The sequence below is a fragment of the Ascaphus truei genome, chromosome 5 (assembly GCF_040206685.1).
Source record: "Ascaphus truei isolate aAscTru1 chromosome 5, aAscTru1.hap1, whole genome shotgun sequence".
Taxonomy (NCBI): Eukaryota; Metazoa; Chordata; class Amphibia; order Anura; family Ascaphidae; genus Ascaphus; species Ascaphus truei.
The window spans coordinates 135,399,003-135,471,091 of NC_134487.1; the positions used below are offsets into that span (position 1 = coordinate 135,399,003).

Below are 72,089 nucleotides of genomic sequence, written 5' to 3' on the forward strand. Positions count from 1 at the left end.
GAGACTCATAGTGGGGTACCCTTAACTGATTAGGTGAGGGTACCTCCCTCAAATTTAGGTGAATCACTGCCTGGTCAGTCACTGGAATGATAGTCTCTGGGTTAGAGTCACTTCCTCCCCCTGGTTGAGGTAACAGCAAGGGGAATTTGGTTTTGACACCTGCTTGGTCACCGCATCCGTCTCGCGGGAGACTGGGAGATTCAGTCTCTTGCCCCGGTCCACCACATGGCGGACAGAGCGCTCCATGATACACTTAGAGGAGGCAATTTTCACTGAATCACTCACATCACAGTCCTTGTCCCTAAGCACATGGGAGGCTTCCACTGGGAAGCGAGCGATTAGCAATGTCTCTGTACTCAAAATTACTTTTACATCCTGCAGGGGGTAAAGGGTTGATACCTTACCACTGCATTGATTCAGAGTGCACAAAGTCTGCTCAAGAGATCTGTGACTTATTTGACATCTCTTTCCTCTTGACCAGCCAGAAAACATCATAGATACCAGAAGCACACAGTGTTGCCATTCCCCATATCACTTATACTATTTTAACACAACTCAATGTGTTTCCACCAATACTGGGATACACACTAAAGAACTTATCCTTTTTGGATTTTCTAACAAATAGTTCTAAGTGGATGCACCTGTTATACTAGGGTGGACATTAGAAGATCTTTAAGATTGTTACCATGTATATGCAAATACAATATATGTATGCTTAATCATTTTGCAAGTAACGAGGGTTTGTTTTTACCGGACCTTATTAGGGCATTTTTTGTTGATAAAGTTTTATGAGTTTAAAGGTTATTTGATTTATTTATTACCCAGGTGGGATAATTTCAAATTTGTTTTTTATTTTCAGAACTATTAGGTTTTTGATATTATAAAAGTATATTTGTATCGCACACGTTTAGAGTGTGGTCTCATTTGAAATCTCTTGACCTCTAAGAAGTAGGGTTCTTATTTAACTGATTCCGTGCGCAGGAGTATATATAACTTTTTTCCTTAAGGATATTCATAGCATGGCGGCAGCATAAGTGTGTCAGGAGTGCAGTGAGGCGGACGCAAGAGCCACAATATACGAGGAAGGTGTAGAGGCTGCAGGTAGGTTTGCTCTGGGTTCAAGAGTTATGGGGCACAGCGACTGGCACCAGCATGAACAGGGGCTGCAGATATGGTAGACATTGGGAGAACCGACCTGTTATGCTGGTGTAGTCTGGATTAAAGGAAATGGACATCTGCCATTGATAATTTTGTACCAATACACTTTAGAAGATCAACTTACTTCAAAAGGTCTATAAAGAGCTCATCTTACTATTAGTAACCAGTATTGGATCAGGATGCTCAGTTCACCATGAAGGAACATGATATTAAAACGATAATACATTATAAGAAAAATGTAAACAACGTGTGAAGTTGTATTAATATTCTGACTTAATGGAAAGAGCAACAAACAAAAAGGAGATCATTATTATTTGTATTACTTTTCTTCTCAATTGTAATTTGAGGACCATAATTGGATCAACAAAGGTGTGTGGTTTGGACAAAGCTCAAAAACTCCAGTGATAAGGATGTTATGTTTAATGTCATGTCGTGATGTAGGCTTCTTTCTGCAGTATAAATAAAGTGGCTCTGGATGGATAATTTACATCAAACCTTCAGATCTTCCAGAAGTGTTGCATTTGAAGACTCAATATCCCACCATTAGCATCATGAAAACTGCTGTTGCCTTTCTGTTGGTGGCTCTAAGCTGCTGCTTTGGTAAGTAAGATTGAAGCAGTAAATTATTGAACATGTTTTTCTTTTTCACTGGGGGAAACTTAGGGGAGATGTACTAGACAGCAGTAAAGAGACTTTTATGACAGTAAAACATGTTATGGCTACCATCGTGTTTCTAAAGATGTAACCATTCTTACAGCAGTTTTAAAATGTTTTTTTTTTTTTTACTGTAGCTCCACAGAATGGGATCTGGGAGAAGTCTTATGGCTAAGAGATGGAATTGTGTTCAACATGACCATAAGCTAATTGGGGAAGGTTTTATATTTAAGGCACTGGTAGCCATGAGACACATGTAGCTAGGTGATTGTGATTTACAGTAGAATTACTTTTTAAATCTGTAATACCATTTAAATACAAAATAAATAAATCGCACTGTTTTGCTAAACAGCTGAACAATGGCTGATTGCTTGTTTAATTGAATAAAATAAGTATATCAATAATATCACATTTTAACCAAACAGATTCAAATTTAAATAAAATTAAAAGTAATTTGCTTATTTATAAGTTAAGACACGTTGGAATGAGCTGCATCTCTCTTCCCTTAAGTCCTAAAGTGGTTTCAAGAGTAAAATAAAGCAATACGCAATATGTTGCAAGATGCATTAGCAATGAAGGGGTTAACAAGTACTTCATTAGAACATGCTAATCCCAGGAGGATTACAGTAAATAGATTGAAAAGGTAATATAAAATGTCTATTGACACATTAGAACTTCATTCCTCACTCTAAAAAAATGTTGCCACTTGTATAACTTTAAATTCTTCCAATCTGGCTCACAGTATTTGCTAAATCAGTTTCTAAATTGTGCATTCTAGCTGAAGAATACAGAAACAGAAAGAAACAATTACTACAATAGGAGTCTTCTGCATGTTATCCTCAGGAAGACACCGCTTGTATAGGGACAGTTGCATCCATATCCATGAGACATGGATTGTTTGCACAAAAAAACGTTTGTAAATACAGCAATATGGAATGTCCCATAGAATACCACATGGTCTGGCCATGATACAATGTGTTTTGACACCCTCCAAACCACTGCTTAGAAAATATTCTTTTAAGTCCCATAGATATATTTGCAACTTTTTTCAAGGCTTAAAAATACATAATTTGCTAAGGTTTTCCCCATTTTAAACAAAGATAATTCATTCAGTAAGAAATAAATGTAATGTTCTTGTTTTTTGTAGATGTTTACAAAGTTTGTGTATTGTGCTGTATGTCTAAGTTTTGTTATAATGTCTGTTTCAAAGTGATAACTTTAAATGGTGCAGGTAGTGATAGAAGTACCTCCTTTTGGAAAATGTCATGAAGATGCTGTGACAAAGCCATTCAATATGCAGTAAACTGCTTCTACAAAGCAGGCTTGGTCCTTCCATATTGAATAAGGGCCTTAGTTCTAAACATTAAGAACATAATCAGAAATACATTTATTGATCTCTAATTCATGAAGATGTTGCTATGTTTATGTTAACTTATTGTCTTTGAATTCTAGATTCTTCTGCCTCGACTAAAATCAAGACACCATGTCTTACCGTTCTATTGCAGGTATAATATTGATCTGTTTTTCATGCATGCTGTTTATTTTATAGACTGTTGGACTGTAGATGAACAGAAAATCTTGAATTGACCATGAACACATTTTTCAAAACGAGGCTCCGTTAGGATACGAGTGTATCTTTTAACCTGTGGTATAACTGTGATATGAATACCCTGTGCCTCTAACCTATACCTTGATTTACCCATGCCTCAATCTTGTCCCTTCCCCCAAGTACCCGAGAACCACACTAAACAGCTTCTTGGGATGAGAAAACAGTTTATTATAATAACAACCTTTTAAACACAGCATGATACTAATAACAATTATCCATACTAGGGACCCAGCCAGATGACTCGGTTACTATTAACAAAGAACTCAAAGGATACTTTCATCTCATACCCACATCACCACTCGCCTCCCAGGCCACATGGCACAAAACACACCATACAGAAGTACACCACCATCCCGTGCCGGGAAAAGCATCATGTTCATCAATCTTCCTGGTCTAACACAAGGAGCCAATACTAATGAGGTCCTCCCCCCCACCCCCTATATTACAATTCTCAAGTTATAACATCCCCAAGCTGTGATGTTTTAACTGAGATATGACAACCCCTTTTGAAATTGCCATCCCTTTAATATCATAAAACAGGGTGGGTGTGTGGGAAATTCTCTTCAGTGAATTCTTGCAAATACTGTAGATGGAGGTAAGATTGCTTCCCCCCTCCTTACATACCAATCCTAACTTGACCTAACAGCTCTTTAGGGGAGAGGGCCCTCTGCATTAAGCCATACCACACATCCCCTTACATGTTCAGGGCTCTGTTAACCCTTATTCTCTAAGGGGATAATAAAGTGGGATTTATACCATGTATAATAGCCAAAAACAGAATGATATTTGAGGTGATGAAATAAAAGAAATCTCTCTTCCTGTCTCTCTTTCCAACAAAACTGGGGAGATGTGAGATTAATGGCTCTGACTTTCCAGGTGATATGCAATCTCAGACCTCTGGATATGTGTAGTTAGAGGGAAAAAGCTCTTTTGCGCTAATGACCATTATAGTTAAAGCAACGCCGTTTATAGAGGAAAACAACATTTACCCTGTATTAGTGAGCTTTAAAGACACATGTTCTGTAGCATTTAATGCTCAACACCTCGTTAACTGAATCATGGAGCTAGTAGATATGCAATGTTATGATCAAGCCTAATTTGGATATAATTTGCCTTATAGTTAGCGGTAGGAAACATGGCTTAACGTTATGTTAATTTCCTTTTAACATACACAGTTAAGAATGTGACGTTAAGTTCCCATCATGTTCAGTCACTTAATGTAACTCTGTGGATTTTGACCTTTATAGAGTTATAGGGGTTATTTATTTAAGTCTCCCAGCTGCAATATTCCCCTTGGTCTCTCGCTCCAAACCATTCAGCACTTCGTCTTTATTCTATTTCTGCCTTTTACGTGTGACGAAGGTTTAAGGCTATATTTATAAGAAGTGCTACTCCATATAACACCATCTATGCTGGAAGTCATTTTAAGATCACAGTTAAGGCAATAGGCAAAGAAGGGACATATTTATTCATTAGTGTCACTGCACACAGATATCTTCAATACAAGATGCTACCTTACTGTCAATCACTTGAATGGATCATAAAGCGCTATATTTATTAAGCCCTGTCTGAATGTGTCTTATGTAGTAGCACATAGTAAATATGGCCCTTAGGCTTTATGAACATGATTGCATGCAATGGATCACTTTTTTACTCACTTGCATCTTCAATTTTGAAAATCATTAATTTCTTTATAGAGAGATGCTCCTGCCCTTCTTCTGAAGCTACATGATCTTCTCTGTCTCTACCAGCAAGGAAAGGTAAAAACTGTACTTAAAAATGTACCTAATCATTTTTTATTAAATGTCATTTTGATGTAATGCTACAAGTGAGATACAGATTAAATTCATAGTAAACAGTAAATAAAGAATTATACACTATGCTCTTCCCTACTCTACTGATTACTTTCCATTAAGGGTCAAGCATTGTAACTAAAATAAAATGCCTTATTTCTCTATCCTTTTATAATTTCTGTATTAATTTAACCACATACAAGAATCATTCCATCTCTTTCATGAAGCCTACGTTACTGTACTTATTATGTATCTCTAAGCTCTTCTGTCCCATTGTTACAGCCAACACTCTAGCAAACTTTTATTTGGGAATAGAATCGTACAAACTGTTAGTTATACGGCCACAGCAAAGGAAGAAATAGAATAAAGCGAATAATAAAAGGGTAAGGAGGGTAGAATAAAAAAGCTCATGTGCCTATCAAAAGTGAACATGTCAGTGAGAGCAGCAAGAAGTAATAAATAACAAGGGGCTTGGAATTTGAGGAATAATTACATACATCTGAATTAATATGTTCAGTTTCTTTACAATATATTTCAGACCATTTAATAAATATTTGCAGCAAGATATGAAATACATTCTGTAACTTAGATGTAAGAAATAGCCATGACATATTGATAAATGTGTTATATCTTATCTGTTTTTGTATAATTTTACAGGATGAAAATAATGAGGAATTATACAAAAGATTTCTTAAGGAATTGAACATAACTCTGGTAACATAGATTTAATCTTTTACTCCAGCCTTGTTCATATTACTGATTATTCAATGTCAATTTATTTCATTTCAAAGTCATTTATTTTTTCCTTCTTTAAATTAGGGCATTGATAATTTTCTTGTACAGTATCTATATGAAATGTACTAATTTATTTAAACCGCTGATTGCTAGAGTATATAACAATTAGGTTATTTAAATGTAACTATTCCAGTTCTTAGTCCAAAGTGAAAATGTATTTAGGCTTAAACTACTTGAAATCTACAAAATATATTATTGCTAATATCAAAATATTGTAATGCTTTTACACAAAGATAAACCATAAGAATTATTTTTATAAACCCCTTATGAACAAATTCCTAAAGTCTTAAAATGTTTGAAATTAAATTATTTTCTTTTAGTCATTTTTCTAAATCTAAAACAATTGTCATGAAGCCCTAGATAAAACGACATAAATAACATCCTATTCTGTAATGTTCTTTTTTATAATTACTTTGTTTCTTAATTTCCTTATTATCTTCCAGAAAGATGCAGGCTGTTCCCTCGACGAAGTTCTGAAAACACATGGAGTATTGGTAAACCGTCTTTATTAGTGCCAGTTACCTGTGTAACTCATTATTGTAACGAGATAATGGGGTGAACTCCTAGTTAGAATCGAGGTATTGGATAATTAGAAATGTTAAAGTTCCCAGAGACCAAAGAAGTGATGGATCTATACAGAATATGTGATCCTCAGCAAAGAAAAGAAGAAGAAATATCCACACTGAATTTTTCTACTTAGAATAAAAATGTTGTGTAGGAGAAAACATATCTAGTTTCATCATATAAAAAAATGGGGAGAGAAAGCACACCATACTGTATATACAAATCAATTACCTCACAATTGGCAAGTCATAAATAGTATAACAAAGATACTTCACCAAAATTAAATGACCAGGGAAGTAAATACAGCTCTATGGGTAGATGAAAAATAGGAAAGGGCGTTTAATCCATATTTACAGGTGTGCAACGTTTCAGAGCCATCTCAGGGCCCCTTCTTCTGTGAGGAGCAATATCCTTCCCATATTTATTGATTTGGTATATCCCTGTATACATTTTCTCGCTAAAAAGATGTCCAACCTTTTTTTTTAACATATACAGTATACTGTATCTGCCATCAAAGTCCAATGGGTAATGAACTCCACATTTTAATTGCACTGAGTGTAAAGAAACCTTTCCTCGTGTGTCATCTACAATAAACATGTAAAACAATTCAGCATTTCAAGTGTGCAGTGCTGGCTGCTGGCAATATTTATCTTAACATTTTAAAGTGTCTGGATAATTAAAGCTTTGTATGCGCACAAATAATTCACTTAAACTAAAGTGCATATTTATGTAAATAAAAAATCAAAAGGATCATTCTATTTTTGACATAAATACCTAATTTCAGACTAATAAATAGTGGTGTTTGAAATGAACAGATACGCCAAGCACCATATAAGTAAATTCTGAAGCATTCTCTTTAGTTTTCTTATTTGTAGTTAATATATTTCACCTTTTTGTTTCTTATCAACAGTAAAATATTTACTGTTTTAATCTTTAATATTTTTCTCATTTAGGAAAATGTTGGCGACCAGGCTGGGAAAGTCGCGGACAAAGTTGTCCTTGAAATTCTTAAAACGGCGGTAAAATATTTGCATTTTGGACATTGCATTGTTGATCAATATAGATTGTGTGGGTTTTTATACTGTAGATGATGTAAAATTGTGGGGCATATGTGGACAATTAAACTTGGCAACAGGTGCTAGTTTGAATCATGTTTAATCTCATTCAGGTACTCACATAAATACTGAACACTGTCTGTCAATGTCAAACTTAAATTCATATTATTTTACTTGAATATACTATGTGCTTGTATGTATGTATGTCTTTATTTATATAGCGGCATTAATGTACAAATTTCTAAACTACTTTACATATATTTACTCAAACCAGGAGAATATTTTGATGTAAAAAGAAGGGAGAAAAAGTGTGTAGGACACACACACACACCAAATAAATATACAACTTGTGAGTACATTCACGTCTCAGGCAGGTCTGCAACCCTGCCTTTCCCCATTATCTCAGAGCATATAATGATTTTACTGCAGCCAGGGATTCTGGGTAATTACATGTTTATGAGCACACTGTGTGTCACTAGCTGTGTGTGAGTAGGTTTAGTTGCTATGCACTTCTTTTAAAAAAAGGCTGTGCTGAAAAAGCTGTGTAAAACGGCAGCATAAACTTAAAGGGGGGCCATGTTAAAATAGACAAGAAGCAAAATGTGACACACTGCGTGCTGTATTTGCATGCCATTACCCAGAATCCTTTGCTGCAGTAGAATCATTATGCTAAGAGATAATGGGAAAAGGCAGGGTCTCAGACCTGTCTGACACATGCGATTGTATCCACGTGGTATTTTTATTTGTGGTACACTGTACGGAGTAGAGTTTTTGGCACTTTTTAACACATAATATATTATTGTGTGTGTGTGTGTGTACGCACCCACGTAGGAAATTGGAGTAAAGACATACATAAATAACACTAATAACTGAAAAATGAAAATGTGTTAAGTGAAAATTGATTTAGCACAGAGAGCAATATGAATGTTAGAAACATGTCACCCACATAATGATTTATAACATACTGTATATTACTTTGTAGATTTAAACTCTTTATTGTAGGATGACCTGGAAATTACTGGACAACTACTGGGTGCTGTATGTAAATTGTTGGTAAGATAAATATTTATTTATCCGTAAGAGAGATCACACATTTTGAATAGTTCGGTCAAAAAAGAAGATGAAGAGAGTAAGACATACTGTATAGTCACTGAATAGGATATATCTGCTAGTATCTGTAATTACGATATCAGACTATGCACTTTGAGTTCTTGGTCCAGATCCACAGAGCTCTGTTAACTGAGGGCTCAAAAAGGGCATTTTCAAAATCATTTACAGACATTATTTTCTCTGAGGTAAACGTGAATCGACCAAGCTAATTATAATTATATGCAAAAACAACAGCCATTATAAGCATAGGCTCAATGTTATATTAACTCAGCAGAGCACTGCCTTGTGTTAGCTTCAATAAGATGGTGTGAAGACTGTCTGACTCCCATCTTTTCCCTGAATACGTGTTTAAGTAATGTAATAAAAGGAAGAAAGTATACAGGAGGGGGAAAGAACCCGTAAATAACAATGTATTCTTTATATCTTACCTAATGCTGGTCTTGCACTCATCCAGACCATGTAAAATCCCAATTTAATGTTCTGAATGTAAGTAATACCAAGTCTAGCAATGACCTAGCAAAAGTCTCATTAAATCCCTGTGCTAACTATAACGGAGCTCTCTGATTATGAGTTGTTAGAGGGAACACCTATTTTGTATATCACTAGCGCTAATATCTCTTATAGTTAACACAATGTCCTCTCCAGCAAAACACAGCACTTTTGCTTTATTGATCTTCGAAGATCCCCATTAGCACTTAATGATGTACTGTATTAACTTAACTTACTGCATCATCATTATCATTAACAGAGCTTTGTGGATATGGGCCTTTGAGAGCCATAAAGTCATTTATGAATCAGCAAAAGCCTGAAAAAAGTTTCACTTGTGTTTTTATTTTGTTCTAGTCTATGGAAAGATTAATTCTGTAATCACTCATTTTTATTTCACAATTAGGGAAAGACACTCCTTGGCCTGAAAGAATCATTGGTAAGAATTTCTTTCTTCTGGTTATTTTCCTATCTCCTACATTACAGATGTAAAATAAATGTACCCAATTATGTCAATTAACCAAAATATTAGCCCTCAGAATGCTGTAAAATAGTTCACCTATAAGTAAGTTTCCGACAATGGAAACAAATGTTAATTAGAGGGAAATTTCAAGGTTGTAGAATATTTTATAAAAATTCTCATTCAAGATTTTGCCTTTTCCTCTCAATGCTTTTCTCCACACCTTAAATAATAGAGCATTTAATTAAACTACTATACTGTAGTGGAAGATTCAATAGACTGTAGAAATTAAAGTTTTGGTAGAAAAATATATAAATTCAACCTTTTAAATCAACCGTTGTTGGGCAGATAATTTATTTTAAAGTGAAGTGAATACATTTTGAATTCTTTAAACAGTAAAATATGTTTCTTTTACGTGGTCCAAATCCTTTAAAAATATCAGCAAATAAAAATACCACTTGTGAGCATATTCACATGTCTCAGACAGATCTGCAGCCCTGCCTTTCCCCATTATCTGGGTACATTGTGCTGCCAGAATGTCTTCCTAATTCCAGCTGGGGAAGGATGTTAAAGTGAACTGAAAGTTAGACTTTATTTTTGTCCTACTGTGATGACATCCTGAACTGACATATACGTCCTTATTTCAAAGGAAATGTATGTGTTATATGTGGCAGATTATTATTTATTAAAAAGCTACATAAGGCTATAGGAACACTGTTGCAGGGTACATGCAACTACACACGCGGGTCTCTTGACAAGGCTTATTTATTTAACCTTAAAACCTTAAAACCACGAAAAACAAAAATAGCTTTTCATCAGCAAACAAACAAAAACTGGCTTTTTCTTCAGCAGACAAAACTAAACAGTTTCTCTTTAGCAGACAGTGTAAAAATCAGGCAGCTACCCTTTTCTATGAAGCAGACAGACCGTTCATAATTCATGTACTTTGATAACAGACCTTGTTTCAGTAATCTCTTCAGTAGCTTACTCCTCTCTCCTCAACCAGCACCCATGTGTCTACAGCCTGGGGTTTTAACACACCTTGATTAGGCAGCTGGGATCCAACTAATTGTCCTGAGGTTCCCAGCTGAAGTTAACCTAGTCACTGCTGCACTGCAGAATAGACATAGGTTTTCCAGGCATATAGCTGGTGGCTTTTATTTACCCTGTCACAAACACTCTACAGTACATAACAATAAGGATCAATTACCGCTTGACCCATGTGAGTATATCATTGATACAGTAACAGGTATCAAGTAACTCTTTAATACTGTGAGCACTATGCAAAACTCCAGCATGTAATCCAACAAAGTCTCTATTGTAACTTTAAAATGGCTTGTACAATCCTAATATAAATATTCCTCTGGTTGTCATTGCCCTGATCCCAATGATTATTGTGCATATAATTCTTTACACTACGCTGATGCTTTACTATTACGGGGTGACAGATACAGTATTGAAAGATGACTTGATTAATCGCTAAAAGATGTCTCGCATACAGGTGAGTAGAAGGGGCCATTTTAACAAGCAGATGTATAATTGAAATGTGCTAATAGACCCTTTTGTTTATCTGGACTTTCCTTTAATCTCTCCATCAGGCCGGTTTAAAGATAGACAATATTCTACCACGATTTTTATGATGAGGAACAGAAATCCCAGTGTAAGTGACACTTCATGACATTAACATTTAAAAAATTTCTCCAGGAATATTCATATGAATTAACCAGTTAGACAAATAAATATATACAGTATATATATATATCTATATAGATATATATCTATATCTATATAGATATATAGATATATATACTGAATATATAAAAAATTAAAATTAGTAGATGATACTGTTCTGTGGCTAACGAAATGCTTTATATATATATATATATATATATACGTGTAAAACAGTGACAATGGACAGAATGGAGGGGTAGGGGATGCTGTGGTGGGGGAAGATGTGGATAAGAAGAGAGGCAGGCAGGATAATTACAAACAATTTCCGTTTTAAATATATATGCGAGAAAAAAGTCAGCAGCGCACAACCCTAATGCATTACCAAAAATAGGAGTTTATTATAAGGTAAAAAATGGTAATGTGCACTTACAAGAAAACAAGAGGTAAAAATCACATAAGGGTTTCTTTGCTTTTAAGAGGTACAATACCATTGTTGAGGCTTGAAATCATCTGGCAATCTGTTTGTAGGGAAAGTCCGCGTTTGTTGGTGTCAAATGACACTGGCTCTAACTTCCACACAGCACCAATGTGCTCAGCTTTCCTCCAGCCTCTGTGTTAAATCAATAGCTCTAATTACAGCAGCACAAGCAGAGTCACTCAGTACACAACACAGCACCTCATGGCAGCGTGGTCACGTGGTCACGTGTGCGTGATGACGTCACCTGACGGCGTTTCGTCAGCTTCAACTGACTTTCTCAAGGGATATATATATATATATATATATATGTGTGTAACACACACTTTTTTTGTAGATGTGTCTAATTAAAATATTATTTTGATAATCTTTATTACATATATATTACATATATATAATTATATGTGTATATGTATACATATATATATATATAACAAAACGTGACAATTTTGCACTACAAGATGATGACATGTCCATGATGCAGATTTGCTGCTGAAAATGTATACAACTCAGAAGACCACATAACAGTGTTTATTCTAAGTAGGAAAAATATTTTACATGTAAAAAGTTATTTATATGGAATTCTGCATCGCTTTTTTTAAATGTACTTTATATATTGTGTCTGTTTTTTTTAGGAAAACCCGGTTTCCTGAAAACAGAAAAACTTCATTCTTATAACTAAATACTAAATACTTGACTCTACTCTGTGGTGTTAGTGCTTTTGTTTCGCTGATGATTTACAGTCTTCTGGATCATGACTTTAATAAAACAAGTCTATGTCAAAGCCCATCATGAATTCTGTATTTATTTGCATGGTGTGTTTTTCTTTAATTATATTGTATTGTTTCAGAACAATGTTAATAGTCATTTATATTTCCATGGAGCCTATAATCCTACACAGTATTATAGAATAATAACAGAGACATTATGAGTATGATTATAGATTATGGGGATAATAACAGTTGACAAAAAGTGAACATTGAGAGAAGGAATAATATTTTGCATGCAGGTTTAACCGTAAAGTAAAAAGAAGCCGGCGGATCCTAATCTACAGCATTATTATTGAGTGGAACAGGAAAGCACGCTGACATCATTATATCTTCCTGGAAGATGAGATTAATGATGAGAGAGAGAGATACCTATTTTGCATTCCTATCAATCTGATCCATTGCTCAGTTACACTTGTCCTCATACCATAGCCGTTAAATGTATGCTCAGAAACTACTTATCATTCAAGACTCCCAAATATGTCCAACCTGTCTTTTTCTAGATGGTTAAATTAATATTATTATTATTATCATTAATCTGTATGGCGATATTCCCCAAGGCAGTACAATGTGGGAGGGGGGACAATAACATTTGATTACAAATACAAAAGAGTACATACAGTATATGTTAAGACAAACTGAGACAATTGGAAGAAGGTCACTACTCGAAAGAATTTACAATCAAAATAATTCCATATTTTGTATCTGTTTTACAAATTACATTTTATACTTATCAACAAAGTTTTGCAGGGATTTAGGTTTTCTATTTGATCTTTTATACGTTTTCTGATATTTTCTTCAAGATCTGTCTTTCATCTATTTGTAAAGGGATACCATTGTTTTTGATCAAGGATTTTCTAACTCAGCCATAAGCAAGAGTGAAGAGCAAAGTAACGTGAGAACCACCATATACTGTACAATAAGATGTTACTTTAGAGCACAATCATACATGAATAAGGAGTAGAAAGAAAAACTATACTGTAATTTATTTCTTGTCAAGTTTGGTTTCCTCTGTTCAGTCAAAAAAGTCCCATAAATATATACACTTCATCTCAGTCATCATGATCCACTTTTAGTAAAATAAAAGTATTACTTACTATTTTTATGAGATATGAGATGTTAATTCATACAGTATTTCCAAAGTTATGTGCACTTGTCATGAACACAGTCATCAATGCACCTTCAAATCTATGTATTAATGCAAAGAATATGTGCTTTGAACCACTGCACCATTTTTACTCATAGTTATTTATTTATTTATAAAATATTTTACCAGGAAGTAATACATTGAGATTTACCTCTCGTTTTCAAGTATGTCCTGGGCACAGAGTAAAACAAATAATACATGGTTACAAGTACAGTTACTTAAATGAACAAGGTATACATTATATACAAGACATTGCGTGCACAGTTAAAGAAAAAATATATATATTATGAGCGTATGAAACAGTTACAGACCAGATTAAAGTGTGAGACAGCCTTAGATTTGAAAGAACTTAAGCTGGTGGTGGATATGAGAGTCTCTGGTAGGTTGTTCCAGTTTTGGGTTGCACGGAAGGAGAAGGAGGAACGTCCGGATACTTTGTTGAGTCTTGGGACCATGAATAGTTGCTGCTAATGTAATATAATGTAATGTAATGTAATGAAACTAGTTACTTGCTCATTGTCAGAGACGTTTACACTACTGTATCTCAGACCACTCTGACTGTTTGCAATAGAAAAAAAGGGAGAAGAAATGTCTCAAAAACATCTTGAATTTGTATATCATGTATCTCCTCCCGACCTCATATCGGCATTCCTCCTATCATGAGAGGTTATATAGAGTTAGGCAAAATTCAAATCCGCCCTGAAAGCTCTTTCAGCTGCCAAAATTCATGGATCAATCTAACAATTGTAAATTCACCAGTAGCAACTATTTTCAAATTTGATCGAGAGAGATCCATTTTAGTAGAGTCCCAAGTACAATTTAAATATTGTATTTATACAATATTTATTGGCTCTCAGGAGACCTGATCCTCCTGTGGTGTACCTGATATGTATGATGACAGTGCCCCCACCTGGGAGGAATCCAAAGACAATTGGATAACTCCTGCCCAGGAACACACAGTAAAGAAATGATATGCACACAGTGATCTAATAGATTATCTTTACTGGTAACACAACTACTAATATATATATATACAGGCCTCGCATGGCCATGCCCACACAGTACTCCACTGTCCAATCACCACCTTATACACACTGGTGTGGTTCCCCCAAAGTACTGAGTTGCCATGGGCACCTAACCTCCCGGTGTCCACAGGAGCCAAACCTACCCCAAAGTGTGCAGTTGTGCTACCCACAGAATGTGTGTGATCGTTGGTTCACTTGTAGGGCGTGAAACCTACCGGGGCTCCAGCACCCGGTTACCTCCAACTGATGACAAGACCTGTCTGAACCTGCATCGTCATGGTCAGCGAAGTCGTCTGCCTCTGCGTGGCGTGGACTCCCGCTGGAGTGTCCCACCTGAAGAGAGTCTCTGTATTGCGGTGGCGTTCTGGTCCCAGACCACAGGCTTGGCACAGTGTCTCTGCTGTGTCCCTGACACTATAAGCTAAAGGGAAAATGTCAGAATCTAAGGGGCCTTTCCCTACAGCACCAACAAGCTCGTAGGGACTCAGGGCCTACCTTTGGCCTAATCAGGAAAGCACAGCTCCCTGGACACTACCTACTCTGATCCTGCTTCCCTACCGACTGGCCTAGCTCTGCACGCAGGCAAAATTTATCAATCCTAGGAGCAGGGGATTCAGCCACGCTATTGGCTGTTCTTGCCCTGTTACTCCAATGCCCTGGGGCTGCTGGGGATTGTAGTTCCCCTGCGGAGTTTCTCTGTAATGGCCTCCGCTATTCTGATGGCACTACACATGTGCCCCGCTCCTGAAATGGCAACCGCAACTCTCTTATCTCTGCGCATGTGCAATGACTCTAATGCACATGCATGACCGGCAAGATGGAAGCCTCCGATAGCCGGATGCGCCATGGAGCTGCCGGAGCACCCAGGTCCGTCTGCCACTCCGGCGGCACCTGGCATCTCCCTGCATGCGCCTTGGGCCTTCAGGTGAGGGGGCACCAAGGTGGACCCAGAGGGTACCTGGCGATATTAATATACATATATCCTCTCAAAAAACCCTCCAGATACTGTTAAATGTAGAGACACCTTTTCTCAAAAAGGAGCACAACTGAGAAATATGTGAAGCATATTTAAATGAATCATCCCTACCTCCTAAAAGATTTGCATATGAGCTAATGTATACTGACAAGCTACTGTAGGTCCTAAGGCACCTAGAAGAGACATTTGAGGATGGGGGACTAATATAAGGCCGCATAGGATCAGAAACTTATAGCCTCTGCTATTCAGAGCAGCAGCTCAGTCAGTGAGCTAATAAATATAATGAAAAATAACCTGGCGCTTGTGATTTTAAATATTATAGTGATATATTACTTATTATACAGTAGTAATGTGTAAATAGTGAAACGGCTCAAAAACCCAATTTGAACTATCTCTTAGTTCATAAAAGTTAAATTGAAAAAAAATATTGGAGAGTGCTCAAAAGTGCAAACTTATACTTGCAACTTATGTATAGAGATGTGAATAAATATAATAAAGTGAGATCACAATAAAGTTAACTACAGCGCAAAGTTGAATAACATCAAGAATTTTCAACCATAAAATCTATGGTGCTCCTTTGTTCTTTTTTTCACATAGAGCAGCTTTATTCTTCCAAGGTTTTCATAGATAAAGAGAGAGAGAGAAGACCCAATGGTGCAGATAGTAATACAAATAGTTTTCACTTAATGTTTACAGTTACTGTACACTCAAATGTTCATAATTCTTTAAAGCAGTGTATGAGAGCATCTAGAGGTGGTCTCTGGCTATCAACGGTCTCTGATCTCTCTGTCCCCTTCCTCGCATCCCAGAAGGATGTCGGCTTCCATCCTCCGTTGTTCACTTCCTGGTTCTGACATCACAGATCTCACGTCTCGTGATGTTTTGGATATAATCACTGGAACCGCTCACAGGTTCTCAGTCGCCTCCCTCTCCACTTTGACTGGCTCTTGACTCTAGGCGTTTTGCCTATGGCTTCATGAGGAGTCTTTCCATTACTAACATCATATGCTTCCCTTATATATCTTGATTTGATTCATGTTAAATACAATTCTATTATTAACTAATTGATTAAAAAAACTAATTTGTTAAAATATATTCAAACTGAGAAAACCTAACAAGCAATAAACTAAAATGCGCATTATTAATATAAGACATACAAATGAAATACATTACTGAATCACCTATGAGTGTTGCAGAGAGTATGGAATAGCAGTTTAAAGTATCAATCTCAAAACAAAGTAACTATTTACCTTGAGATTAGTGACACAGAGTTGAAAGCAACTTGTTATCAATTACGAATCATAATTTACTAAAATAGACAAATACAGTCTAACTATAATACATATCAATACGTTAAATTGATTATACTGTACTAAGAAATAATATGTATACAGTACATTCATTATATACAAAATATAAAATCCTTAATAACTTAATGGAACTAGATGTGTAGAATATATATCTCAAATTTACACACACACACACACACACACACACACACACACACACACACACACACACACACACACACACACACACACACACACACACACACACACACACACACACATATATATATATATATATATATATATATATATATATATATATACTTGCCCAGGAACATAGATACAAGTACTCTATTTGGGACACAGGTTGGCTGTACACAGCTCACAAACTGACCATGGGCTCCCACGACTGAAAGCAGCAGTAATACCACACATTGCGAGTCAGAGTGAGTCACAGCGCCTCAGCTGTCTATTGCAAATAGCTCCGCATTATTTATTTATTTCAGTTGGTTCGCGCATGCGCAATGGCCATTTACTTGGTTTTCATGACCAATTTTCTCCCTGCAGTAGCGCTTGGCTCGCTCATGCGCAGTCACACGTTTTTGCTAACATGCGCCCTCCACAGGCTCGGCAACATGCGACGGAAGTCTTTGCATTCAGTTATATCAACTTTTGACACACACATGCGCAGTGAGCGCAGCTTACGTGGCAGGAGTGCTACAGTGCTCTTGTTAACACCTGATAGCCTGGTTTCAATGGGTAGCTCCTGTTTACAGCATGTAAGTGATTGATACAGTATATTAAATCATGTGTTGCACCTGTTTGTCTTGGTTGCTTAGGGTATATATATGTGTTATACTGCACTCTGTTTGTTCATCACCTTGAGAAAGGTCCCGTGTGGAGGACCGAAACGTTGGTTACTATGTCACACTAAATACAAAACTTTTTTGACTACCTTGTGGAATGCTGCCTCTGATATTCGCTCAAACGGTATCGTATTACTTATTTGATTCATATAGGATTTGCACCCACCTTTATATACCTGACGGAGTGCCTTGTTCTCATCTATTCACTATATATATATATATATATATAGTGCAGAATAAATGAGTTCTTCAGTATTAGGTGATACCTTTTTTATTGGACTAACAATTTATGTCATAGGACAAGCTTTCGAGAGTTCTCCTCTCTTCTTCAGGTCAAGCAATACTGATTTACACAGGAATCAATGCTAAAACAGTGTAGAGAGAGAAAAAAAACCCAGATATTTACTGTAGATAAGGTCGGGTGTTAAGTGTTTGAAGCCAGGGGACAGTGTCAAAGAAAGATGGAGAGGGGAAGGGATGCTGGGGGGGTGGGGAGAGAAAGTGTGGATAAGAGTTGAGGCAAGCAGGATAATTACAGACAATTTTGGTAGGGTGTGAGAAAACCCATGTCCACATTAAGTCCTTTGGTTTTGGTGTCAAAGAGTCTTATCATTCTGAGCTCAAATGTTTTCCGTTCTTGGGACGTTCTTCACACCACCAACAGGATGCAACATCATACTTGACAGCTACATACAGAGCTTAAGATCACAAGTTTCCTTACTAGCATCAACACAGCAGAAAAAAACTATGTACAACCTATCCCCCATGGAGAGATCTGCAATCAAGGAACTGCGAAACAACCACAACATCACCATCAAACCAGCAGATAAAGGAGGCGCAGTGGTGCTTATGAACACAAATAAATACATAGAAGAAGGCAATAGACAACTCACAGACAACACCTACTACAAGAAACTCACGCATGATCCAACCCAGGAATATACAAAGCAACTCATGAATCTCATTCAAACATTCCCTAAACACCTGCAACCACAATTGAAGCAACTAATACCTGACAACCCAGGAGTTGGGATCTTCTACATGCTTCCCAAAATCCACAAACCAGGAAACCCCGGCAGACCTATTATAACAGGTATGGATACACTCATGGAACAAATATCAGGCTTAGTGGAGAATATCCTCAAACCTTTAGTCAGAAGCACCAACAGCTTCATACAAGATACCACAGATTTTCTCAATAATCTTAACAACATCAACCAACTACCATCCAACACACTGCTAGTTACCATGGATGTAGAAACCCTTTACAGCAACATCCCCCACAAGGATGGTATTGAGGCATGCCTGCATTTCCTTACAACATCTCCCCTGGATTAGAAATACAGTGCTGATGTAATTACCAAACTTATAGAATATATCCTCACACACAACTACTTCAGCTTCAACAAGGAAATGTACCTACAACTAATGGGGACTGCAATGGGTACCAAGATGGCACCGCAATATGCCAATCTTTTCATGGCAAATCTTGAACGAAGATTCCTAACTACATGCCTCCACAAACCCTACAAATACTACAGATACATTAATGACCTGTTTATAATATGGACAGAGGGTGAAGAAAACCTAAAACAATTCCATGAGTCCCTAAACTCATTCCATCCATCAATTAAACTCAAAATGGATTATTCGGCAAACTAATAAACTTTCTAGATACGACAGTAACACTGAAAGATGGCAAACTACACGCATCTGTATACAAGAAACCAACTGACAGATGCAGTTACCTCCACAACTCCAGCTTCCATCCCACTCACACCAAACAAGGTATCATACACAGCCATGCTATAAGATACCACCGCATATGCTCTGACACTGAAGACAGAAACAGGCATCTCACAACCCTGACCGAATCGTTCAGACAGAAGGGATACAAACCAAAGACTATTGCCAAAACTATTACATCTGCACTAAAAGCCCCACGAGAACACCTGCTACAATACAGACAGAAAGAACCTACCACACGCATACCACTAGTGACCACATACAACCCTACCCTAGAGGGAATACGAAAAATAATCAAAGATCTGTAACCCATGCTGACAGAGGATGCGACATTAAAAGAAATCTTTCCCAAACCTCCCATTCTTGCATTCCGGCAACCACCAAACCTCAAACAGAAATTAGTCAGCAGAAAACTTCACAACGATTTTAAAGACATGAATAACGGCACAAAACCGTGCAGCAACACACGCTGCAAACTCTGCAAACATATTTGCCAGGATCCCACAGCCAGTCACAACCATAGAACATTCAATGTTAAAGGATCATACAGCTGCACATCCACGAATATAGTGTATATGATTCAATGCAACAAGTGTGACCAAGGTTGCTACATTGGGGAAACCAGCCAAAAATTACAAGGAAGAATGAATATGCACAGACACTCTATACTCCATCACGAAGAAGGAAGATACTGCTCACCTGTGGGACATCACTTCTCACAACCAGATCATTCCATAAATGATTTAAAAATCAAAATCCTCAATGGAATGTTTAAAAGCACCCAAGAACGGAAAAATTTGAGCTCAGAATGATAAGACTTTTGACACCAAAACCAAAGGACTTAATGTGGACATGGGTTTTCTCACACCCTACCAAAATTGTCTGTAATTATCCTGCTTGCCTCAACTCTTATCCACACTTTCTCTCCCCCCCCCCCCCAGCATCCCTTCCCCTCCCACCTTTCTTTGACACTGTCCCCTGGCTTCAAACACTTAACACCCGACCTTATCTACAGTAAATATCTGGGGTTTTTTTTCTCTCTCAACACTGTTTTAGCATTGATTCCTGTGTAAATCAGTATTGCTTGACCTGAAGAAGAGAGGAGAACTCTCGAAAGCTTGTCCTATGACATACATTGTTAGTCCAATAAAAAAGGTATCACCTAATACTGAAGAACACATTTATTCTGCACTATCGCAACTGGACTAACACGGCTATTTTCTGCTTTATATATATATATATATATGTATACAGTTGTGTGAAAAAGAAAGTATACCCTCTTTGAATTCTATGGACATAATAACAATCATCTGTTCCTTGCAGGTCTTAAAATTAGGTAAATACAACCTCAGATGAAAAACAACACATAACATTACAATGTGTCATGATTTATTTAACAAAAATAAAGCCAAATGGAGAAGCTATGTGTAAAAAATTAAAATTTGTAAGATGTAAGATGCTAAGTAGCAGATAGGTGCTGCTAATCAAATGCCATTAATTAATTGATTATCAGCAAGTATGACCACCTCTATAAATGCCGAAGTTTTAGCAGTTTGCTGGTCTGGTGCATTCAGGTGTGTGTTAACACAATGCCATGGAGGAATGACATCAACAATGATCTTAGAGAAGCAATTGTTGCTGCCCATCAATCTGGGAAGGGTTATAAGGCAATTTCCAAACAATTTAAAGTCCATCATTCTACAGTGAGAAAGATTATTCAAAAGTGGAAAACATTCAAGACAGTTGCCAATCTTCCCAGGAGTGGACGTCCCAGCAAATTCACCCCAAGGTCAGACCGTGCAATGCTCAGAGAAATGTAAAAAAAAAAAACAAGAGTTACATCTCATACTCTATAAGCCTCAGTTAGCATGTTAAATGTTAAAGTTCATGACAGTACAATTAGAAAAAGACTGAACAAATATGGTTTGTTCGGAAGGGTTGCCAGGAGAAAGCCTATTCTCTCTAAAAAAACATTGAAGCACGGCTTAGGTTTGCAAAGTTGCATCTGAACAAACCTCAAGACTTCTGGAACAATGTCCTTTGGACAGACGAGACCAACGTGGAGATGTTTGGCCATAATGCACAAACACCTCATACACTGGCGACACACTTTATTCGGGCTCGGCTAGTACCACGAATTCGGGTATACCCGGGTGTATTGAGGTTTGTGACTGTTTTCTGCCCGAGTGCATTGAGGTATTTTCCAGGCAGGGATTGAAGCATTTTATTCCCGCTGGCTGCAATACTGCACAGTATATATATATATATATACTGCATTACAATTCATGAATTTATGCCATCTGGTAGACACGCGAAGCATTGCAGCCTATTAAATCCTAATCATTATCATTTAACAGATCAGCCGCCCGTCAGCCAGGCATGAACCCAGGCTGGGAAGGCAAACACAACGGGGCTTGTCAGAGGTGAGGAGCGGCGCATTCCAGGTATCTGCCAGGTACATACTGGGTATTTGCTCGAATAAAGTGTGTCGGTGCAGTACCAACTATCAAGCACGGTGGTGATGGGGTGATGATTTGGGCTTGTTTTGCAGCCAGAGGACCTGGGAACCTTGCAATCATTGAGTCGACCATGAACTCCTTGGTATACCAAAGTATTCTAGAGTCAAATGTGAGGTCATCAGTCTGACAGCTAAAGCTTGGATGAAATTGGGTCATGCAACAGAACAATGATCTCAAGCATACCAGCAAATTTACAACAGAATGGCTGAAAAAGAAAAGAATCAAGGTGTTGCAATGGCCCAATCAAAGTCCAGACCTCAACCCGATTGAAATGCTGTGGCTGGACCTTAAAAGAGCTGTGCATAAACAAATGCCCACAAACCTCAATGAACTGAAGCAACATTGTAAAGAAGAGTGGGCCAAAATTCCTCCACAACGATGTGAGAGACTGATAAAGTCATACATGTAACACATTTTGTACCCCCCCCCCCAATCGCAGATGTGGATGGTGCAATGAATTAGGTGTTACCAGGTGTACCTCCGCCACTGGGAGCCTGGGGTGTATCTTGGAATGTATGCTTACAGCGCCTCCACCTGTGCAGGGATTCCAGGCATATAGAATGACCCCTGACTCAGGACCCACAAATAGGAAACACATACAATGAAGTATATATAAACTGTTTAATATATGGGCAGAACAATAGTATCACATCATATACAGCAACACAGCCGTGTCACCCCTTAACCTGGCCTCACTGGACCTCAACCCCACTGCTATACCAAGTGTCCCAATAGTCCAGCAACCAACCCACTAGGCGAGATCAGCGCCTGTAAGGAAACCGGTATTTGGGATAAAGTTTGTGCACTTATATAAATACCTGCACGGGGCTCCTGCACCCGGGGGCAGCAAACATCAGGAAAGGACCCGTCTGTGTCCAGCGCTGAATCCACAGAAAAGACATCCGCTTCCAATCTGGATAATCTCACCACACAGATAGTCTCTATCTTGAGTGATGCAGCTCTGATCCCAGACACACTTGTCACACTGCTACCTCCTTGTCAGAGCACGCAGTTTCAGTTGGTCACGTTCCAGTTGGGTGGACACACACTAACTCTTGTGTGCCCCCAGACACGTAGCAGCCCTAATTTTTTCTGAGCCTGAATGAATAGGACAACAGCCGCAAGCCGCTTTTAACATCTCCGTGGAGTGCCAAGCACCAGCGTCATACCGGTTGCGACGCTAGAGACTTCTAGCCTGACGTTATTTCCTGTGAGCCCTGTGAGGGGGTAACCAGCACCAGGCAGCCATAGGATTTAGCAGCTTTGAAGCAAGGGAGGAAACCGGCTGAGGCAAACACCCTAGGAGACACTCCCCAGCATAGCAGCACTAATTCGGCATCTATTTGACAATCTGAGTTTCAATTTTCACCATCAGGAACATCACAAGCTCATTTTGGAGTTTCATATACAGACTTCATTTCTATATCAGACATATCGGCACCAGTCCTTACATAGCAGGCAAAACTTTTCATTTTTTATTGCAGTATATTTATATTCAGTTTTCATTGCAGTTTATCTATTTGCTTTTTGTATATTTGCATTGTGTGCTTTTATATTTTCCATTCTAACTATAAACAAACCACTTTTTGCCAATCAATTGTGCCTTTTTTCCTTTTTTCTTTTGATGCAATTTCCACACTAAGGATTTGTTATCCTTAGTACAGGCATACCCCGGTTTAAGGACACTCACTTTAAGTACACTCGCGAGTAAGGACATATCGCCCAATAGGCAAATGGCAACTCGCGCATGCTCCTGTCAGCACGCCCCAAACAGCAATACCGGCTCCCTACCTGTACCGAAGCTGTGCGCATGCGGGGAGACTAGAGAGCCTGTTACAAATGTGTTATTTACATCAGTTAATGCACGTACATGATGCTTGCAGTAGAATACATGCATCGATAAATGGGAAAAAGTAGTGCTTCACTTTAAGTACATTTTCGCTTTACATACATGGTCTGGACCCATTGCGTACGTTAATACGGGTTTTGCTCTATTTCTAAGGCAGCATTTGTTTTTTGGCAAAACTACAAGGCCATCAACCTCAACAAATTTTTTTATGACTGACCTTTTTTAACAATTCTTTCATTAATACCAGTCTGCTTATCTCCCACTTAGTAACTCCCTTTGGTTCATGTCACACACATTCATGTGTTAAATGTTCATTCTGTCGTTGTATTTATTCATATATATTTTTTACTATTTGTGTATATTTTATTTAACTTTCTACAATTGTTCAAATTGTCCATATTTTCACATAGGGCCATTTAATCTTCCCTTATTTCGATTTAATTATTATCAGGGTCCATTTTATCAGCGCACCATTTTTTTCTCTATCCAGAGCACGCTGTACTGCACCTGTCTCCCTGACTAAGCTAACTGCTAAAAGGGCAAAGTCCCTACCTTAGGGCCTTCCTTACACAGCAACTACACAACTACTGGTGAGTTGGGCCTAGCTCTTGCTCCCTACACACACACTACCTCCCCCTCCCTTATCCCAGCTTCAACTAACTCATGTGCTTCACTGTCTGCTTCCTGACTCTGCACACAACAATGTATCCAAATGTAGCATGAGAATCTGTCAGCCTTAGTGGCTGTCTGGCTGCATGTGATCTGGGTGAAAGGGCAGTCCCCAGAGGCTGCTGGGAATTGTAGTCCACTTGGAGCCTCTTTAGCATTGGGGCCGTGTGCGCGATGTGTAATGGCCACCGCTACTCTTCACTGAGCCTGCGCAACTCTGTAATGGCCGCCACATCGCCCCACATGCGCGACTTCTAGGGGTTCCTGCACTATGGCGTGCCATCTGTGACCTGCCTCCCTCTCTATAATAGTCGCTGCTTTGCGTCTGCGCATGCACAACCCTCTGCGCATGCTCAGACACAACCTAGATGGTGGCCCTCTGCCTCCGTTGCCACCGGGAGCCCCCGGCGACGCAATCGCCTCTGCAACTGCATGACATACCACGGGGTTCCCGCTACTCCGCGCAGGTGAGGGGGCCAGGGGAGACCCTGCTACACTCTCCCCCTAGTGAAATCCCCAACGAACTCATTTGGGACAGTGTCATACAGCAGAAAGTGATATAATAAAAATGCATTGCATAGAATATACAACGGATCACATGCACTTTATCATCAACGGTACATAACTCAATAATCCCATGGATTAACGAGACCAACTGAGACTCATAGTGGGGTACCCTTAACTGATTAGGTGAGGGTACCTCCCTCAAATTTAGGTGAATCACTGCCTGGTCAGTCACTGGAATGATAGTCTCTGGGTTAGAGTCACTTCCTCCCCCTGGTGGAGGTAACAGCAAGGGGACTTTGGTTTTGACACCTGCTTGGTCACCGCATCCGTCTCGCGGGAGACTGGGAGATTCAGTCTCTTGCCCCGGTCCACCACATGGCGGACAGAGCGCTCCATGATACACTTAGAGGAGGCAATTTTCACTGAATCACTCACATCACAGTCCTTGTCCCTAAGCACATGGGAGGCTTCCACTGGGAAGCGAGCGATTAGCAATGTCTCTGTACTCAAAATTACTTTTACATCCTGCAGGGGGTAAAGGGTTGATACCTTACCACTGCATTGATTCAGAGTGCACAAAGTCTGCTCAAGAGATCTGTGACTTATTTGACATCTCTTTCCTCTTGACCAGCCAGAAAACATCATAGATACCAGAAGCACACAGTGTTGCCATTCCCCATATCACTTATACTATTTTAACACAACTCAATGTGTTTCCACCAATACTGGGATACACACTAAAGAACTTATCCTTTTTGGATTTTCTAACAAATAGTTCTAAGTGGATGCACCTGTTATACTAGGGTGGACATTAGAAGATCTTTAAGATTGTTACCATGTATATGCAAATACAATATATGTATGCTTAATCATTTTGCAAGTAACGAGGGTTTGTTTTTACCGGACCTTATTAGGGCATTTTTTGTTGATAAAGTTTTATGAGTTTAAAGGTTATTTGATTTATTTATTACCCAGGTGGGATAATTTCAAATTTGTATTTTATTTTCAGAACTATTAGGTTTTTGATATTATAAAGGTATATTTGTATCGCACACGTTTAGAGTGTGGTCTCATTTGAAATCTCTTGACCTCTAAGAAGTAGGGTTCTTTTTTAACTGATTCCGTGCGCAGGAGTATATATAACTTTTTTCCTTAAGGATATTCATAGCATGGCGGCAGCATAAGTGTGTCAGGAGTGCAGTGAGGCGGAGGCAAGAGCCACAATATACGAGGAAGGTGTAGAGGCTGCAGGTAGGTTTGCTCTGGGTTCAAGAGTTATGGGGCACAGCGACTGGCACCAGCATGAACAGGGGCTGCAGATATGGTAGACATTGGGAGAACCGACCTGTTATGCTGGTGTAGTCTGGATTAAAGGAAATGGACATCTGCCATTGATAATTTTGTACCAATACACTTTAGAAGATCAACTTACTTCAAAAGGTCTATAAAGAGCTCATCTTACTATTAGTAACCAGTATTGGATCAGGATGCTCAGTTCACCATGAAGGAACATGATATTAAAACGATAATACATTATAAGAAAAATGTAAACAACGTGTGAAGTTGTATTAATATTCTGACTTAATGGAAAGAGCAACAAACAAAAAGGAGATCATTATTATTTGTATTACTTTTCTTCTCAATTGTAATTTGAGGACCATAATTGGATCAACAAAGGTGTGTGGTTTGGACAAAGCTCAAAATCTCCAGTGATAAGGATGTTATGTTTAATGTCATGTCGTGATGTAGGCTTCTTTCTGCAGTATAAATAAAGTGGCTCTGGATGGATAATTTACATCAAACCTTCAGATCTTCCAGAAGTGTTGCATTTGAAGACTCAATATCCCACCATTAGCATCATGAAAACTGCTGTTGCCTTTCTGTTGGTGGCTCTAAGCTGCTGCTTTGGTAAGTAAGATTGAAGCAGTAAATTATTGAACATGTTTTTCTTTTTCACTGTGGGAAACTTAGGGGAGATGTACTAGACAGCAGTAAAGAGACTTTTATGACAGTAAAAGATGTTATGGCTACCATCGTGTTTCTAAAGATGTAACCATTCTTACAGCAGTTTTAAAATGTTTTTTTTTTTTTTACTGTAGCTCCACAGAATGGGATCTGGGAGAAGTCTTATGGCTAAGAGATGGAATTGTGTTCAACATGACCATAAGCTAATTGGGGAAGGTTTTATATTTAAGGCACTGGTAGCCATGAGACACATGTAGCTAGGTGATTGTGATTTACAGTAGAATTACTTTTTAAATCTGTAATACCATTTAAATACAAAATAAATAAATCGCACTGTTTTGCTAAACAGCTGAACAATGGCTGATTGCTTGTTTAATTGAATAAAATAAGTATATCAATAATATCACATTTTAACCAAACAGATTCAAATTTAAATAAAATGAAAAGTAATTTGCTTATTTATAAGTTAAGACACGTTGGAATGAGCTGCATCTCTCTTCCCTTAAGTCCTAAAGTGGTTTCCAGAGTAAAATAAAGCAATACGCAATATGTTGCAAGATGCATTAGCAATGAAGGGGTTAACAAGTACTTCATTAGAACATGCTAACCCCAGGAGGATTACAGTAAATAGATTGAAAAGGTAATATAAAAGGTCTATTGACACATTAGAACTTCATACCTCACTCTAAAAAAATGTTGCCACTTGTATAATTTTAAATTCTTCCATTCTGGCTCACAGTATTTGCTAAACCAGTTTCTAAATTGTGCATTCTGGCTGAAGAATACAGAAACAGGAAGAAACATATACTAAAATATGAGTCTTCTGCGTGTTATCCTCAGGAAGACACCGCTTGTATAGGGACAGTTGCATCCATATCCATGAGACATGGATTGTTTGCACAAAAAAACGTTTGTAAATACAGCAATATGAAATGTCCCATAGAATACCACATGGTCTGGCCATGATACAATGTGTTTTGACACCTTCCAAACCACTGCTTAGAAAATATTCTTTTAAGTCCCATAGATATATTTGCAACTTTTTTCAAGGCTTAAAAATACATAATTTGCTAAGGTTTTCCCCATTTTAAACAAAGGTAATTCATTCAGTAAGAAATAAATGTAATGTTCTTGTTTTTTGTAGATGTTTACAAAGTTTGTGTATTGTGCTATATGTCTAAGTTTTGTTATAATGTCTGTTTCAAAGTGATTATTTTAAATGGTGCAGGTAGTGATAGAAGTACCTCCTTTTGGAAAATGTCATGAAGATGCTGTGACAAAGCATTCAATATGCAGTAAACTGCTTCTCCAAAGTAGGCTTGGTCCTTCCATATTGAATAAGGGCCTTAGTTCTAAACATTAAGAACATAATCAGAAATACATTTATTGATCTCTAATTCATGAAGATGTTGCTATGTTTATGTTAACTTATTGTCTTTGAATTCTAGATTCTTCTGCCGCCACTAAAATCAAGGCATCATGTCTTACCGTTCTATTGCAGGTATAATATTGATCTGTTTTTCATGCATGCTGTTTATTTTATAGACTGTTGGACTGTAGATTAACAGAAAATCTTGAATTGACCATGAACACATTTTTCAAAACGAGGCTCTGTGCGGATACGAGTGTATCTTTTAATCTGTGGTATAACTGTGATATGAATACCCTGTCCCTCTACCCTATACCTTGACTTACCCATGCCTCAATCTGGTCCCTTCCCCCAAGTCCCCAAGAACAACACTAAACAATTTCTTGGGATGAAAAAACAGTTTATTATAATAACAACCTTTTAAACAAAGCATGATACTCATAACAATTATCCATACTAGGGACCCAGCCAGATGACTCGGTTACTATTAACAAAGAACTCAAAGGATACTTTCATCTCATACCCACATCACCACTCACCTCCCAGGCCACATGGCACAAAACACAACATACAGAAGTAAACCACCATCCGAGCCGGGAAAAGAATCATGTTCATCAATCTTCCTGGTCTAACACAAGGAGCCAATACTAATGAGGTCCTCCCCCCCACCCCCTATATTACAATTCTCAAGCTATAACATCCCCAAGCTGTGACGTTTTAACTGAGATATGACAACCCCTTTTGAAATTGCCATCCCTTTAATATCATAAAACAGGGTGGGTGTGTGGGAAATTCTCTTCAGTGAATTCTTGCAAATAGATGGAGGTAAGATTGCTTCCCCCCTCCTTACATACCAATCCTAACTTGACCTAACAGCTGTTTAGGGGAGAGGGCCCTCTGCATTAAGCCATACCACACATTCCCTTACAGGTTCAGGGCTTTGTTAACCCTTATTCTTTAAGGGGATAATAAAGTGGGATTTATGCCATGTATAATAGCCAAAAAACAGAATGCAATTTGAGGTGATGAAATAAAAGAAATCTCTCTTCCTGTCTCTCTTTCCAAAAAAACTGGGGAGAGGTGAGATTAATGGCTCTGACTTTCCAGGTGATATGCAATCTCAGACCTCTGGATATGTGTAGTTAGAGGGAAAATCTCTTTTGCGCTAATGACCATTATAGTTAAAGCAACAACGTTTATAGAGGAAAACAACAGTTACCCTGTGTTAGTGAGCTTTAAAGACACATGTACTGTAGCATTTAATGCTCAACACCTCGTTAACTGAATAATGGAGCTAGTATGCAATGTTATGATCAAGCCTAATTTGGATATAATTTGCCTTATAGTTAGCGGTAGGAAACATGGCTTAACGTTATGTTAATTTCCTTTTAACATACACAGTTAAGAATGTGACGTTAAGTTCCCATCATGTTCAGTCACTTAATGTAACTCTGTGGATGTTGACCTTTATAGAGTTATAGGGGTTATTTATTTAAGTCTCCCAGCTGCAATATTCCCCTTCGTCTCTCGCTCCAAACCATTCAGCACTTCGTCTTTATTCTATTTCTGCCTTTTACGTGTGACGAAGGTTTAAGGCTATATTTATAAGAAGTGCTACTCCATATAACACCATCTATGCTGGAAGTCATTTTAAGACCACAGTTAAGGCAATAGGAAAAGAAGGGACATATTTATTCATTAGTGTCACTCCACACAGATATCTTCAATACAAGATGCTACCTTACTGTCAATCACTTGAATGGATCATAAAGCGCTATATTTATTAAGCCATGTCTGAATGTATCTTAAGTAGTAGCACATTTTAGTAATTATGGCCCTTAAGCTTTATGAACATGATTGCATGCAATGGATCACTTTTTTACTCACTTGCGTCTTCAATTTTGTAAATCATGAATTTCTTTATAGAGAGATGCTCCTGCCCTTCTTCTGAAGCTACATGATCTTCTCTGTCTCTACCAGCAAGGAAAGGTAAAAACTGTACTTAAAAATGTACCTAATCATTTTTTATTAAATGTCATTTTGAGGTAACGCTACAAGTGAGATACAGATTAAATTCATATTAAACAGTAAATAAAGAATTATACACTATGCTCTTCCCTACTCTACTGATTACTTTCCATTAAGGGTCAAGTATTGTAACTAAAATAAAATGCCTTATTTCTCTATCCTTTTATAATTTCAGTATTAATTTAACCACATACAAGAATCATTCCATCTCTTTCATGAAGCCTACGTTACTGTACTTATTATGTATCTCTAAGCTCTTCTGTCCCATTGTTACAGCCAACACTCTGTAGCAAACTGTTATTTGGGAATAGAATCGTACAAACTGTTAGTTATACGGCCACAGCAAAGGAAGAAATAGAATAAAGCGAATAATAAAAGGGTAAGGAGGGTAGAATAAAAAAGCTCCTGTGCATATCAAAAGTGAACATGTCAGTGAGAGCAGCAAGAAGTAATAAATAACAAGGGGATTGGCAATTGAGGAATAATTACATACATCTGAATTAATATGTTCAGTTTCTTTACAATATATTTCAGACCATTTAATAAATATTTGCAGCAAGATATGAAATACATTCCGTAACTTAGATGTAAGAAATAGCCATGACATATTGATAAATGTGTTATATCTTATCTGTTTTTGTATAATTTTACAGGATGAAAATAATGAGGAATTATACAAAACATTTCTTAAGGAATTGAACATAACTCTGGTAACATAGATTTAATCTTTTACTCCAGCCTTGTTCATATGACTGATTATTCAATGTCAATTTATTTCATTTCAAAGTCATTTCTTTTTTCCTTCTTTAAATTAGGGCATTGATAATTTTCTTGTACAGTATCTATATGAAATGTACTAATTTATATAAACCGCTGATTGCTAGAGTATATAACAATTAGGTTATTTAAATGTAACTATTCCAGTTCTTAGTCCAAAGTGAAAATGTATTTAGGCTTAAACTACCTGAATTCTAGAAAATATATTATTGCTAATATCAAAATATTGTAATGCTTTTACACAAAGATAAACCATAAGAACTATTTTTATAAACCCCTTTTGAACAAATTCCTAAAGTCTTAAAAATGTTTGAAATTAAATTATTTTCTTTTAGTCATTTTTCTAAATCTAAAACAATTGTCATGAAGCCCTAGATAAAACGACATAAATAACATCCTATTCTGTAATGTTCTTTTTTATAATTACTTCGTTTCTTAATTTCCTTATTATCTTCCAGAAAGATGCAGGCTGTTCCCTCGACGAAGTTCTGAAAACACATGGAGTATTGGTAAACCGTCTTTATTAGTGCCAGTTACCTGTGTAACTCATTATTGTAACGAGATAATGGGGTATACTCCTAGTTAGAGTTGAGGTATGGTATAATTAGAAATGTTAAAGTGCCCAGAGACCAAAGAAGCGATGGTTCTATATAGAATATGTGATCCTCAGCAAAGAAAAGAAGAAGAAACATCCACACTGAATTTTTCTACTTAGAATAAAAATGTTGTGTAGGAGAAAACATATCTATTTCATCATATAAAAAAAGGGGAGAGAAAGCACAACATACTGTATATACAAATCAATTAGCTCGCTCACAATTGGAAAGTCATAAATAGTATAACAAAGATACTTCACCAAAATTAAATGACCAGGGAAGTACAGTAGATACAGCTCTATGGGTAGATGAAAAAAAGGAAAGGGCGTTTAATCCATATTCACAGGTGTGCAACGTTTCAGAGCCATCTCAGGGCCCCTTCTTTTTGTGAGGAGCAACATCCTTCCCATATTTAATGAATTGGTATATCCCTGTATACCTTTTCTTGCTAAAAAGATGTCCAACCATTTTTTTAACATATATATTGTATCTGCCATCAAAATCCAATGGGTAATGAATTCCACATTTTAATTGCACTGAGTGTAAAGAAACCTTTCCTCGTGTGTCATCTACAATAAACCTGTAAAACAATTCAGCATTTCAATTGTGTAGTGCTGTCTGCTGGCAATATTTGTCTTAACATTTTAAAGTGTCTGGATAATTAAAGCTTTGTATGCGCACAAATAATTCACTTCAACTAAAGTGCATATTTATGTAAATAAAAAATCAAAAGGATCATTCTAATTTTGACTTAAATACCTAAGTTCAGACTAATAAATAGTGGTGTTTGAAATGAACCGATACGCCAAGCACCATATAAGTAAATTCTGAAGCATTCTCTTTTGTTTTCTTATATGTAGTTAATATATTTCACCTTTTTGTTTCTTATCAACAGTAAAATATTTACTGTTTTAATATTTAATATTTTTCTCATTTAGGAAAACGTTGGCGACCAGGCTGGGAAAGTCGCGGACAAAGTTGTCTTTGAAATTCTTGAAACGGCGGTAAAATATTTGCATTTTGGACATTGCATTGTTGATCAATATAGATTGTGTGGGTTTTTATACTGTAGATGATGTAAAATTGTGGGGCACATGTGGACAATTAAACTTGTCAACAGGTGCTAGTTTGAATCCTGTTTAATCTCATTCAGGTACTCACATAAATACTGAACACTGTCTGTCAATTTCAAACTTAAATTCATATTATTTTACTTGAATATACTATGTGCTTGTATGTATGTATGTCTTTATTTATATAGCGCCATAAATGTAAAAATTTCTAAACTACTTTACATATATCCACTTAAACCAGGAGAATGTTTTGATGTAAAAAGAAGGGAGAAAAAGTGTGTATGACACACACGCACACCAAAAATATATACAACTTGTGAGTACATTCACGTCTCAGGCAGGTCTGCAACCCTGCCTTTCCCCATTATCTCAGAGCATATAACGATTTTACTGCAGCCAGGGATTCTGGGTAATTACATGTTTATGAGCAGACTGTGTGTCACTAGATGTGTGTGAGTAGGTTTAGTTGCTATGCACTTCTTTTAAAAAAAGGCTGTGCTGAAAAAGCTGTGTAAAACGGCAGCATAAACTTAAATGGGCCCATGTTAAAATAGACAAGAAGCAAAATGTGACACACTGCGTGCTGAATTTGCATGCCATTATCCAGAATCCTTTGCTGTTGTAGAATCATTATGCTAAGAGATAATGGGAAAAGGCAGGGTCTCAGACCTGTCTGACACATGCGATTGTATCCACGTGGTATTTTTATTTGCTGTACACTGTACGGAGTAGAGTTTTTGGCACTTTTTAACTCAAAATACATTAGTGTGTGTGTGTGTGTGTGTGTGTGTGTGTGTGTGTGTGTGTGTGTGTGTGTGTGTGTGTGTGTGTGTGTGTGTGTGTGTGTGTGTGTGTGTGTGTGTGCGTGCGTGTGTGTGTACACACCCATGTACCAAATTGGAGTAAAGACATACATAAATAACACTAATAACTGAAAAATGAAAATGTGTTAAGTGAAAATTGACTTAGCACAGAGAGCCATATGAATGTTAGAAACATGTCACCCACATAATGATTTATAACATACTGTAAATTAATTTGTAGATTAAAACTCTTTATTGTAGGATGACCTGGAAATTACTGGACAACTACTGGGTGCTGTATGTAAATTGTTGGTAAGATAAATATTTATTTATCCATAAGAGAGATCACACATTTTGAATAGTTCGGTCAAAAAAGAAGATGAAGAGAGTAAGACATACTGTATAGCCACTGAATAGGATACATCTGCTAGTATCTGTAATTACGATATCAGACTATGCACTTTGAGTTCTTGGTCCAGATCCACAGAGCTCTGTTAACTCAGGGCTCAAAAAGGGCATTTTTAAAATCATTTACAGACATTATTTTCTCTGAGGTAAACGTGAATCCACAAAGCTAATTATAATTATATGCAAAATCAACAGCCATTATAAGCATAGGCTCAATGTTATGTTAAGTCAGCAGAGCACTGCCTTGTGTTAGCTTCAATAAGATGGTGTGAAGCCTGTCTGACTCCCATCTTTTCCCTGAATACGTGTTTAAGTAATGTAACAAAAGGAAGAAAGTATACATGAGGGGGAAAGAACCCGTAAATAACAATGTATTCTTTATATCTTACCTAATGCTGGTCTTGCACTCATCCAGACCATGTAAAATCCCAATTTAATGTTCTGAATGTAAGTAATACCAAGTCTAGCAATGACCTAACAAAAGTCTCATTAAATCCCTGTGCTAACTATAACGGAGCTCTCTGATTATGACTTGTTAGAGGGAACACCTATTTTGTATATCACTAGCGCTAATATCCCTTATAGTTAACACAATGTCCTCTCCAGCAAAAAACAGCACTTTTGCTTTATTGATCTTCGAAGATCCCCGTTAGCACTTAATGATGTACTGTATTAACTTAACATACTGCATCATCATTGTCATTAACAGAGCTTTGTGGATATGGGCCTTTGAGAGCCATAAAGTCATTTATGAATCAGGAAAAGCCTGAAAAAATGTTTCACTTGTGTTTTTATTTTGTTCTAGTCTATGGAAAGATTAATTCTGTAATCACTCATTTTTATTTCACAATTAGGGAAAGACTCTCCTTGGCCTGAAAGAATCATTGGTAAGAATTTCTTTCTTCTGGTTATTTTCCTATCTCCTACATTACAGATGTAAAATAAATGTACCCAATTATGTCAATTAACCAAAATATTAGCCCTCAGAATGCTGTAAAATATTCACCTATAAGTAAGTTTCCGACAATGGAAACAAATGTTAATTAGAGGGAAATTTCAAGGTTGTAGAATATTTTATAAAAATTCTCATTCAAGATTTTGCCTTTTCCTCTCAATGCTTTTGTCCACACCTTAAATAATAGAGCATTTAATTAAACTACTATACTGTAGTGGCAGATTCAATAGACTGTAGAAATTAAAGTTTTGGTAGAAAAATATATAAATTCAACCTTTTAAATCAACCGTTGTTCAGCAGATAATTTATTTTAAAGTGAAGTGAATACATTTTGAATTCTTTAAACAGTAAAATATGTTTCTTTTATGTGTTCCAAATCCTTTAAAAATATCACCAAATAAAAATACCACTTGTGAGCATATTCACATGTCTCAGACAGATCTGCAGCCCTGCCTTTCCCCATTATCTGGGTACATTGTGCTGCCAGAATGTCTTCCTAATTCCAGCTGGGGAAGGATGTTAAAGTGAACTGAAATTAGACTTTATTTTTGTCCTACTGTGATGACATCCTGAACTGACATATACGTCCTTATTTCAAAGGAAATGTATGTGTCATATGTGGCAGATTATTATTTATTAAAAAGGTACATAAGGCTATAGGAACACTGTTGCAGGGTACATGCAACTACACACGCGGGTCTCTTGACAAGGCTTATTTATTTAGCCTTAAAAGATATACAGCACCAAAAACAAAAATAGCTTTTCATCAGCAAACAAAAAAAACCTGTCTTTTTCTTCAGCAGACAAAACTAAACAGTTTCTCTTTAGCAGACAGTGTAAAAATCAGGCAGCTACCCTTTTCTATGAAGCAGACAGACCGTTCATAATTCATGTACTTTGATAATCTCTTCAGTAGCTTACTCCTCTCTTCTCAACCAGCACCCATGTGTCTACAGCCTGGGGTTTTAACACACTGTGATTAGGCAGCTGGGATCCAACTAATTGTCCTGAGGTTCCCAGCTGAAGTTAACCTAGTCACTGCTGCACTGCAGAATAGACATAGGTTTTCCAGGCATATAGCTGGTGGCTTTTATTTACCCTGTCACAAACACTCTACATAACAATAAGGATCAATTACCGCTTGACCCATGTGAGTATATCATAGATAGAGTAACAGGTATCAAGTAAGTCCAGCATGTAATCCAACAAAGTCTCTATTGTAACTTTAAAATGGCTTGTACAATCCTAATATAAATATTCCTCTGGTTGTCATTGCCCTGATCCCAATGATTATTGTGCATATAATTCAATACACTACGCTGATGCTTTACTATTACGGGGTGACACATACAGTATTGAAAGATGACTTGATTAATCGCTAAAAGATGTCTCGCATACAGGTGAGTAGAAGGGGCCATTTTAACAAGCAGATGTCTAATTGAAATGTGCTAATAGACCCTTTTGTTTATCTGGACTTTCCTTTAATCTCTCCATCAGGCCGGTTTAAAGATAGACAATATTCTACCAGGACTTTTAGGATGAGGAACAGAAATCCCAGTGTACTGTAAGTGACACATCATGACATTAACATTTAAAAAATTTCTCCAGGAATATTCATATGAATTAACCAGTTAGACAAATAAATATATACAGTATATATAGATATATATATATATATAGATATATAGATAGTCAGATAAGGCAGTTGGCACTCCAATAGGTGCTGTTAAGCCACAGGTGCACGTCCCATATAGAGAATGTAGTTATACGTTACCGTTCCAAGGATTGGTAAACAAGAGACAGCACTCAATGTTGAAGATCAAAGTGTATTAGTGAAAGCAAAAATACATCCAGAAACCCTATACTGAATATATAAAAAATTAAAATTAGTAGATGAAACCGTTCTGTGGCTAACAAAATGCTTTATATATATTTATATATACGTGTAAAACAGTGACAATGGACAGAATGGAGAGGTAGGGGATGCTGTGGTGGGGGAAGATGTGGATAAGAAGAGAGGCAGGCAGGATAATTACAAACAATTTCCGTTTTAAAAATATATGCGAGAAAAAAGTCAGCAGCGCACAACCCTAGTGCATTACCAAAAATAGGAGTTTATTATAAGGTAAAAAATGGTTATGTGCACTTACAAGAAAACAAGAGGTTAAAAATCACATAAGGGTTTCTTTGCTTTTAAGAGGTACAATACCACTGCTGAGGCTTGAAATCATCTGGCACTCTGTTTATAGGGAAAGTCCGGGTTTGTTGGTGTCAAATGACACTGGCTCCAACTTCCACACAGCACAAATGTGCTAAGCTTTTTTCCAGCCTCTGTGTTAAATCAATAGCTCTATAACAGCTAATTACAGCAGCACACGCAGAGTCACTCAGTACACAACACAGCACCTCATGGCAGCGTGGTCACGTGGTCACGTGTGCGTGATGACGTCACCTGACGGCGTTTCGTCAGCTTCAGCTGAATTTCTCAAGGGATATATATGTGTGTAACACACACTTTTTTTGTAGATGTGTCTAATTAAAATATTCTTTTGATAATCTTTATTACATATATATTACATATATATATATATAATTATATGTGTATATGTGTATATGTGTATATATATATATATATATAACAAAACGTGACAATTTTGCACTACAAGACGATGACATGTCCATGATGCAGATTTGCTGCTGATAATGTATACAACTCAGAAGACCACATAACAGTGTTTATTCTAAGTAGGAAAAATATTTAACATGTAAAAAGTTATTTATATGGAATTCTGCATCGCTTTATTTAAATGTACTTTATATATTGTGTCTGTTTTTTTTTTTAGGAAAACCCGGTTTTCTGAATCAGAAAAACTTCATTCTTACATCTAAATACTAAATACTAAATACTTGACTCTACTCAGTGGTGTTAGTGCTTTTGTTTCGCTGATTATTTACATTCTTCTGGATCATGACTTTAATAAAACAGTCTATTTCAAAATCCATCATGAATTCTGTATTTATTTGCATGGTGTGTTTTTCTTTAATTATATTGTATTGTTTCAGAACAATGTTAATAGTCATTTATATTTCCATGGAGCCTATAATCCTACACAGTATTATAGAATAATAACAGAGACGTTATGAGTATGATTATAGATTATGGGGATAATAACAGTTGACAAAAAGTGAACATTGAGAGAAGGAATAATATTTTGAATGCAGGTTTAACAGTAAAGTAAAAAGAAGCCGGCGGATCCTAATCTACAGCATTAATATTGAGTGGAACAGGCAAGCATGCTGACATCATTATATCTTCCTGGAAGATGAGATTAATGATGAGAGACAGAGATACCTATTTTGCATTCCTATCAATCTGATCCATTGCTCAGTTACACTTGTCCTCATACCGTAGCCGTTAAATGTATGCTCAGAAACTACTTATCATTCAAGACTCCCAAATATGTCCAACCTGTCTTTTTCTAGATGGTTAAATTAATATTATTATTATTATCATTAATCTGTATGGCGATATTCCCCAAGGCAGTACAATGTGGGAGGGGGGACAATAACATTTGATTACAAATACAAAAGAGTACATACAGTATATGTTAAGACAAACTGAGACAATTGGAAGAAGGTCACTACTCGAAAGAATTTACAATCAAAATAATTCCATATTTTGTATCTGTTTTACAAATTACATTTTATACTTATCAACAAAGTTTTGCAGGGATTTAGTTTTCTATTTGATCTTTTATACGTTTTCTGATATTTTCTTCAAGATCTGTCTTTCATCTATTTGTAAAGGGATACCATTGTTTTTGATCAAGGATTTTCTAACTCAGCCATAAGCAAGAGTGAAGAGCAAAATAACGTGAGAACCACCATATACTGTACAATAAGATGTTACTTTAGAGCACAATCATACATGAATAAGGAGTAGAAAGAAAAACTATACTGTAATTTATTTCTTGTCAAGTTTGGTTTCCTCTGTTCAGTCAAAAAAGTCCCATAAATATATACACTTCATCTCAGTCATCATGATCCACTTTTAGTAAAATAAAAGTTTTACTTACTATTTTTATGAGATATGAGATGTTAATTCATACAGTATTTCCAAAGTTATGTGCACTTGTCATGAACACAGTCATCAATGCACCTTCAAATCTATGTATTAATGCAAAGAATATGTGCTTTGAACCACTGCACCATTTTTACTCATAGTTATTTATTTATTTATAAAATATTTTACCAGGAAGTAATACATTGAGAGTTACCTCTCGTTTTCAAGTATGTCCTGGGCACAGAGTAAAACAAATAATACATGGTTACAAGTACAGTTACTTAAATGAACAAGGTATACATTATATACAAGACATTGCGTGCACAGTTAAAGAAAAAATATATATATTATGAGCGTATGAAACAGTTACAGACCAGATTAAAGTGTGAGACAGCCTTAGATTTGAAAGAACTTAAGCTGGTGGTGGATATGAGAGTCTCTGGTAGGTTGTTCCAGTTTTGGGTTGCACGGAAGGAGAAGGAGGAACGTCCGGATACTTTGTTGAGTCTTGGGACCATGAATAGTTGCTGCTAATGTAATATAATGTAATGAAACTAGTTACTTGCTCATTGTCAGAGACGTTTACACTACTGTATCTCAGACCACTCTGACTGTTTGCAATAGAAAAAAAGGGAGAAGAAATGTCTCAAAAACATCTTGAATTTGTATATCATGTATCTCCTCCCGACCTCATATCGGCATTCCTCCTATCATGAGAGGTTATATAGAGTTAGGCAAAATTCAAATCCGCCCTGAAAGCTCTTTCAGCTGCCAAAATCCATGGATCAATCTAACAATTGTAAATTCACCAGTAGCAACTATTTTCAAATTTGATCGAGAGAGATCCATTTTAGTAGAGTCCCAAGTACAATTTAAATATTGTATTTATACAATATTTATTGGCTCTCAGGAGACCTGATCCTCCTGTGGTGTACCTGATATGTATGATGACAGTGCCCCCACCTGGGAGGAATCCAAAGACAATTGGATAACTCCTGCCCAGGAACACACAGTAAAGAAATGATATGCACACAGTGATCTAATAGATTATCTTTACTGGTAACACAACTACTAATATATATATATACAGGCCTCGCATGGCCATGCCCACACAGTACTCCACTGTCCAATCACCACCTTATACACACTGGTGTGGTTCCCCCAAAGTACTGAGTTGCCATGGGCACCTAACCTCCCGGTGTCCACAGGAGCCAAACCTACCCCAAAGTGTGCAGTTGTGCTATCCACAGAATGTGTGTGATCGTTGGTACACTTGTAGGGCGTGAAACCTACCGGGGCTCCAGCAACCGGTTACCTCCAACTGATGACAAGACCTGTCTGAACCTGCATCGTCATGGTCAGCAAAGTCGTCTGCCTCTGCGTGGCGTGGACTCCCGCTGGAGTGTCCCACCTGAAGAGAGTCTCTGTATTGCGGTGGCGTTCTGGTCCCAGACCACAGGCTTGGCACAGTGTCTCTGCTGTGTCCCTGACACTATAAGCTAAAGGGAAAATGTCAGAATCTAAGGGGCCTTTCCCTACAGCACCAACAAGCTCGTAGGGACTCAGGGCCTACCTTTGGCCTAATCAGGAAAGCACAGCTCCCTGGACACTACCTACTCTGATCCTGCTTCCCTACCGACTGGCCTAGCTCTGCACGCAGGCCAAATTTATCAATCCTAGGAGCAGGGGATTCAGCCACGCTATTGGCTGTTCTTGCCCTGTTACTCCAATGCCCTGGGGCTGCTGGGGATTGTAGTTCCCCTGCGGAGCTTCTCTGTAATGGCCTCCGCTATTCTGATGGCACTACACATGTGCCCCGCTCCTGAAATGGCAACCGCAACTCTCTTATCTCTGCGCAGGTGCAATGACTCTAATGCACATGCATGACCGGCAAGATGGAAGCCTCCGATAGCCGGATGCGCCATGGAGCTGCCGGAGCACCCAGGTCCGTCTGCCACTCCGGCGGCACCTGGCATCTCCCTGCATGCGCCTTGGGCCTGCAGGTGAGGGGGCACCAAGGTGGACCCAGAGGGTACCTGGCGATATTTATATACATATATCCTCTCAAAAAACCCTCCAGATACTGTTAAATGTAGAGACACCTTTTCTCAAAAAGAAGCACAACTGAGAAATATGTGAAGCATATTTAAATGAATCATCCCTACCTCCTAAAAGATTTGCATATGAGCTAATGTATACTGACAAGGTACTGTAGGTCCTAAGGCACCTAGAAGGCACATTTGAGGATGGGGGACTAATATAAGGCCGCATAGGATCAGAAACTTATAGCCTCTGCAATTCAGAGCAGCAGCTCAGTCAGTGAGCTAATAAATATAATGAAAAATAACCTGGCGCTTGTGATTTTAAATATTATAGTGATATATTACTTATTATAGTAATGTGTAAATAGTGAAACGGCTCAAAAACCCAATTTGAACTATCTCTTAGTTCATAAAAGTTAAATTGAAAAAAAATATTGGAGAGTGCTCAAAAGTGCAAACTTATACTTGCAACTTATGTATAGAGATGTGAATAAATATAATAAAGTGAGATCACAATAAAGTTAACTACAGCGCAAAGTTGAATAACATCAAGAATTTTCAACCATAAAATCTATGGTGCTCCTTTGTTCTTTTTTTCATATAGAGCAGCTTTATTCTTCCAAGGTTTTCATAGATAAAGAGAGAGAGAGAAGACCCAATGGTGCAGATAGTAATACAAATAGTTTTCACTTAATGTTTACAGTTACTGTACACTCAAATGTTCATAATTCTTTAAAGCAGTGTATGAGAGTATCTAGAGGTGGTCTCTGGCTGTCCACGGTCTCTGATCTCTCTGTCCCCTTCCTCGCATCCCAGAAGGATGTCGGCTTCCATCCTCCGTTGTTCACTTCCTGGTTCTGACATCACAGATCTCACGTCTCGCGATGTTTTGGATATAATCACTGGAACCGCTCACAGGTTCTCAGTCGCCTCCCTCACCACTTTGACTGGCTCTTGACTCTAGGCGTTTTGCCTATGGCTTCATGAGGAGTCTTTCCATTACTAACATCATATGCTTCCCTTATATATCTTGATTTGATTCATGTTTAATACAATTCTATTATTAACTAATTGATTAAAAAAACTAATTTGTTAAAATATATTCAAACTGAGAAAACCTAACAAGCAATAAACTAAAATGCGCATTATTAATATAAGACATACAAATGAAATACATTACTGAATCACCTATGAGTGTTGCAGAGAGTATGGAATAGCAGTTTAAAGTATAAATCTCAAAACAAAGTAACTATTTACCTTGAGATTAGTGACACAGAGTTGAAAGCAACTTGTTATCAATTACGAATCATAATTTACTAAAATAGACAAATACAGTCTAACTATAATACATATCAATACTGTACGTTAAATTGATTATACTGTACTAAGAAATAATATGTATACAGTACATTCATTATATACAAAATATAAAATCCTTAATAACTTAATGGAACTAGATGTGTAGAATATATATCTCAAATTTACACACACACACACACACACACACACACACACACACACACACACACACACACACACACATATATATATATATATATATATATATATATATATATATATATATATATATATATATATATATATATAGAGAGAGAAGAAATGACCTAGGCGCAAATAAGCCAGGAAAGAAACAAAGAGAAAAATATCATAGGGCAGTATGTCTGTTACTTTCAGAGTTAAGGTGGTAAGGTATACACTTACACTTAATCAGCCAAATAAAAGCCTTTAATCCACCACTGGGATTCAGGAACACTGCTGCTGGGATTTCTTTGCTGTTTGCATGGATCTCAGACTCTCCACGACTGCTGCTTGCTTCAGGGGTCACCTTTTCATCTGTAGCTGCGTGTCTCCTTAGCATGGGATATAGCTCACCAGGGAGGGGGGGGGGGGGAAGGGGAAGAGGGACAATGGAACAAAAATAGTATAAAACCTTTTATTGTAAAAACTATCTAAAAAATAACAAACAGTATCTCACTCACATGGTGTGAAATAATTTCAAGCAGTTGAGAGTTTGAATTGAGTCTCTCACACTCGTAGAGTAAGCTGTCCGGTCCACTGCACTGCTGCTAGCCTGGTTTACTTCCGCGTCACGTGCTCCGGCTCCAATTCTCGCGAGACTTCGACCTCCAATGACGTCACAGCGCTATCTCCACTCCGTTCTGCAGCGCGTCTCACTCTGCTCGGTTTGCAATGCCTGCAATGACTGCAGGGTCTGCCCTACGCGTTTCTCCTCTAGGGCTTCCTCAGGGGCATAATTATATATATACTTGCCCAGGAACATAGATACAAGTACTCTATTTGGGACACAGGTTGGCTGTACACAGCTCACTAACTGACCATGGGCTCCCACGACTGAAAGCAGCAGTAATACCACACATTGCGATTCAGAGTGAGTCACAGCGCCTCAGCTGTCTATTGCAAATAGCTCCGCATTATTTATTTATTTCAGGTGGTTCGCGCATGCGCAATGGCCATTTACTTGGTTTTCATGACCAATTTTCTCCCTGCAGTAGCGCTTGGCTCGCTCATGCGCAGTCACACGTTTTTGCTAACATGCGCCCTCCACAGGCTCGGCAACATGCGACGGAAGTCTTTGCATTCAGTTATATCAACTTTTGACACACACATGCGCAGTGAGCGCAGCTTACGTGGCAGGAGTGCTACAGTGCTCTTGTTAACACCTGATAGCCTGGTTTCAATGGGTAGCTCCTGTTTACAGCATGTAAGTGATTGATATATTAAATCATGTGTTGCACCAGTTTATCTTGGTTGCTTAGGGTATATATATGTGTTATACTGCACTCTGTTTGTTCATCACCTTGAGAAAGGTCCCGTGTGGAGGACCGAAACGTTGGTTACTATGTCACACTAAATACAAAACTTTTTTGACTACCTTGTGGAATGCTGCCTCTGATATTCGCTCAAACGGTATCGTATTACTTATTTGATTCATATAGGATTTGCACCCACCTTTATATACCTGACGGAGTGCCTTGTTCTCATCTATATATATATAGTGCAGAATAAATGAGTTCTTCAGTATTAGGTGATACCTTTTTTATTGGACTAACAATTTATGTCATAGGACAAGCTTTCGAGAGTTCTCCTCTCTTCTTCAGGTCAGCAATACTGATTTACACAGGAATCAATGCTAAAACAGTGTAGAGAGAGAAAAAAAAAACAGATATTTACTGTAGATAAGGTCGGGTGTTAAGTGTTTGAAGCCAGGGGACAGTGTCAAAGAAAGGTGGAGAGGGGAAGGGATGCTGGGGGGGTGGGGAGAGAAAGTGTGGATAAGAGTTGAGGCAAGCAGGATAATTACAGACAATTTTGGTAGGGTGTGAGAAAACCCATGTCCACATTAAGTCCTTTGGTTTTGGTGTCAAAGAGTCTTATCATTCTGAGCTCAAATGTTTTCCGTTCTTGGGACGTTCTTCACACCACCAACAGGATGTAACATCATACTTGACAGCTACATACAGAGCTTAAGATCACAAGTTTCCTTACTAGCATCAACACAGCAGAAAAAAACTATGTACAACCTATCCCCCATGGAGAGATCTGCAATCAAGGAACTGCGAAACAACCACAACATCACCATCAAACCAGCAGATAAAGGAGGCGCAGTGGTGCTTATGAACACAAATAAATACATAGAAGAAGGCAATAGACAACTCACAGACAACACCTACTACAAGAAACTCACGCATGATCCAACCCAGGAATATACAAAGCAACTCATGAATCTCATTCAAACATTCCCTAAACACCTGCAACCACAATTGAAGCAACTAATACCTGACAACCCAGGAGTTGGGATCTTCTACATGCTTCCCAAAATCCACAAACCAGGAAACCCCGGCAGACCTATTATAACAGGTATGGATACACTCATGGAACAAATATCAGGCTTAGTGGAGAATATCCTCAAACCTTTAGTCAGAAGCACCAACAGCTTCATACAAGATACCACAGATTTTCTCAATAATCTTAACAACATCAACCAACTACCATCCAACACACTGCTAGTTACCATGGATGTAGAAACCCTTTACAGCAACATCCCCCACAAGGATGGTATTGAGGCATGCCTGCATTTCCTTACAACATCTCCCCTGGATCAGAAATACAGTGCTGATGTAATTACCAAACTGATAGAATATATCCTCACACACAACTACTTCAGCTTCAACAAGGAAATGTACCTACAACTAATGGGGACTGCAATTGGTACCAAGATGGCACCGCAATATGCCAATCTTTTCATGGCAAATCTTGAACGAAGATTCCTAACTACATGCCTCCACAAACCCTACAAATACTACAGATACATTGATGACCTGTTTATAATATGGACAGAGGGTGAAGAAAACCTAAAACAATTCCATGAGTCCCTAAACTCATTCCATCCATCAATTAAACTCAAAATGGATTATTCGGCAAACTAATAAACTTTCTAGATACGACAGTAACACTGAAAGATGGCAAACTACACGCATCTGTATACAAGAAACCAACTGACAGATGCAGTTACCTCCACAACTCCAGCTTCCATCCCACTCACACCAAACAAGGTATCATACACAGCCAGGCTATAAGATACCACCGCATATGCTCTGACACTGAAGACAGAAACAGGCATCTCACAACCCTGACCGAATCGTTCAGACAGAAGGGATACAAACCAAAGACTATTGCCAAAACTATTACATCTGCACTAAAAGCCCCACGAGAACACCTGCTACAATACAGACAGAAAGAACCTACCACACGCATACCACTAGTGACCACATACAACCCTACCCTAGAGGGAATACGAAAAATAATCAAAGATCTGCAACCCATGCTGACAGAGGATGCGACATTAAAAGAAATCTTTCCCAAACCTCCCATTCTTGCATTCCGGCAACCACCAAACCTCAAACAGAAATTAGTCAGCAGAAAACTTCACAACGATTTTAAAGACATGAATAACGGCACAAAACCGTGCAGCAACACACGCTGCAAACTCTGCAAACATATTTTTGCCAGGATCCCACAGCCAGTCACAACCATAGAACATTCAATGTTAAAGGATCATACAGCTGCACATCCACGAATATAGTGTATATGATTCAATGCAACAAATGTGACCAAGGTTGCTACATTGGGGAAACCAGCCAAAAATTACAAGGAAGAATGAATATGCACAGACACTCTATACTCCATCACGAAGAAGGAAGATACTGCTCACCTGTGGGACATCACTTCTCACAACCAGATCATTCCATAAATGATTTAAAAATCAAAATCCTCAATGGAATGTTTAAAAGCACCCAAGAACGGAAAAATTTGAGCTCAGAATGATAAGACTTTTGACACCAAAACCAAAGGACTTAATGTGGACATGGGTTTTCTCACACCCTACCAAAATTGTCTGTAATTATCCTGCTTGCCTCAACTCTTATCCACACTTTCTCTCCCCCCCCCCCCCCCCAGCATCCCTTCCCCTCCCACCTTTCTTTGACACTGTCCCCTGGCTTCAAACACTTAACACCCGACCTTATCTACAGTAAATATCTGGGGGTTTTTTTCTCTCTCAACACTGTTTTAGCATTGATTCCTGTGTAAATCAGTATTGCTTGACCTGAAGAAGAGAGGAGAACTCTCGAAAGCTTGTCCTATGACATACATTGTTAGTCCAATAAAAAAGGTATCACCTAATACTGAAGAACACATTTATTCTGCACTATCGCAACTGGACTAACACGGCTATTTTCTGCTTTATATATATATATATATATATATATATATGTATACAGTTGTGTGAAAAAGAAAGTATACCCTCTTTGAATTCTATGGACATAATAACAATCATCTGTTCCTTGCAGGTCTTAAAATTAGGTAAATACAACCTCAGATGAAAAACAACACATAACTTATTACAATGTGTCATGATTTATTTAACAAAAATAAAGCCAAATGGAGAAGCTATGTGTAAAAAATTAAAATTTGTAAGATGTAAGATGCTAAGTAGCAGATAGGTGCTGCTAATCAAATGCCATTAATTAATTGATTATCAGCAAGTGTGACCACCTCTATAAATGCCGAAGTTTTAGCAGTTTGCTGTTCTGGTGCATTCAGGTGTGTGTTAACACAATGCCATGGAGGAATGACATCAACAATGATCTTAGAGAAGCAATTGTTGCTGCCCATCAATCTGGGAAGGGTTATAAGGCAATTTCCAAACAATTTAAAGTCCATCATTCTACAGTGAGAAAGATTATTCAAAAGTGGAAAACATTCAAGACAGTTGCCAATCTTCCCAGGAGTGGAAGTCCCAGCAAATTCACCCCAAGGTCAGACCGTGCAATGCTCAGAGAAATGTAAAAAAAAAAAAACAAGAGTTACATCTCATACTCTATAGGCCTCAGTTAGCATGTTAAATGTTAAAGTTCATGACAGTACAATTAGAAAAAGACTGAACAAGTATGGTTTGTTCGGAAGGGTTGCCAGGAGAAAGCCTATTCTCTCTAAAAAAACATTGAAGCACGGCTTAGGTTTGCAAAGTTGCATCTGAACAAACCTCAAGACTTCTGGAACAATGTCCTTTGGACAGACGAGACCAACGTGGAGATGTTTGGCCATAATGCACAAACACCTCATACAGTACCAACTATCAAGCACGGTGGTGATGGGGTGATGATTTGGGCTTGTTTTGCAGCCAGAGGACATGGGATCCTTGCAATCATTGAGTCGACCATGGTATACCAAAGTATTCTAGAGTCAAATGTGAGGTCATCAGTCTGACAGCTAAAGCTTGGATGAAATTGGGTCATGCAACAGAACAATGATCTCAAGCATACCAGCAAATTTACAACAGAATGGCTGAAAAAGATAAGAATCAAGGTGTTGCAATGGACCAATCAAAGTCCAGACCTCAACCCGATTGAAATGCTGTGGCTGGACCTTAAAAGAGCTGTGCATAAACAAATGCCCACAAACCTCAATGAACTAAAGCAACATTGTAAAGAAGAGTTTGCCAAAATTCCTCCACAACGATGTGAGAGACTGATAAAGTCATACATGTAACACATTTTGTACCCCCCCCCCCAATCGCAGATGTGGATGGTGCAAGGAATTAGGTGTTACCAGGTGTACCTCCGCCACTGGGAGCCTGGGGTGTATCTTGGAATGTATGCTTACAGCGCCTCCACCTGTGCAGGGATTCCAGGCATATAGAATGACCCCTGACTCAGGACCCACAAATAGGAAACACATACAATGAAGTATATATAAACTGTTTAATATATGGGCAGAACAATAGTATCACATCATATACAGCAACACAGCCGTGTCACCCCTTAACCTGGCCTCACTGGACCTCAACCCCACTGCTATACCCAAGTGTCCCAATAGTCCAGCAACCAACCCACTAGGCGAGATCAGTGCCTGTAAGGAAACCGGTATTTGGGATAAAGTTTGTGCACTTATATAAATACCTGCACGGGGCTCCTGCACCCGGGGGCAGCAAACATCAGGAAAGGACCCGTCTGTGTCCAGCGCTGAATCCACAGCAAAGGCGTCCGCTTCCAATCTGGATAATCTCACCACACAGATAGTCTCTATCTTGAGTGATGCAGCTCTGATCCCAGACACACTTGTCACACTGCTACCTCCTTGTCAGAGTACGCAGTTTCAGTTGGTCACGTTCCAGTTGGGTGGACACACACTAACTCTTGTGTGCCCCCAGACACGTAGCAGCCCTAATTTTTTCTGAGCCTGAATGAATAGGACAACAGCCGCAAGCCGCAAGCCGCTTTTAACATCTCCGTGGAGTGCCAAGCACCAGCGTCATACCGGTTGCGACGCTAGAGACTTCTAGCCTGACGTTATTTCCTGTGAGCCCTGTGTGGGGGTAACCAGCACCAGGCAGCCATAGGATTTAGCAGCTTTGAAGCAAGGGAGGAAACCGGCTGAGGCAAACACCCTAGGAGACACTCCACAGCATAGCAGCACTAATTCGGCATCTATTTGACAATCTGAGTTTCAATTTTCACCATCAGGAACATCACAAGCTCATTTTGGAGTTTCATATACAGACTTCATTTCTATATCAGACATATCGGCACCAGTCCTTACATAGCAGGCAAAACTTTTCATTTTTTATTGCAGTATATTTATATTCAGTTTTCATTGCCGTTTATCTATTTGCTTTTTGTATATTTGCATTGTGTGCTTTTATATTTTCCATTCTAACTATAAACAAACCACTTTTTGCCAAACAATTGCGCCTTTTTTCCTTTTTTCTTTTGATGCAATTTCCACACTAAGGATTTGTTATCCTTAGTACAGGCATACCCCGGTTTAAGGACACTGACTTTAAGTACACTCGCGAGTAAGGACATATCGCCCAATAGGCAAATGGCAACTCGCGCATGCTCCTGTCAGCACGCCCCAAACAGCAATACCGGCTCCCTACCTGTACCGAAGCTGTGCGCATGCGGGGAGACTATAGAGCCTGTTACAAATGTGTTATTTACATCAGTTAATGCACGTACATGATGCTTGCAGTACAATACATGCATCGATAAATGGGAAAAAGTAGTGCTTCACTTTAAGTACATTTTCGCTTTACATACATGGTCTGGACCCATTGCGTACGTTAATACGGGTTTTGCTCTATTTCTAAGGCAGCATTTGTTTTTTGGCAAAACTACAAGGACATCAACCTCAACAAATTTTTTTATGACTGACCATTTTTACCAATTCTTTCATTAATACCAGTCTGATTATCTCCCACTTAGTAACTCCCTTTGGTTCATGTCACACACATTCATGTGTTTAATGTTCATTCTGTCGTTGTATTTATTCTTATATATTTTTTACTATTTGTGTATATTTTATTTAACTTTCTACAATTGTTCAAATTGTCCATATTTTCACATAGGGACATTTAATCTTCCCTTATTTCGATTTAATTATTATCAGGGTGCATTTTATCAGCGCACCATTTTTTTCTCTATCCAGAGCACGCTGTACTGCACCTGTCTCCCTGACTAAGCTAACTGCTAAAAGGGCAAAGTCCCTACCTTAGGGCCTTCCTTACACAGCAACTACACAACTACTGGTGAGTTGGGCCTAGCTCTTGCTCCCTACACACACACTACCTCCCCCTCCCTTATCCCAGCTTCAACTAACTCATGTGCTTCACTGTCTGCTTCCTGACTCTGCACACAACAATGTATCCAAATGCAGCATGAGAATCTGTCAGCCTTAGTGGCTGTCTGGCTGCATGTGATCTGGGTGAAAGGGCAGTCCCCAGAGGCTGCTGGGAATTGTAGTCCACTTGGAGCCTCTTTAGCATTGGGGCCGCGTGCGCGATGTGTAATGGCCACCGCTACTCTTCACTGAGCCTGCGCAACTCTGTAATGGCCGCCACATCGCCCCACATGCGTGACTTCTAGGGGTTCCTGCACTATGGCGTGCCATCTGTGACATGCCTCCCTCTCTGTAATAGTCGCTGCTTTGCGTCTGCGCAAGCACAACCCTCTGCGCATGCTCAGACACAACCTAGATGGTGGCCCTCTGCCTCCGTTGCCACCGGGAGCCCCCGGCGACGCAATCGCCTCTGCAACTGCCTGACATACCACGGGGTTCCCGCTACTCCGCGCAGGTGAGGGGGGCCAGGGGAGACCCTGCTACACTCTCCCCCTAGTGAAATCCCCAACGAACTCATTTGGGGCAGTGTCATACAGCAGAAAGTGATATAATAAAAATGCATTGCATAGTATATACAACGGATCACATGCACTTTATCATCAACGGTACATAACTCAATAATCCCATGGATTAACGAGACCAACTGAGACTCATAGTGGGGTACCCTTAACTGATTAGGTGAGGGTACCTCCCTCGAATTTAGGTGAATCACTGCCTGGTCAGTCACTGGAATGATAGTCTCTGGGTTAGAGTCACTTCCTCCCCCTGGTGGAGGAAACAGCAAGGGGACTTTGGTTTTGACACCTGCTTGGTCACCGCATCCGTCTCGCGGGAGACTGGGAGATTCAGTCTCTTGCCCCGGTCCACCACATGGCGGACAGAGCGCTCCATGATACACTTAGAGGAGGCAATTTTCACTGAATCACTCACATCACAGTCCTTGTCCCTAAGCACATGGGAGGCTTCCACTGGGAAGCAAGCGATTAGCAATGTCTCTGTACTCAAAATTACTTTTACATCCTGCAGGGGGTAAAGGGTTGATACCTTACCACTGCATTGATTCAGAGTGCACAAAGTCTGCTCAAGAGATCTGTGACTTATTTGACATCTCTTTCCTCTTGACCAGCCAGAAAACATCATAGATACCAGAAGCACACAGTGTTGCCATTCCCCATATCACTTATACTATTTTAACACAACTCAATGTGTTTCCACCAATACTGGGATACACACTAAAGAACTTATCCTTTTTGGATTTTCTAACAAATAGTTCTGTTAAGGTCCCTTTAATCGAGGGTCTCTACTGCTCAGATGTGGGCTCCAAATTATGTGTCTTAGGCCTGGGTGCACCCCGGATCCCAATAATGACACAGAGTCACGTATTAGTTTCCTCAGACAAGTAGTCAAGACAAGACTGCCGAGTTTTTGTATTACAATCTATTTATATCAAAGTAGGCTAACACTAGCCAATCATTCAATGCCACACCTATTATGCGGCAAAGCTTATCCAATTATATTATTACATTAGTTAGTAGAAAAAAGGCACGATGGGGGCGATGGGGGCGGGGGTCTTGTCGGCAGATGCAAGTTTCACAGGAATGCCGTGTGTCCTTGCTTTCTGAAGTTATGTTTCGTTTTCTCTGTAATCAGTCGGCTTTAGGTCACTTTGCTACTTCTTTATTGCGTGGGCCAGAGTCTGTGCAAGCAGCATTCCACAGTCACCTCGGATAGAAAACAGTATTAGTAAAAAAGCACAGCAGACAGATAAATATGGAGACGAGTGGTTTCTATAAAGCATAGAGATATGCTTAGGGATATTTTATCCTTCACAGTCCCCCCTAGAAACCACGAGACAAACATAATCTTATAAAAATAATAAAAAACCTAAACCAAAAAGGATATACTTTCCCTATGACTAATCTTAACCTTAGAAAAACTACCTGAGGGTGTTGGTCGGCTGTTCATGAGCTTCTCTCATCCCCGACAACTGCTTGCTCGCTAAACTCGAAGACCTACAGAACATACTGCACCGACACACTTTATTCGAGCAAATACCCGGTATGTACCTGGCAGATACCTGGAATGCGCCACTCCTAACCTCTGACAAGCCCCGTTGCATTTGCCTTCCCAGCCTGGGTTCATGCCTGGCTGATGGGCGGCTGATCTGTTAAATGATAATGATTAGGATTTAATAGGCTGCAATGCTTCGCGTGTCTACCAGATGGCATAAATTCATGAATTGTAATGCAGTATATATATATATACTGTGCAGTATTGCAGCCAGCAGGAATAAAATGCTTCAATCCCTGCTTGGAAAATAACTCAATGTACTCGGGCAGAAAACAGTCACAAACCTCAATACACCCGGGTATACCCGAATTCGTGGGACTAGCCAAGCTCGAATAAAGTGTGTCGCCAGTGTACACAAGGAGTCCCTTCCCTACCGACAAACAAACTAGGGTCTGGGAACTTGATTGGTCACCCCTGTCACTCCAGAGTACGATAATGGACTGTTCTTATGTTCTCTTGTTTTTGTAATGGCATGTTTTCCAAAATGACTTGGGTATCGTTTCGAAGAACCATAGTGGGTACCCACTCGGATCCAGCTTTTTTACATAGACCCTTGCAACAAGGAACAATACAAAAAATCACTATCGCGAGAACAAACAGAATGACCAGAAGAACTACTGCAAGTTGGGTCAACCATTGTCGCCATCCAGATAACATAAAAAATATTGGTCCCAGGGGTCTGTAATACCTGAATTCCGTTTGAGTTCCTCTGATAAATTCTTTAGTTTATTAATAGCTGTGGTGACCTTACCGTCCGGCCCTGTATTCCCGGGAATGTATGTACAGCACGCATCTCCAATCATATGGCAAACCCCTCCTTTCTCTGCCAATAGCATATCTAGAGCCATTCTATTCTGGAAAGTCATCGTGGAAGTTGGTCCTAGTTGGTCGGCTATACCCTGTAGGGCATCACGGGTGTAGTTCACAAACCTTTGTTGATTATAGTAAATATAATTAATCCAATCCACATTCTTGTTTACTGTGACTAGGGGCATAAGAAATGACTCAAAACCGGCTTTTACTTGATCTCTAGCTTTAAACTCATCTGGGACCCCCCTTAGGACTCCTATCGCATCAATATATACATGTGGATCTAAACTCCCTGCTGGGACTTCTCGTTTGTTGATTCTAGATATTTTTACCGATAGCTCAGATTGATCTGGTTCCAGAGGTATAATATGCATGGGCATCAGGATTTTTATTAAAGCACATTGTCCTGTCCAATTCCCTTCAAGTCTGGTTCTTACTTTGAGATCCCCACATAACCAATATATATCTCCCAATGACTGAACCTGATTTTGTAATCGAACACCGGACATATTGGAGAATCCTACACAATATCCCTGCGTGAAGTTACCCAAAAATCTGGTACCCTGCAAAGACTCGTAACAGATGTAATTACCCTTGTACACAGTAATTCCCTCCCCGGGCTTTGGGGCCTTGGTAGTGAGGGGATATCTTTGTTTCCATTCTTCACAATGAGAGTGGTTGGAGCTTCTGCTGGTGTACAAACTAATGAAACACTCTTCTACATTTATAGGTACAGTATATTTAAAGGTACTGTGCCAAGGTGGGGCCTAGCTGCAGCGCAGACATAACAGTTACTTTTTTTATTTCTCTGTGAGGAATACCTCATCCATTCCAACCACAGATTGACATCTGAAAATCCTGTTTCTAGGGCCATCGTATCGTGAAAAGTGGGGTTGCCGAGTGCGATCATACCTTTAGTACTTTGGAATTGACTGCGTTGTGGGGAAACGGGGTCTTTCCATTCATTATTGTTATGCATATCTTGAAGATAAAAGGGGATGAGTTGTCGGTTGGATTCATAAACCCGTCGATAATAGTCGTATTCGCCCATAATATATAGTCCCGCGTCCCCTTTACTAGGATTCTTGATCGTTAGTATCAAAGGTATACTATTGTGAATTTGGCCCTTAGCACATATTCCCTTGTACTGAAGTGTCATACGAGAGATCAGGGATTTACCTTTTTTATCCTTGCGGTTCATTGCTGATTGTGGTTTATACCCCCAGTCAGTTCCAGTGTTCCACCCAACTGCGCCCCAGTATCCACAACTATTTCCCCAGTACATATCCGTCACACAGATATATATATTTTTATATTCTGGTCTATTTTGGTAACAGGTCCATGGTATTGACGTGTTACTACACTTGGCAACATCACAATAGTCGAATTTGTACGTCGCGATGTCTGCGTTTGAGGAATTGTACCAAAATGTAGTTTCCCCTATCTCTTTGGTGATGGCGACTTGATAGGCCACAACATAGGGGATCAGAAAGAAAAATCTTAGTATATGATACATTACTTTAAGGAAGAGGGGTGGTTGTCCTTTTGCAGTGGGATGCATGTATCCAGGTAGATTTTCCTTGTATCTTTACAGATGTGGGGGTAACCAAAGTTACCAGATGGGGGCCTGTGTATCTCGTGCTTCCTCACGTACTTCTTCACATAGACCCAATGGTTCTAACATGGAACAGAGCTATAGGTAGAATGTCAGGCCAAGGAAGTTGGCTTTCCTGGGTCATTTTTAGCAGGGCTGTCTTAAGGGTCTGGTTCATCCGCTCAACTTTCCCACTACTCTGGGGATGATATGGGGTATGGAGGGCCTGTGTCATACCCAGGGTCTGTAGTATATCCTTAAAAATACTAGCAGTGAAAGCTGGGCCCTGGTCACTTTCTATTATTTCAGGAAACCCGAATCTGCAGCAGAGTTCAGTAATCAGTTTCTTTGCGGTGGTTCTTGCTGTCATATTAGACACAGGGTACGCTTCGGGCCATCCTGAGAACATATCCATTACTACAAGTGCATACTCATATCGTCCTGATTTTGGCATTTGTATATGATCAATTTGTATCCTTTGAAAGGGAAAGTCTGGTTTCGTAAGATGTTTTGGAGGTGTACAGTACCGACACACTTTATTCGAGTGTGGTCGGTACCGCAAGCCGGGAAATCTCCCGGCTTGCTAGTGGCCGCCCCACGGCGTGCCACGCGTCATAGACGCGCGGTCACGCGTCTTCGGGAGCGTGCGCCCCCTGCACGCGCGTCCAGGGGCTCCCCGAGGGAGCCCTGGTGTCCCGCGATCGCGGGACAGCGGCAGGGGGTTCCGGGGGACCCGGCGGACCCGGCAGCGGTAGGGAGAGCGCCCCGATCGGAGGGCGCTCTTCCGCTGCTTCGGCGCGCGCCCGTCACTCTCGGGCGCGCGCCAGGCTACTGCTGCGGCAGAGAACGGGCAAATGCTCGAATAAACTCTGCCGCAGCAGTAGGTTCAGTTTTTCCTGGATTGCAGGTTTGACAGATAACACAAGCTTTGTTCAACTCCACCAGAATCTTTCTAATACCAGGTGCAAAGTATAATTTGTTTATTACTGCTAATGCTTGGTTATGTCCTCTGTGAGTGGGTCCATGTGCCCAGGTGGCGATTGCATAGTACATATGTCGGGGCACACAAATATGGTCTTTGATTTTCCATAGTCCAGTTTGTTTTTCTTGTGTTGCTCCTGCCTTCTCCCAATCCTCTTTTTCTTCTTTAGGTACTGTTTCTTGTTCCTTCTTCATCTGTTTTTGGTAAGGATCTATATCGTTCGAGGGAGAAATTTTCTTGGCACTTCTTGTTATTACTGGTGCAACAACTGTGGCCTCCTGCAACGCTGATGACGGTGGATCTTTTCGAGTCTTGTCTTCTTGAAGCGCAGCTTGCTTGGCTGCTTGGTCCGCGAGGAAATTTCCCTGTGTCTCTGGTGTATTCACCTTTCCATGTGCTTTGATTTTTACTACCGCCACTTCCTTGGGTAGCTGTAGAGAGTCCAATAGTCTTTTTATGGCATCCGCGTGCTTGACCGGCGTTCCACTTGCTGTAATGAATCCACGATTAGCCCAGATGGTTTCAAAATCATGAGTGACTCCAAAAGCATAGGCACTGTCTGTGTAAATGTTGACCTTTTGACCTTCTGCGAGGTTACAGGCTCTTTCGACAGCAATTATCTCCGCTTCTTGTGCCGATATATGGCTGGGGAGAGCTTCTGCTTGGATCACTTGGTCGACTGTGGTGACGGCGTATCCGGTATGGAAACGTCCGTGTTCATCAGCAAATCTGGAACCATCAGTAAAAAGGGATAGATCAGGGTTTTCGAAAGGTGTCTGTTGAGCCCGGGATGGGGTACCTTGCCGCTGTAGTTCTGTTATACAGTCATGGTCTTCCGACTCATGGATCCCCCCTTCCACCGGAATAAGCGTTGCAGGGTTGAGTACTGTACATTTCTTCAGGGTGACATAGTCTGGTATGAGCAGTGCAGACTGTAGCCTCAGTAAACGTTGCATGGTTAGGTATTTCGGCCTAGACAGGTTCAGAATAGCATGGATGTCATGCGGTGCTTGGATAACAAGAGGGTGACCCATAACAATGTCTGCTGCCTTGTTGAAAATTTCGAATGTTGCTTGTACTGCTCGGAAGCAGGATGGGTGCCCTTGTGATACAGAGTCCAATTTAGCAGAGTAGTAAGCCAGAGGTCTCATTCGGTTACCGTGCGGTTGTGTGAGGACACCCGTAGCAAAGCCATCATGTTCGTCCACAAATAGAGTAAAAGACTGGTCGTAGTCTGGGAGGCCCAATGCTGGGGCGTGTGTAACCAGGTCCTTCAATATATGGAAGGACTCCTGTAGTTTTGGTCCTTGGATGGAGTCCTTAAGCAATTCTGGTCTCTTTATAGCGTCGTACAGTGGTTGCATATATTGGGACGCATTTGGAATCCATTGGCGACAAAAAGTGATAAGTCCTAGAATTTGTTGGAGACCACGGATATTCGTGGGCATTGTCAGTCTGTCAACTGTGTCAATTCGATCAGGAGTGAGATGTTTTTCTCCTTTAGATAAACAATGTCCAAGGAAAACAACCTTCGGGCTACACCACTGTACCTTGGCTTCTGAGACCTTCGAGTTGATAGATGCGAGATGAATCAATAAGGATACTGAGGCCTGTTCACACACTGGAATAGAAGGTGCACATATAAGAAGATCATCCACATATTGAAGTAACGTGATTTCTGTATGGGCTTGTATCCAGGGTTCAAGGCAGAATTTCATGGCCTGTGTGAACTGGTTAGGGCTATTCTGGGCACCTTGTGGCATAACGGTCCAAGTACGCTGAATTCCTCTGAAGGTGAAGGCGAAGAGAAACTGAGAGTCGGGGTGAAGAGGCACGGAAAAAAAGGCATTTGCCAAATCCAGGACCATATAGGCCTCACAGTCAGGCGGGATTTGGCTAAGAAGAGTATGTGGGTTAGGGACAACTGGAGTTTCCAGAATAGTGGCGGCATTGATTGCCCTGAGATCTTGAACCAGTCGATATTTGGCTGGTTCATTTTTCGCCGTTTTCTTTTGGACTGGAAACAGAGGTGTATTGCAAGGGGAAGTGCATTTTATCAGGGCCCCTTTTTCTTCGAGCATTGCAATTTGTTTTTGTAGGCTTTGCTCCGTTATTGCCTTGAGTGGGTATTGCGGTACTCTTGGCGGTACGACGTTGGGTTTGAGTCGTACTTCTACTGGAGGCACGGGTAAGCGTCCGATATCATCTGGGCCTAATGACCATACTTCTGATGGCACCTTTTCCTTGACCCAAGAAGGAACAGGTGATGTTGTGTTCATGGTCATAATTTGCTGGAATAATACAGGAAGGGCATAAAAACAACACGATGCCTCAGGAGAATCAGAGGAAGTCGGGTCGTGTAACTGTACTCGTAGGCCCGACTCGTCATATTGAAACGTTGCTCTCATATGAGACAACAAATCCGCTCCCAACAGATTAACTGGACAGGAACTGGAGACTAAAAATCTGGACATAACTTCAGGGAAGGGGCCTACATGAACTGGTACAGTGAGAGGGGTATCCAAAGATTGTCCTGTAATCCCTATACACGTCATAAAATCGGGGGAAAGATCTATTCCTTGGGGCAGATCCTCGGCTGTTATGACTGATATGGCCGCTCCCGTATCCACCATAAAAGAGACCGGTTCTGATGCGCATGCGCGGCTGGCTGGTGATGGACGCTTAGTCATTCAGCTCCACCAACCGCCGGCATAATAAAGAATATAAACAAGCCTAAAACCGACGTCGGTACAACGCAAACGAGCAGTATCAGCATATTAACACTCCCCGGTTCGGCAGATCAGCATTAGAACCAGATGGCGGCAACGAGGCAGAAAGCCCGACGCAAGTCGGATGTCAGGGCCTATTTCTCAGGACAAGGCAAGGCGGGGGCCGCGGAGCTGTCGGCGGTGTCGGATTCCGATTCCGCCCAGGACACCGAGGGGGCAAGAGCAGCGACAGAGCAATCTAGAATCATTAAAAAAGAAATTTCCAGGCTCCTGGTGGATCTGAAATCTTTTTTCAGGGGGGAGGTGGAGGGGCTCCGGCATGATCTAATGCAGATCGGGTCCAGAACCAACGACCTAGAGGAGCGCATGGAAGTCAGCGCGAACACACAGCAGGAAACAAACTCCCGCATACAAGCCCTAGACCAACGAGTGATGGAGTTGGAGGCCCGCCAGGAAGACGGGGAAAATAGAGATAGGAGGAACAATTTGCGAGTCAGGGGGATCCCGGAGGAAATCTTAGACCCGGAGGCACTGCTGACACGCTGGATGGCCTCCATCCTGCCAGATAAGCCAGAAGCTGACTTTCGGATGGACAGGTGCCACAGAGCCCTGCGCTCTAGGCCACTGGCCTCAAATCCCCCTAGGGACGTGATCCTCCGCCTCCACTATTTCTCCGTAAAGGAGGAGGTGGGAAGGATAGCCCGGGCAACCCCCCATATCACCTTCGAGGGGATCACCCTCACGGTATTTCAGGACCTGTCGCCCCTCACTCTGGCCCGCCGGAGAGCAGTAGGCCACGTTACACGGGCCCTAAGAGACAATGAAATCAGATACCGCTGGGCTTTCCCCTTTGCCCTAGTGGCCACAAAGAATGGAAGACCCCATGTCCTCAAGCATCCTTCAGAGGGGGCAGCCTTTCTGAAAAGGCTTGGGGTGCAGGGAAATACGGCTAACTCCCCAGAGGGGGCCCAACAAGGTCCTGTCGCGGACTCCCCATCAAGACGACAGGGTTCCTCTTCCCCGAAGGAGAGGAGCCTAAGTAAAAAAGATGGAAGCGGGAAAAGCCAGAACTGATGAAAGCCAGAACTGTTTTGTTACGCTTGTTGCGTCTTTATCAGTCAGTTTACACCCTTCATGTCAGCCAAGCCCTAAAGAAGACTTCTACAAGAGAGGGGAGACCAACTCCAGCAGGCCTCAAATGGCGGCCGCCAATGTCAACGGACTTAAACAGAGCGGGAGGACCCAAGATGGCGTTCCCTTACCTCATGGAGCGGGAAGATGGAGAAGAAGCGCGAAATCGTCCATGGCGGCGCAACTCCTGGCGGGACAGAATGATCCGGCGGTGGGACCCGCCCAGGGAGCTGCCCCCGAACCAGCCCTCTCTCCTCTGCAGCCCGCCTTCGAATGAGGAGGACCCGCCCAGACCGGTGACGTCAGAGGGGGGGATATCGCGAGAGCGCTGGAGAGGAAGGCGAGGGAGTCGCGGTGACGTCAGGAGGACGGCGCCGACCCGGATATGCTGCGGGGCTCCTCGGCGGAGGCACGCGAGATCCGCCGCCGGGGAGATGCACCGACACACGCAAAGACAAAGAGGACATAAGCGAGGGAGGGGGGCGGGAGAGCGGAGATCTCGAGGTCAGGAAGGGGTGTCCCATGTGGAGAGGGAAAGTAAGAGGAGGGAGGTTGGATAGAGGGAGCATTAGAGGGGCGCTAGGGGGCACAGAGGCTACTCTCTACAAAATAAAACAACAAAAAAATAAAAAACAATGAGGAATAAAGCCCAGCGCTAATAGGCGCCTAGGGAAAAGGTTACCCCCGTTAGAGCCGTGAGAGAAAGAGTTGGAGGGGCGCAAGAGGTGGCACAAAAGGCTGCAGAGGGGGAGAGTAGAACGGGATGAAGGCCAGAACTGAAGGGCTGAAACGGTTTAGAGTTTTGGAAAGTAGTATAGAAGTAGTATAGAGAAGGTAGAGGGTGAGAGAGTAGAATATAGAGGTTCACTATGGTCTACACCAGAATTGGGAGGGGGGAAAATAAATAATAAAAATACTACATTTAAAAAATAAATAAAATAAAAAAATAAATAAAAATAATAATATTAAAAAAAAAAAAAAAAAAAACAATAATAAATTAAAATAAACTGCCCTATCAGGACAATAGTTCAGAGTTTGGAGGTTAGGTTTTGGGTTTGAGTTCTGCATAACTGCCGGCGGGGGGCTGGGCGACCATCGCTCTGCCTGTAGGTATGCGCATCCGAGTCAGGAGATGGGGTAAGACCCAACTTTCTGGCAAAGTCCCGGCTGTCCGTGGCTGGCCTCATGCGCCACGAGAGGGGACCAAAGGGGAGAGAGGTCCAGGAAGAACAGACTGCAGCCGGGCATTGAACCCGAGGTCCAGTAGGACCAATACGGTTCCTGTTATTTGTTTATGTGATATTTATATGTTACTTTCCCTCATGTTTCTTCAAACCCCCACCCCAGCCCCAACAGGCGTTAGACGGATCCTGCCCAAAAAGTGCAAGCACTACGGTTCGCAAACCCATCAGGAGCACAGGGCCCGGGGTAAGAATATTTACGCCTATACACTCTATCTGCTCACACAACTGATATACATGTGGCGGTAACCTTTATGTCACAAAACGCCAAAGGGCTCAATAGTCCGCACAAGCGGAGGATCGCCTTCACGGAGTTCAAAAGGAGAGGGGCTGAAGTGATCTTTCTCCAGGAAACACACTTCAGTTCTAGACACAGCCCTAAATTTATGGACTCACACTTTCGTCAGTTTTTTCTAGCGTCAGGGCCGGAAAAAAAAGGAGGGGTAGCTATATTAATGCATAATAACACCCCATTCCAGGTAGAAAAATCAAAAGGGACCCCGGGGGACGGTATATCGTGCTGGTTGGGCTCCTCAAACAGACCAGAATCACATTGGCATGCATATATGCGCCGAGTGAAGGTCAGACAGATTTCTTTAACGTTTTTTTTCAAAAGCTGCAGCAGTGGGCCGAGGGTCATATTGTACTGGGAGGGGACTTTAACACGGTACTTAACCCGAAGGTCGATCGCTCGACATCCCAACAAACTACAAGGAAAGTGGGGAACGCCGCTCTCCTGAGGGGTCTAAGGCAAACTGGCCTAGTAGATATCTGGAGGGAGCAGCACCAAGGGGAACGCAGCTACTCCTTTTATTCCCATCCCCACGACAGTTACAGTAGGATTGACCACTTCTTTGTTTCGGGCAGAATGGTCCCACAAATATCCGACACAATCATACATGATATTACATGGTCGGACCATGCATCGATCGAGCTACGATGCACCCAAATTGGATCTGTCAGGCCGGGAGCAAAGTGGAAGCTAAACGAATCAATGATTAAAATTCCGGAAATACAAAAAAAAGTCAAAACTGAGCTATCAGCCTACTTCAGGATAAATAGTGGTAGTGTGGTTTCCCAATCTATGTTATGGGAGGCTCATAAAGCCACAATCCGGGGGGTCTTGATCAGTATCGCTGCAAGTAGAAAAAAGAAAAAGGAGGCCAAATTAACGCAGCTCTATGAAAGGTTACATGAGCTCTCTACACTACATAACCGGACAGGTAGAGAGGATACCCTTAAGGAGTTGAAGGATGTCAGGATTGAACTGAACCTTCTCCTTACCTCCAGGGCCGAGAAAGACATGAGTTGGACTCAGAGGAAATTTTATGAGAAAGCTAACAAACCGGACACTATGCTGGCTACCAGACTCCGAAACCGGAAACCAAATTATAATATTCAATCTATCAAAACAAGTGGGGGCCAGTGTTCCTCAAACCCTAAAGTGATAGTGGGGGAGTTCGCGAAATTTTACACACAGCTATACAATGGGGAGAAGGTGGTTCACAATGCAAGGACAAGTAGTAAGCTACGGAAATTCCTGGCAGACGCGGCCTTGCCACAATTGACCAGATTGGAGCGAGAGGCATTACAGAACGACTTTACGAGGGAGGAATTGGAGGCGGTAGTAAAAAACCTAAAAGCGTCAAAAGCCCCGGGCCCGGATGGGTTCTCCAATCTGTACTATAAAAAATTTATTGGAGTTCTGGCTCCTCACATGCTCCAGTTATTCAATGGAGTGCTAGCAGGAGAGCCCTTTCCGGGACAGATGCTCCAGGCGTCAATTTCAGTAATTCATAAAGAGGACAAAGATCCCACTAGCTGCCAGAGTTACAGGCCCATATCGTTAATAAATACAGATGTTAAAATCTATTCTAAATTACTGGCCAATAGATTAAATATAATCCTGCCGAGGCTTATCCACCCGGATCAAGTTGGCTTTATTAGAAATAGAGAATGAAGATAGAGATAGAACCCAAATGCAGCACTCAAGTTCAAGATCTGGATGTATAGTGAATGATTTAAAACAAACTTTATTATATCACAAGAAATAAAACGATGGGTGTTAAAAAACTGACGACCTGAAGGAGTGACCTTCAATACTAGAACCATATAGGTTTTAGGGTCTAGGAGTGTACGTATATTCTGTAAAATACAGATAGCACAATTGGCTGGAAATCCAGATAAGGATTTGTCCAGTCTATATTCACTGGCTCTGAGGTAAGTACTAATAACCGCAATCGCCTAGAGCAAACAAGGTATAGCTAGATATTTAATGTGTGCTCAGGAACTGTCAGGTAAGTGGCTGCCGGACACTCACAAGAATTATAAGGTAAGTGAGGAGTTAAATCTCCAATCAATGATATCGGTAACCTTATTTTAGGGTGCAGTGCTTGGTCTCGTTGACCTGTGGTGCCCTGCTATAGTGTAAAGTGATGGTACACATCTGACCTCTAGTAACCCCAGTGGTGGTATACATAGATTGGATGCACTATGTGCAGATATTACAGGGGAGAGGACAGTAGCACATATAGATATCAGTAGTGCCCATAAAGACAGTTTATTAGTCAGGATATAGGAGCTAATACACAGTAAAAATCAGAGGCGATACTCGGTGATAGTGAGCTCTCAGCTGCTTAGTAAATTGTGAACTGTAAATGTTGTGCCCTGAAGGCAGGTATAAATGTGTACAGTGACTAATACCTCCTTAGACCAGGGATGAATAACAACGATTAACAGATGTAAGCAGTCTGAGTGCTTAATGGAACTAACTGGCCCTTTAAGCTGCTGTCAGGGAGTCCCTGAGTGGTAATAGTACCCACTGCAGCTTGCTGAACAGCCAGGGACCTAATTAGTATATAGTGCCTCAACCATTGGTGGAATAACAGATGCCAGTGTTAGAGTGGACTATAGGAGGCTCAGAGTGTCCATCGGGGCACTATGTGAGCCTGTGTAGCCACACGAGCAGGGAACCGCAGCACCTCGCAGTCAGAGACTGTGACTGCGGTGAAAATCAGACCCCTGCGCGTGCACGTGGAAAACGGAGCTGCCGACGCGCGCGTTTCGCGAGAAGCTTTGTCAAGGCATGAAGTGTAAGTAATCCTAAGTGTACCCTGCTGTTAGGCAGGTATTTATAGGTCCTTGCAGGTTGATGACGTCACGAGTGACCCCTGGTGTGCTAGGACATGCGGGAAGCTGCGCTGTCAGCGCAGTGAGTACAACCAGATGTAAGACTGCATGTATTTACACAATAAAGATAAAGTTGTCTGAGTAACTGTTGTCTGTGTTATGATTCCTAGTTAGTCAGATCCTACATACTTAAAGTATCAAGCCTTAGTGTGCTTCAGGGGTAAATAGTGGCAGATACAGTAAAAGTGAGTTTGTACTGAAGCACACTAAGGCTTGATACTTTAAGTATGTAGGATCTGACTAACTAGGAATCATAACACAGACAACAGTTACTCAGACAACTTTATCTTTATTGTGTAAATACATGCAGTCTTACATCTGGTTGTACTCACTGCGCTGACAGCGCAGCTTCCCGCATGTCCTAGCACACCAGGGGTCACTCGTGACGTCATCAACCTGCAAGGACCTATAAATACCTGCCTAACAGCAGGGTACACTTAGGATTACTTACACTTCATGCCTTGACAAAGCTTCTCGCGAAACGCACGCGTCGGCAGCTCCGTTTTCCACGTGCACGCGCAGGGGTCTGATTTTCACCGCAGTCACAGTCTCTGACTGCGAGGTGCTGCGGTTCCCTGCTCGTGTGGCTACACAGGCTCACATAGTGCCCCGATGGACACTCTGAGCCTCCTATAGTCCACTCTAACACTGGCATCTGTTATTCCACCAATGGTTGAGGCACTATATACTAATTAGGTCCCTGGCTGTTCAGCAAGCTGCAGTGGGTACTATTACCACTCAGGGACTCCCTGACAGCAGCTTAAAGGGCCAGTTAGTTCCATTAAGCACTCAGACTGCTTACATCTGTTAATCGTTGTTATTCATCCCTGGTCTAAGGAGGTATTAGTCACTGTACACATTTATACCTGCCTTCAGGGCACAACATTTACAGTTCACAATTTACTAAGCAGCTGAGAGCTCACTATCACCGAGTATCGCCTCTGATTTTTACTGTGTATTAGCTCCTATATCCTGACTAATAAACTGTCTTTATGGGCACTACTGATATCTATATGTGCTACTGTCCTCTCCCCTGTAATATCTGCACATAGTGCATCCAATCTATGTATACCACCACTGGGGTTACTAGAGGTCAGATGTGTACCATCACTTTACACTATAGCAGGGCACCACAGGTCAACGAGACCAAGCACTGCACCCTAAAATAAGGTTACCGATATCATTGATTGGAGATTTAACTCCTCACTTACCTTATAATTCTTGTGAGTGTCCGGCAGCCACTTACCTGACAGTTCCTGAGCACACATTAAATATCTAGCTATACCTTGTTTGCTCTAGGCGATTGCGGTTATTAGTACTTACCTCAGAGCCAGTGAATATAGACTGGACAAATCCTTATCTGGATTTCCAGCCAATTGTGCTATCTGTATTTTACAGAATATACGTACACTCCTAGACCCTAAAACCTATATGGTTCTAGTATTGAAGGTCACTCCTTCAGGTCGTCAGTTTTTTAACACCCATCGTTTTATTTCTTGTGATATAATAAAGTTTGTTTTAAATCATTCACTATACATCCAGATCTTGAACTTGAGTGCTGCATTTGGGTTCTATCTCTATCTTCATTCTCCATTGTATGCATACCCAAAGCACCGTTCATTCATTACTTACATGAGGCAGCAGCAGGGGCTCCCCTACTTTTTGACAGTTTCTCACCCAAGGTGGTCTTTACCTTATTCTGTCCCTAGCTCGCCCTACACTTAGAACATCATGTTAGGATTCCTGTCTGGGTTACCTGATTTTCAAACTTGGCAAAAAGAGGCAGAAGATGTTTTCTCCAGCGAATTTGAGGGGGAAGACACCTCTACACAACCCAACATTTCCAAATTCTTTACAGAACTTGATGAAATCTATAGAAACCGCATAAGAGCATGGTGGGAAATATTTGGGTTTGAAAATTATTTGTCAGCTGAACTTATCCCCAGAGGGTTACGAGCCAACGTTGCCCCAGCCCATAATATAGTGGATGAGGATTTCATTAGGTCGTGGGATCTGGTTCTAAAGCAATGCTCTATTATGTTGATGAACTTATTACTAGAATACCATAGAGATAAACTCAAAAACATAGAGAGCGTGCTTGAACTGAAACTTTCAGAAGTCGACACATGGAGATCAAGTCCTAAATTTACAGAACTTGAAGGCAAACTAGGGACTAACATTGATAAATTTGCCAAAGAGTTAAAAGAACGTAAACGTATTAAATACGCAAGAGACAAAAAAGATTTCCAAGAAAACAAGATATTTCGATATAAACTTACTAAAAAGAAACCTAGGACCGGTACACCAGAACAGGCCTCATCCACTGAATGGGAGAAATCAGACAGCGAGGATGACAGAGCGAATATACTCCTTGCAGAGGGCATGGCTAACCAAATAGCGACCACCTCACACACTCCCTCCCAGGTTCCTTTTTTAGAACAAAACAGACTGGCATCGGGCCTAAAAGTAAAAGGAAAACAAGACGAGGGAAAGGTATGGGTGTTGAGAAGTCAGGCCAGGGGACAACAATACCCCAGGAAAAGGGGCAAACCCCCGAGATACTAGGGGATAAGTTACAAGTTGTGAACCTATCAGACATGATCTTGAATGAAAACCATCTTCAACTACTCAGTAAAGGTCTGTCTTATTCACCGACAGCCAGTATGGACCTATTCGAGTGGGTCAAAGATATTAACCTATTCGGGAGGAAATTGAAATTACACAAATTCTTCCGTATGAGAGAAATCAGGATAGCCAATTCCCTTGATATTACACCACTAGACACTCAGGATCTAGAGGTTTATAACAACCTTGAGGCACTATTGGAAGAAAGCAATAGGACACCAGGGGAAGGCCCTTACACTGATCTAAGACCCAACTCTAAGTTCATACCTTTCAGCGAAAATTTCGCTAACATTGAAGTGTTCATCAACTTGGTCACTAGAGACCTTGAACATCTGACCCCAGGCCGACTACCAGACAACCTTACAACCCAAGAAAGGAAAGCATTGAAAGATCTAAGCCTGAACGGTGACATAGTCATTAAGCCTTCAGACAAAGGGGGGAATCTGGTGATCCAACGGAGCACAGACTATAAAAAGGAAAATCTCAGACTCCTATCAGACAAGAGTTGTTACGAGATACTGGGGGAGGACCCAACCACTAACTACAATAAGGAACTAGGCAGTATTCTTCAAAAGGGCATGGAAGACAAAGTCATCAGCCAAAATGAATTTGACTACATCTGGGTGAAATATCCTAAAATAGCTACATTCTACAGCCTGCCTAAACTGCACAAGAACAAGGTCCCCCCGCCAGGGAGACCAATTGTGTCAGGGGTGGGCAACCTGACAGAACGGGCCAGTTCCTATGTAGATAAAATACTGAAACCCTTTGTGCTAACCCTACCATCCTACCTCAAGGACACCAAAGATGCTCTCAAAAGGCTGGACAATATATGCATCAGCAGTGATACCCTACTTGTCAGCCTAGACGTAGAGGGACTGTACACCAGTATAGACCATGAGTATGGACTCAAAGCAGTGTCTCATTTTTTGAAAACCAGAGGTAGGTGGCATACGAAACATAATACCTTCACCTTAGACATCCTCAAATTCGTACTTACCAGGAACTACTTCCTCTTTGATAAAAAACTTTACCATCAGTTAAGGGGCACAGCCATGGGTACTAAATGCGCCCCTACATATGCCAACCTCTACCTGGGATGGTGGGAATCCCAGGTAGTTTTCATTGAGGAGATGGAGGTATATACAGAGCACATTGACCTCTGGGTGCGCTACATCGACGATGTGCTTGTCTTGTGGCGTGGCCCAGAGGTAGCTCTCAAAGAGTTTATTCAGAAACTCAACACTAATCAACTTAACCTCCATCTGACTATGGAATACAACAGAGACACCATGTGCTTTCTTGACCTAAGGATATCTAGAGGCACTGAGGGCATCCTACATACCACTATCTTCAGGAAAGCCACTGCCACTAATAACATCTTAGAGGCTAGCAGTCATCACCCTAAAGCTCAGGTCAACGGCATACCCACTGGCCAGTTTCTAAGGCTCAGACGTAACTGCAGCACGGATCAGGAGTTTGAGGCCCAATCCCTTAACATGAGTCTGCGTTTTGAAAATAGGGGCTATAGCAAACGCAGTATCAAAAAGGCATATAAACGAGCCAAACAAACCAACCGAAGAACACTTATGATGGATAAAGGTGTCAACCCACAAGAGAAAGTGATAAGGTTCATAAGCACGTTCAATAGGGAATGGCCTCAAGCTCATAACATTCTCCAGAAACACTGGCACATCTTAACAGCTGATGAACTTCTCAAAGGGGTTATTAAGGACTACCCGTCCATGACAAGTAGACGTGCCAGAAACCTACGTGATCTACTGGTTCAGAGCCATTTCAAAGAAGAGACACCCAGAACCTGGCTTCCACCTAAACCCTCAGGGTCCTACACCTGTCAAAGGTGTAAGGCATGCCAGCACATGAGAACAACAAAACAATTCCAGAACTGGGACAGCACTAGAACATACCAAATACGCGGTTTTATTAACTGTCTCAGCATGGGTGTAATATATCAAGGCATCTGTAAATGTGGAAAGATGTATGTAGGAAAAACAAAAAGGTGTCTGAAACAGAGAGTACTAGAACATATCGGTACCATAAGGAACAACGCAGACAAACCTATATCCAGACACGTTAACCTGTTCCACAGTGGAGATCAAAAAGCCATCACTTTCTGTGGCATTGATCACCTAATAAGGGGACCTAGGAAAGGGGACTGGGACAGAGCTCTCTTACAGCGGGAGTCCAAATGGATATATACGTTGGGCACAATGTCACCTCATGGCCTTAACGAGGGCTATTTGTTTACCCCTTTTCTGTAACCACACAGTCGTCAGTACTTATATGACACCTCCTTCATTATGCAGAAATACCCAACCCCCCCCCCCCTCCATCCCTACTCTCACCGGTTGCCACCTTGCCATTTTTGTGACTAGGGTATCTAGAGACCCTGACTAAATCCACTATTAAGTGGTAAATCTGACTATTTGTGGTTTCTCTGGACCACCATCTACTGTAAACTCACTTTTACTGTATCTGCCACTATTTACCCCTGAAGCACACTAAGGCTTGATACTTTAAGTATGTAGGATCTGACTAACTAGGAATCATAACACAGACAACAGTTACTCAGACAACTTTATCTTTATTGTGTAAATACATGCAGTCTTACATCTGGTTGTACTCACTGCGCTGACAGCGCAGCTTCCCGCATGTCCTAGCACACCAGGGGTCATTCGTGACGTCATCAACCTGCAAGGACCTATAAATACCTGCCTAACAGCAGGGTACACTTAGGATTACTTACACTTCATGCCTTGACAAAGCTTCTCGCGAAACGCGCGCGTCGGCAGCTCCGTTTTCCACGTGCACGCGCAGGGGTCTGATTTTCACCGCAGTCACAGTCTCTGACTGCGAGGTGCTGCGGTTCCCTGCTCGTGTGGCTACACAGGCTCACATAGTGCCCCGATGGACACTCTGAGCCTCCTATAGTCCACTCTAACACTGGCATCTGTTATTCCACCAATGGTTGAGGCACTATATACTAATTAGGTCCCTGGCTGTTCAGCAAGCTGCAGTGGGTACTATTACCACTCAGGGACTCCCTGACAGCAGCTTAAAGGGGCAGTTAGTTCCATTAAGCACTCAGACTGCTTACATCTGTTAATCGTTGTTATTCATCCCTGGTCTAAGGAGGTATTAGTCACTGTACACATTTATACCTGCCTTCAGGGCACAACATTTACAGTTCACAATTTACTAAGCAGCTGAGAGCTCACTATCACCGAGTATCGCCTCTGATTTTTACTGTGTATTAGCTCCTATATCCTGACTAATAAACTGTCTTTATGGGCACTACTGATATCTATATGTGCTACTGTCCTCTCCCCTGTAATATCTGCACATAGTGCATCCAATCTATGTATACCACCACTGGGGTTACTAGAGGTCAGATGTGTACCATCACTTTACACTATAGCAGGGCACCACAGGTCAACGAGACCAAGCACTGCACCCTAAAATAAGGTTACCGATATCATTGATTGGAGATTTAACTCCTCACTTACCTTATAATTCTTGTGAGTGTCCGGCAGCCACTTACCTGACAGTTCCTGAGCACACATTAAATATCTAGCTATACCTTGTTTGCTCTAGGCGATTGCGGTTATTAGTACTTACCTCAGAGCCAGTGAATATAGACTGGACAAATCCTTATCTGGATTTCCAGCCAATTGTGCTATCTGTATTTTACAGAATATACGTACACTCCTAGACCCTAAAACCTATATGGTTCTAGTATTGAAGGTCACTCCTTCAGGTCGTCAGTTTTTTAACACCCATCGTTTTATTTCTTGTGATATAATAAAGTTTGTTTTAAATCATTCACTATACATCCAGATCTTGAACTTGAGTGCTGCATTTGGGTTCTATCTCTATCTTCATTCTCCATTGTATGCATACCCAAAGCACCGTTCATTCATTACTTACATGAGGCAGCAGCAGGGGCTCCCCTACTTTTTGACAGTTTATTAGAAATAGACAAGCGGCCGACAACACTAGAAGGATTGTTGATATCATAGACTATATAGGAGCCAAGGAGATCCGAAGTGTGGCCCTAAGCCTAGATGCGGAAAAGGCCTTTGACAGGATTGATTGGCCATACCTGGAGTCCACGCTTGGAGCATTTGGGTTTGGGGGTATATTCCAACAAGCAGTCAAGGCTTTGTACACGGCACCAACTGCTAGGGTGGTCCACCAAGGATACCCATCAGATCCTTTCCCAATTAAAAGCGGCACGAGGCAGGGGTGTCCGCTTTCGCCCTTGCTCTTCGCCCTATGCATCGAACCGCTCGCAGCGCAAATTCGGAACAACGCTGATATCTCTGGGGTGCAAATCCACTCACAGGAGCACAAAGTGGCTTTGTACGCAGATGACATCATTCTAACCCTTACTAAGCCGCTCGTCTCGCTACCCAATCTGTTCGAGCTTCTAGAGCGGTTTGCCCAGATCTCAGGCTTTAAAATAAATCAATCCAAATCAGAGGCCTTAAGCCTCAACATGCCAAGAGAGATGGAGAAGCTGATAGAACTCAATTTTGGGTTTAGATGGTGCCCTTCCTCCATGAAGTACCTAGGAGTGCAGATCACAAAACAGATAAGCTCCTTATATTCGGCTAACTATCCCAAACTGCTGAGGACTCTAAAAAAAGAGCTGCAGGATTGGAAGGCATATGGTATTTCCTGGCTAGGGAGGATCTATAGCGTCAAGATGAACGTCCTTCCCCGGATTCTATATCTGTTCCAAACTCTCCCAATTCCCGTGGTAAGAGCGGATATCGCAGGGCTCCAAAAATCAATCTCCCAATTTATTTGGAATGGTAGAAAACCACGGATTAGAGTAAAGACGATGCAGAAAGCCAAGGAAGCGGGTGGCCTAGCGGTGCCGAGTGTTATATCCTACTACAAAGCGGCACAATTGTGCCAAATTACGCAATGGCACGGTGACCCTGAGCTGCGGCGATGGGTGGCACTGGAGAGGGAGGTGTGTGCCCCGCTGGAGCTCATGGACCTGATCTGGTACCCGAGGAAACGGGTGAGGGATATTCTCATTCCATTGACCTCTGTACTCAACTCACTCTCGGTCTGGGAGGCTTCCAAAGTTAATAGCTCATTAACCTCCAAACATACTCTGATGGCACCTTTATATGGCAACCCGGACTTTGCTCCTGGTCTGACAGATAAGAGCTTCCCGCTCTGGCGTAAAGCA

The 72,089-nt window shown here is 40.5% G+C and overlaps 1 protein-coding gene and 2 long non-coding RNA genes across 3 annotated transcripts; all 3 read left to right on the forward strand.

Annotated features, from left to right (window-relative positions):
• The first annotated feature begins 1,613 nt into the window (after nucleotides 1–1,613).
• On the forward strand, nucleotides 1,614–12,612 carry LOC142494456 (ranaspumin-like). The gene is made up of 10 exons (XM_075598973.1): nucleotides 1,614–1,758; nucleotides 3,265–3,317; nucleotides 5,119–5,181; nucleotides 5,872–5,928; nucleotides 6,453–6,503; nucleotides 7,527–7,592; nucleotides 8,631–8,681; nucleotides 9,631–9,663; nucleotides 11,283–11,344; nucleotides 12,466–12,612. Exons 1-9 carry the CDS (start codon nucleotides 1,710–1,712, stop codon nucleotides 11,322–11,324), a joined length of 465 nt encoding a protein of 154 aa, XP_075455088.1. The 5' UTR covers nucleotides 1,614–1,709; the 3' UTR covers nucleotides 11,325–11,344; nucleotides 12,466–12,612.
• A 14,334-nt stretch (nucleotides 12,613–26,946) lies between these two features.
• Nucleotides 26,947–31,230, forward strand: LOC142494457 (uncharacterized). The gene is made up of 4 exons (XR_012801449.1): nucleotides 26,947–27,098; nucleotides 28,604–28,656; nucleotides 30,451–30,513; nucleotides 31,206–31,230. It is a non-coding gene; the product is annotated as an uncharacterized LOC142494457 (long non-coding RNA).
• A 553-nt stretch (nucleotides 31,231–31,783) lies between these two features.
• LOC142494458 (uncharacterized) lies at nucleotides 31,784–38,125 on the forward strand. Its single transcript, XR_012801450.1, has 6 exons — nucleotides 31,784–31,838; nucleotides 32,864–32,929; nucleotides 34,063–34,113; nucleotides 35,064–35,096; nucleotides 36,662–36,728; nucleotides 38,008–38,125. It is a non-coding gene; the product is annotated as an uncharacterized LOC142494458 (long non-coding RNA).
• The last annotated feature ends 33,964 nt before the right edge of the window (nucleotides 38,126–72,089 follow it).

Coding starts and splice junctions, on each gene's coding strand:
- LOC142494456 (XM_075598973.1), top strand. CDS start 1,710: ATGAAAACTGCTGTTGCCTTTCTGTTGGTGGCTCTAAGCTGCTGCTTT. Junction 3,318..5,118: donor GTCTTACCGTTCTATTGCAG/GTATAATATTGA, acceptor ATTTCTTTATAG/AGAGATGCTCCTGCCCTTCT. Junction 5,182..5,871: donor GTCTCTACCAGCAAGGAAAG/GTAAAAACTGTA, acceptor ATAATTTTACAG/GATGAAAATAATGAGGAATT.